The following is a 72,089-nucleotide window of genomic DNA, read 5'->3' on the forward strand; positions in this document are numbered from 1 at the left end:
CAGAGATTACAGTATTTACAGTACAGAAAGATAGTGTTATGGTAATTTTGGAAACATGATGAAAATAGTAAAAGAGTATTTATGTATATATGTATATAGTATTAGATCCCTGTGGAAAGATTACAGACAGATACAGTACAAATATAGATTACAGAGCATGGTATCGTTGCTATATATAGATAGAGTGCAACCACATATCTCAGATAGTGTGTGCGTACCGTCAGCCGTGCTTGGAGAGGTTGCAGCTCCCCAGTTCACTAGGTGGAGGGGGGCCGGTTTGACGAGGTAGTAGCTAGCCTTGAGCCTAGGAGTGGATGCAGTTTGACCGGGCTGAGGTAAAGTAGAGTATATTGACTTATCTGGAGGGCCGACCAGATGAGGTCTCACCTACAGGCTGCACAACCTTGTCATGAGGGGTCAAATCATGACATACAGAGTCTCAGGGATAAAGCACAGTTATATATATGTATACAGTTTTACAGTATATGATGAGTATAGTATGATATTAGCAGTATGAAAAATAGAAAATACAGATGCTATAGTATATTTTAAATTGTCAAAAGAAAGATATGCTTTACAAATTATTTATTGCATTACAACTCAGTTACTATTTAAAAGTATCCTTAACTTAGTTGTCACACACTAGTAATAACATATTTCCACTTACTGAGCGTCGACTCACCCCATTACTTTAGCATTTTCAAGTGAGCCGGTTAGGCGAGCAAATTAGGCTTGCGGATAGAGAGTATTTTGATTACCCTGGTTATAGGGTGAGTTTTTGACAGAGCTGTGTATATTTTTTGGTAGATGATGATGGAGGGGTATTTTTGTATGGCTATAGTCTATATATACTGGATTCTGGTATTGTATAGTATATATGTGAATGGTTGTATGATTTGTGTTTCCACTGTTTAGGTATGGATATATATATATATAGATATTTTTTTTACAAATGGTAAGAATTTTGAGGACGTTACAGCAGCAGTTACGGACTAAGGCGATACTGTTAGTGAAGGTATTATGGCGTAACCATGTAGTGGAGGAAGTTTCATGGGAATTAGAGTAAGAGATACGCCAAAAGTACCCTTAGTTATTCAAAGATAGTTAGAGTTAGACAAATAAGTAGAATAGGTGGTTCAGTTTATTTTAGATATGGTTTCGGGAGAGTTTTGTATGTGTATTGTAATCTCCCGAAGCATCACCTTGTAACCACAGTATTCCTTCGCCATATGTGAGGGTATGTAATAAACTTAGGTCGGAGCCGCTATGTGGGTGACTGCCGACTCTTCTGTAGAACTGAGTTATAAGGTAAGGATATGCTTAGAAACGGTTAATAAATTTCGAAGATACAATTTTTATAAGGAGGGGAGATTGTAGAAACTAGAACCCATAAAATGAGAAAAAGGGTAAAAAGGTAATTTTTGTAGGCTTCATCGACGAAACTAAAGTTCTCGTCGACGAAGGCCCTTCTGCAGTTCGTCGCCAAAATTTAGAGCCTTGGTGATGAAGAGATCCCGACCGACAGGAAAAATATCGGACAAGGGTTCATCGACGAAGGGAATAGATTCGTTGACGAAGAGCCTTTTGTGGCTCATAGATGAAGGCACCATTCATTGACGAGCTTGACCGAGTCAAGGGGTCTATAAATATCATTTTTGGTTGCTTAGGGTTAAGAAATCACAAAAGCTCTCTCTCTCTCTCTCTCTTCGATCCTTCGCTGCTCATCACTCGAATCCATGATCCGACAGTATTACGTGGATCAGGTGGAAAATCTCTATGATTATAGTGGACTAGATTTTGTTTTGAGGACTTCCGAGTTTTATCCCGAAATCGAGGTAAGGGTCTAAGTTCATTTTTGGTTTGATAGATCTATAGTAAATAGGGTTGCATTGAAGTACTATTCTTCGGTTTATAGGTTTTGAGAACTCAGTTCACTATTTTGGGAGCCATATAGTTCGTATTTTGGAATTCAGAAATAGGTAAGGGGATTTGTTTACATCAGTTTTTTAGAAAAATAAACCACTAAAAGTTAGCTTATGTTTATATGCATGATATGACTGCTTATTTGCGAAGTTTCACTAGGTAAAAATAAACCATCACGAGAATCTAGGGATAATTCTCTGCAAGTCTAGCGGAGCGGAATTCCTCGTGAGGTCGCCGTGAGCGTAACCCCAAATTTGGGATAAGGGGTTTATTAATGGGCTTATTATTATTTAATTAGTATTAATTTAGAAATGCTAAAATATTGAGCATCTGGGGTTGAAGTAGGATTTTCGAAATTTAGGGTCGGGTGAGCGCCGCAGGTGTAATTTTTGGACCCACAGGCATAATTCAGAAAATTAAATGAGGGTGTTAAATAATAGTATAAATGTTAATTTTGGGTATATGGAGCCTAGGGAAGGTTAGATAAATATTATTTTGGGGAAATAAGTTAATTAATCTTGGGAAAATGCAAATTATAGGATTTGAGTTTCGGGAGCCAATGGCGTAAGATTTGGGTTCTAACAAGACTCTCAGTAAGTCAGGTAAGGGGAATAAATTAAAACAGTATTTTTAGAATTACTGTTTGAATTAATATGTGAAAATGAACATATGGTATTTTGCTTGAAAATTATTATGACATAAATATTAGATAAATTGTGTGGCGTTTGAGTAATATTAAATTGTGATATTTTGGAGTGTAAAATTAATATATATTATGAATATTAGATGAAAACTGTGTGGCATATGACATGTATTGAAAAATGTGAAATATAACGACGGGTATTTTCTGAGAAAATATTGAAATGAGAATTATTGATGTGATTAGTGGAAAATAATGAAATATGGTATTTATATGTGAGTAGAAATGTTTTGCATGAAAAATGAGATTTTGTGAATTATTGATATGCGTATTTTGAGAAATGTTGAAATACGTGAAACACGATATATATTATTATGAGATGATGAAATGTGCACAGAAAATGATGAAAACATTTTATGTTGAAATGAATTGAGATATATTGATATGAGATTAATGACGTATATTGATATGGAAATATTGAAATGTGAAAATAAGAATGTGAATTTTGAAACGTATATACTGATATATGATTGATGATATGCCAATACCGCATAATAATTGCGGGTAGGTGGTATTCCTTTCCTACTGATGCTGTTGGGGAGGTATGCTCAGTATGGAGATTGTGTGTGTGAAGTTCCTACTGATGCTGTTGGGGAGGTATGCTCAGTAGGGAGATTGTGTGTGTAAAGTTCCTACTGATGCCGTTGGGGAGGTATGCTCAGCATGGAAATATGTGGTGAAGTTCCTACTGATACCGTTGGGGAGATATGCTTAGTATGGAAATTGTGTTGTGAGGGTCCTACTGATGCCGTTGGGGTGGTATGCTCAATATGAAAATCGTGAATGTGTTGAGAGTAGGAATTATGTGATCTATTGTATTATGTAAAGTACATAAATGTGAATTTATGTATACATAGATATGTAATGAGTTAGAATGGAAAATGATTATGAGAAATAAAATAGTGTGTGTTTTATAAAATAAATAATTGAGGCGAAACAAAACTCTTCACTTAAGGGTTAACTAAGTAAGGTGAGTGCCCTGATAGGTATCAGGTGTGGTCGTACCTGACTGCATAACCTGTTAGGGTAGAGGGAAGCTACCTGTATGGGCGGGTAATCTTCCCTATTCTCAGGAACTTCGCGGGTAAATATGTGATGGAAATCATTGAATCTAAGAAATGGTTTAAAGCTTATAAAAACTAGCTTGTGTTGTATATCTATATGAATATGAGAATATGTTTATCAGTGTATTTTTCTCAGATGAAATGTTGAATTGAAAAGTAAACTGTGTTATAACTGAACTCATATGACCACATACTGTAAATAATTTATTCATTTTTACTAAGATGTGTGTCACTCAAATTATCTAAATTTTTCAGGGAACAAGGATAGTCTAGGTGATAGAGTTTCGTGACCATAGGGAGTTGAGACCCTAACACACAAGGCGAGTTTTTGGACTAGGGGAGTTGTAGTTCCCCTAGAGTTATTTTTTGGGTATGTGATGGGTATGTACATATATGTATGTTGATACTCTAGGTATTGTATTCTGACTGATATGTATATATTGTCTTCCGCTGTTAGGTTATATAATGAAATAACTTTTAACCCGGTACCCAATGCGGGTCAAGTTATATGAATGGTAATAAGGTGGTTGATGTGGCAGATTTATGGATGTTGTTGATGACGAGTGAATATTTATTTATTATTGTTAAAAAAAAAATTGTACGAAAATCAGGGCATCACAGATAAACTTAAACATAAATAATAAAAAAATATAAACATGATTCGCAAATAGGTTAAGACACAGATATCTTGCTCTCTTTAAAGATATTCAAGCTATCTGAAATTTTGACTTAGTTCAGAACTAGTGCCGTAGAACTCCTAAATACTTATCTCCTTAGGATACAACAGTCCAATTTTAAAATCATATGACTCTGTCCAATTATGCACAAACAGAAGAGTCCAAAGTTCCATAAATATATATATAAACTCTCTAGACTTGAAATAAGGATGACATGATGAGAATGATGTGAAGAAATTGGTGTATGGTGCCAATGTCTTATGAGTCTATTTATAGGCACAAAATGACCTTACATTCTCCATGCATTTAATAAATAAGATGCATATATATATTAAATAGGTATATACCTAAATTTAAGGTATACTCACATAATTAATCTTATGAATTTATGAAATACATGAATGAATGATCTAATTAAACGTAGATACATAACCCATTCCAAGGTACATGTTCTTTTCAAAGATAATTAATAAAATAGTAATATTAACATATACTAACAAAATCATTTCTTCCATTTCATTTTAAGTGTTAGGGTTGTCTATCTCGAAAGTAAGAGGATTAGAGAATCCTTCGTTTTAAGGATCTCAACTTTCAATTAAATGGGTCAAACCAAATTAAATAAATGATTTTAGGGTTAAATTGATTTAGTTTGATTTGAAATTTCTATTTTTCAGTTAGTTTGAAATATTTAAAGATTCACAAATCAATTGAACAAAAATTGATTGTTTTTCCTTAATGAAAAACCTTCGAATTAAAAATAGTTTCATATGAAACAAGCACACTTTTAGGCTATGGTCTAATACAATTTTGTTGAAACCAATAATTGAACGAAAATATATCAACTAACATTTACTGAAATGTAATTATTGATTTTCTATTTGCTTACAATTTATTTGTATCAAGAATTTCGTCTTAGAAAAAAAAATATTTTTCATCATATTTTCTTTTCATACATATCAAATATTATTCAAAATAAAATTTTATTCTAATATAATTAATAATTAATAAAAATCAAATGTTAATTGTGTGTTAAATCAAGTAATATCCACCCCAATCTTAAACTGATTTTCATATTGTCCTGTATTGTCTAAATTGGTTTTAACTTTGGATTTAATTTGACTTTGCTTCCAAAAAGTTTGAAATCATCCTTAATACCTTCTTCTAACTTATATTTGAAAAATGTTTTAAATATATATATTAATGTTGTTAAACTCAACTATACTAAGTGGCTTGGAATGCAATGATCAATATTAAAATTTTTTTTAAAAAAAAAACAATAAAAATAATAATATCGAGTGCAAACTTATGAATATGCATTTAATCCAATCAATTCCACGAGTTCACCAAGGCCTATTAAATTCGACCGAATTGCATGCATTTTTACCATATCATGATATGGCTTAAAGTTCGACTCACTAGCTAGGAGGGGCGGAGATTAATAATATTGATATTTTAAACATTCTCTCGAGCATAGCTCAAGTGGGTATTAAAAATTATTCTAAACTTTAGGTTGGACAGTAAAATTAAATCCTTTAACTCATCTGAGATGAAACGTGACAATTTGATAATTAATTTTAAATTAAGATCAGCATTGTTTGATTTGTAATTTCAAGCAAGACATTATAAAAATAAATTTTAAGACATTTGGTAAGTAAGAATCAAAACTATGAATTGATTCTTGATACTATAACAAAAGTTTGGCATTTCATTTCTAATGCTAATACATATTAATTTAATTCTGATTCTTATTTTCATTTCAACTATCTCTCAAATACTACTAAATATTAAAAATCACTCTCAAACTTGAAGGGGCAAAATAAAATTAACCCTTATAAAATATATAATATTTTATTATTTTATTTTTGGATTTTATGTTTTAATTTTTATTATTGGTGAAAATGAAAAATACATAGCATTTGCAGGCGAGAGGACCAAGCCCTTCGTTCGAAAGCCCTAGCCAGTAGCCAGTAGCCTCCGTTCAAAAGGAGGAGCATCTCGTCCTGTTCCTCTTCTCCGGCCGTCGCAAGTACTTTCCTCATCTCCTCTGGTCGCCGTCGTCGCAGACCCTATCTTTCTCTGGTCTATCGCCTGAAGTCTTTGCTTCTCAAACTTCCGCCGCCGGCTCCACAGCAAGTGCTCTACTCCATATTCGCTTCATCGTTACTCCATTAAGGTCCGTATCTCTAATATACTTGAAAGTTTTCATATCATGCGCACACATCTCTAGTACCCTCGAAAATTTTTGTGTCTTTATTTTTGGGCTATATCGAGGTTGTATTTGTCCTAGTCTTTGTCAAATGAATATAAACTTTTTAGTCCTGTTCCGATTGGTAATATTGTGTTAGTAGTTTAGATCTTTATTGAGAAGAATGTAGATATACTTCTGATTGCTTTTGTTGCTCGTGGAAGATTTGTATGGTGAATAAAAGAATTTGTGTTTCTGTTGACTAAAGAGTACTGTTCACGTGTGCATTAAGCTGGGGTTTTTTGGGTATGTGGATCATTGGATTTTGTGCTGGTTGTTCTAATCTTTTTTGAGCAGAATTTAGAAATTTATTTTGATTTTTTTTTTGTTTTTTTGTGGAAGATCTGTCAGATGAATAAAGGATTTTAATTTTGCGTTTTCATGTTGAGTGCTGTTTGCATGTGCAGTAACCTGGGATTTCTAGGTATGTGGATCAGATGTTTGAGAATTCATCAATTTTTGTTAATTCAAGAAAGGAGCCTGAATTCATGTACTGGAAAAGTTACTGCATTGGGGATAAAATGTAGCATGTCAATCTATAATGGCGTAAAATGATACAAAGTCTGGTTAAGAAATTGTGTAACCAAGTTAACCAAATTTTGATGACAAATAAAATTTATAACTGAAATTTTCAGCTAATTCTATTAATGTACCAAATCAAGCCATGCAAAAACTGAAATATCACCCTTGCTTCAAGCCATCGCTAATCTCTCTCATTCTCTGTCTCTTGCTGACGGCTGCTCTCCACCGCTTTGGTGCTATACTGAAAAAGTTACTGCATTGCGGCTAAAATTGAGCATGTCAATCTATAATGGCGTAAAATGATACAAAGCTTGGTTAAGAAATTGTGTAACCAAGTTAACCAAATTTTGATGACAAGAAAAATTTATAACTGAAAATTTCAGCTAATTCTATTAATGTACCAAATCAACCATGCAAAAACTGAAATATCACCCTTGCTTCAAGCCATCGCTAATCTCTCTCATGCTCTGTCTCTTGCTGATGGCTGCTCTCCCCTGCTGCTGCTTCCATTGTTTAAACCCTTCTCATTCGCTCAGGGAACTTATTGAAAACTTGAGTCCTCAACGAATTTTTTTGAGTCTTTGAAAAAGTTTTTTAAAATTAAGATTTGTCATTCAGTCTTTACTGCCACTTCGGAAGAAATTTGTTTGAGTCCTGCAATTGGAAGATGGGAAGCTTTACTGCTCTAAACCAGATTGCAATTTTCTCTGCACTGCGAGGTCATCTGCAATATGTTTTCCTTGAAGAGATAGGTCCATTGTTCAGCTTGCATGAGTTAACATCTGAAAAAATTCAACAAACTTTGTAGGGTACTATTTATCAAGTGCACTAGAAGTTTATGAGAATTCCAACAATTTCTAAATTATTTAAATTTACGTCTCAACTATGGTAAAAGTCCCTTGAAACTGAATTTGAAAAGCCCAGAAAACAAAACAAGCAGTTTGTTGCAATTGAACTTTAATGCAGAGATCCGAGTCATGAACATAACTGAAGCTTGAAAAGACATGAACTGCAAATGGTTGTGCATACTCCTTTTCAGTAAGCCTGAATAATAAATTTTAGCCTTCTTTCCATAACCTAGAGGTGAAAATGTGGAGCAGCAAGACATTGCACAGAATCCTAGTAATGGAAGATCAGTTTTTGGGAGTGCAAAACCATCCAAATTGGTTGGTTTGGTTTGAATTGGGTGGTTTCCGTTGTTAATATATAGTTCTGTTGGCTGGGTTCAATGAATTTTTTTGGCCAAGCTCACAAATTGCACGCCCTTACTTTCAACTTCTATCTGAAGGAAAAGAACAAGAAAAAAGTCCTCAGTTGAGTTGATTGAAAGAGAGGGTAACGAGTTACTGCCCCTTCCCACCACAAAATGAAGAAAATCATCTCTAGAAGACAGCATTTGGCATCTATATGTGTCCTGAAAATGTCCCAGACGTCTCCAGAGGTGTATTCATGATGTGTATATTTTTCAATACCTGTTAGGCATTCAACCTATGTGTTGGTGTCTGACAAGATATTAAGGAGTTTTGGATATCGATGCTTCCCGGCTGATTCACGGCCTACTATCCAGCTTAAACCTCAGCCTCTTGAACCAACCCCTTTTAAAATTTAAACATAAATTTTAGAACCCAGCTTTGCAAAATTTTCATAATCACTGTTTCATATTATGAAAGGAGTAAATGAGGGTCATAGAGCACAGGCAGAGCGTGTAACGTAGCTTGAAAGAACTTGGATTGAAAGAACCTGGATTAAAATTGTTCATGGACCAGGCTTGGCATACAAATGATAATTTTCAGGCCTGCTGCTGGGCCTGATTATAGGCCTGATGAGAATTTTCTTATAATTGTATGCTGGGCTGGCTTCAGCCTGTTCAATTCTGGTCCTTGAGTACCCCATGGCCACAAGCTGTTGCTAGCATCATAAAGAAATTGCATGAGCATTGCTATCCAAAAAACAAAAAAAGAAGAAGAAGAAATTGCATGGGCACTGATATCCTTAGTCTTCCTTGTGCGGTCACGCTTCTCTGTGTTTCTCTGCTTCTTCACAAACTCTCTCACAACCCCTCTCAATCTCACCCCATAAATCAGCGAGTTCATTCCTGCACTCTATTATTAACCTTTCAACTCGCAATTGCCTTTTATGTTTGATGTTTATTTTTCATTTAGAATCTTTTGGTTGTTTGTTAACCTTTCAATTCTCAATTTCCTTTTTTTGTTTTCACTTCCTGTTTCATTTAGGTTTAAGGTCAGATTAAGTTTAAGTTGTGGCTGAGCTTGATTTGAGTGCTTAGGGCTTTCGGAAACTTTAGAATAAATGGATCTGATGCTTATTCAGTGACTTTTATCTTGCACAAGTTGAACACACCTTTTGTTGGTCTAGTAAAAACTAGGGGTGAGCAAACAGTCGGTTCGGTTAAATTCGGGTAATTAACCGAATTAACCGAAAAATTCGGTTAATATAAACCATTAACCGAACCGACCGAATTGACGAAAGACACCGAACCGACCCCGACCGAATTGCCCATTCGGGTAATTCGGTTAACCGATTTTAACCGAAATCATTTAAAATTAATTGTTAGAAATATAATACAATTATAAATTTTTTTTAAAACCAAATCTAACTTAATTAAATACCTTATTTATTAATTTTATTAATGAAAATAATATTTTACCATAGAACAAAGAATCCAAATAGGTTAATTAAACTCCTTAATGTACTTACATAAGCAAAATTTATATTCATAAATTATATTTAAAATCTAATTAATTAGTAATTCGGTTAATTCGGTTAACCGAAATTTTTTTTACCCTTAACCGAACCGAAACCGATTAACCGAAATTTTGCAAAATTATAACCGAACCGACCGAACCGGGATTTTTACCCGAACCGAACTGACCAATTTCGGCCGGTTAATTCGGTTAATTCGGTTTTCACCGAATTTTGCTCACCCCTAGTAAAAACATTTAAAATTTTTTGCTTTTGCTTCATTGTATAGCTAACATCATGATTTTCTCTGGTTATTTTTATTAAGTTCTTATGTCATATATGGTTCTTGAATTGGAATTTGGGTTGGTATCAAATGAAATAAATTAATGAATGAAGAACATGTTGGAAATTAAAGAGAAGTTCTAAAGCTTCTCGAAATGCCTCTCTTTTGATTATATAATTTTATCCTTACTCTAAATGGTTCCTCTTCCTAATAGGTGTCTTTTAAGGTTATTTACTTTCATAACATTGTTTTTATGATTTTTTTTTAAAGAGTTGGTGTTTGTATGCTAAACACAACTTAACAACTCTGACTCCTTGATTCTTTTTTTTTTTTCCCCTTGTCATCCTTTCCTTTGTTAGTTTTTACATTATCATCTTGGGCTATTTTAGGGCTGCAAATGAGCCAAGCTGAGCCAAGCTTTAGCATGTTTGGAATCGGCTTGGTAGAGGGAAAACTTTGCTCGAGCTCGAGCTCGAGCTCAGCTTGGTTTGAGCTCGGCTTGGAATTGAAATTATTTGCTAGGGCTCAGCTCATTTACGTGCTTATGCTCGGGCTCGGGCTCAGCTCATTCTTTTAATTTTTTTGATTCTTTAAGCTCTATGTGTAGGTGTAGCATGCAGCTTGCCGGGTTTGGTCCTTGGGCCTTAGCCTTTGGATTGGGCTTGGTCAACTTATAATGATAAGCACATAGCCCACTCCAAACTTTATTTTGACCCTTTTAATGAGCCCATACTGAGCCTCTTAATGAGCCTAATGAACAAGCCTAGTCGAGCTTCTAATCGAGCTGCTCATGAGCCAAAAAAGCCTAAGAATTGAGCTTGGGAACCACTTATTTAGATAATAAATGAGCTTGAACGAGCTCTTACCGAGCTGGGTTCCCGAGCAGCACATGAGCAGCTTGGTTCGTTTGCAGCCCTAGGCTATTTGCCTCATCTCTTTGTTGATAGGTTGATAGAGCAAGATTGTTGCAAGCAAAATTGGGTTTGGTCTTGGAGACAGAGTTTGCCTGCACCAATCGCTTGTGTGGCAATACCGTCCTTAGGACAGGGTTTTTCTGTGACTCTTAGGTCAGCTTGTACTATTTTAATTTAACGTTATGTTTATTTATATATATACTGTTGATTTTACTGTACATAAAATACGCACAGATGAATCTCCACTGTTTTTGTAGAAATAGTGTGACCTATTGTATTGCAGTAGATCCCTCTCTCATGCACCAGACATATAGTTAGTTCTTGGCACAGCGCGATGTGTAGGGTCATTCTTTTGCTTCTTTTGGGGTACCAGTGGGACATTGATTGGTGCAGTGCATGGTTTTTAAGTCTTATGTACATGGATCAGGACTGCATGTCTTGTGACATGCTATAAATACAAACATGTAATTTTTAGGTACTTAAGCAATTGGTGTTATTGTTTATCTCAAGTTCCTAATTTTTTCCATGGCATTTGATGATCCCCCCTCTCTCTGCCCCTTCTCTAATCAGAACTTTTGATATTTACGCAAAATACATCGATTCCCTCTTTGAAATTTGTGAATAAATCCCTTCAGGAGCAGGAAAAATGTCTCGAAAAGGGTTAATGGAGCAGGACTTAAAGAAGTTGGATGTGACAAAATTACATCCTTTGTCCCCTGAAGTTATTTCCCGTCAGGCAACAATTAATATTGGTAAGTTTTATGCTTACTAAATGAAGTGCTTGAGTTTCCCTAAGTGGATGAGTTATGAATGACTCAAAATTTTCCTGGGTTGTGAGATGGGAGCTCTTAACCCATGGATTCAAGCTGGTGAATCTGAGCTACTATTTTGTTTCAGGCACTATTGGTCATGTGGCCCATGGCAAGTCAACAGTTGTAAAAGCTATATCTGGTGTTCAGGTGATGAATCATTGTCCTATGATCTTATCTAGTTCTGCTACTGCTTGTTATTTCTAATGAGTTATTGTACATTGTTGATGTTTTGCACATGGACTAGTTTGTTCTTGTACTATTTCCCCATATATTAAGTTGATTCTTTAAATTCAAATCAAATACTCAACAAATATGAGCACAACTGATCTTTATGCATTGCGTAATATTACATTGGTGTTGGGGGGAGGGTTGATGGATTATCATGAATTGATTAGGTGATTTGAGTCCCTAAATGGATGCTGGTTTTGATATATCAAATTTTATTTTGAATAATAATGTGAGATTTAAAAGGATTGTACCACTGAATGCTACAAAATCAAATGATACTTTAGATAAAATATCCCTATTTATGACTTTATGTTAATATTGTCTGTGAACTTTCTGTTTCAAAAATGGGATGTTTCCTTTTAAGTGAGACAGTTGAGCATGAAAACTTCCTCATTAGCATGGCTCAAGCCTACTCCCAATGTGGTTGGATATAAAATGTTCATTAAAATAAAGGGGCGGGGGATTGTAAATCAGGACAGTTTTATAGTTTCATGTCAAGTGAAAATGCAAGAAAAACATCCACATTTGTTTTTTCTGTTTTTCATGTTGGATGCATAGTTCTAAAAAAATCAATCTGTAATGACCATTACATAATGGTATTGGTGGGTTTTGAGACTGTTACTGGGGCGATGTCTCAAAGGTTCTCTGATTCACCATGTTCAGCCATTTACGGACTGTTATAGGCTGTTATGGGCCATTACAATGTTAGGTTGGGTTGTTTTAGTTATTAATTTTTTTAATATAAAAAATTGATTTTTGGGTTTATTTTACTTCTATTATGCATTTTTTTTTTAAATAGCTAGTGTTCAAATAGCCCAACTTTTTCTCTCATTAAATTACATATGTTCGTATGTAATTTTTTTTTGTCTTTTTAAAATATTTTTCTTCCACCAAATTGGAGATAAAAACATAAGTTCTATTGCTATGCATTTTTGTTCTTGATTTTCATATGAACATTCTGTATTTTATTTTTTGGATAACAAAGATTCCACTAAAGACTAGAAAATTACAAAAAATGGCATTCTATTTTTATATTTCTTCATATTTATGATTTCTTAGCTTAAACTTCACTTGCAATCAATGAGTAGTGAAAATGTAGCAAATACATGCTTCTTCTTGCCAATTGCAGCCAAAGCAACCCAGATAACATCCAATACTTAGTATACGTTTTATTTACATTGATTAATATTTACTAAAAATCATTTAAAGCATTAGTATTTAGGATACTGGGATCGAAGCATGTGAATTTATATGTTTTTAACAAGTTTGCTAATGCAAAAATTGAATTCGCTGATGTGGTGTCTGTGACTTGTTACATAATGTCTGTGATGGCCTCCAAGGCCTGCAACTGTTATGCTGCGACTGTTACTGTTACTGTTATGCAGGCCGTTACTGTTATTTAAAACCGTGGTTGCATGTTATGTGTGACAATATTTGCTTGATCAATAAAAATGGGATGAAATAAGGCTAGTGTAGCATGGCAATCTTTTGAATTGGTATCATAATTTATGTGCAGTAAAGTAGCCCTATACTGATCACCATTTAATGCAGACTGTACGTTTTAAAAATGAGCTGGAGCGTAACATTACAATTAAGCTTGGATATGCCAATGCAAAGATATATAAATGTGAAGATGAGCGTTGCCCTCGACCCATGTGCTACAAGTAGGTTGCTCTTTAAGAAATTGTACAACATATGGTTATGTATTAAACTCAGCCATTTAATTGTTGTGTTCCCAATGTTTTATTAGGGCCTATGGAAGTGGAAAGGAAGATAGTCCTTTGTGTGATGTACCTGGGTTTGAAAACTGCAGAATGAAATTGTTGAGACATGTATCTTTCGTTGATTGCCCAGTAAGTGCCTAATATTTCCTTTGCAATTCTTTAGAGATTTCAAATATGCATAATTTATGTATTTTTTGGGGGTTTTTCCATTTTTTGCGGTGTTTTTTTTGGGGGGGGGGGGGGGGTGGGGACTACAAAGGTGGGGATATCATCGCTCTCATGGGCTTTTAGATGTATTACTGTCACAGTTCCACATCGGATGTGTACTAGGGAGATCTCGGGCTTATAGGGATGGTTTGAGCTTCAACTATGTGGCAGCTTTTATGGGACAGATCCATGAGGTCAGTGAGCCAGAGTGGACAATACTTCACTAGAGTTGGACCCAAGACCGTTACAATTACCATTGCCCCCTCCTAATGCTTTCTTTGGTTGTAGACGAGCAAAGATAAGAGAAAAGAAACTTATGAGAGAAGAGAATAGAAAAGAAATGGAGTTAGGGCCAGTTTATTAAGGAAAACCATTTTCTGGTGCCCTTTATAGTTCTGATCTTGTTCTCCAGTTTTCTATTGCCGTCTACCACTCAAATGGATTAGTGGCACAGATAAACGCATTTTGTAGCTTTATATAATACCACAGATATCAAAATATAACCTACCAAACAAAGTAAAACACAAGTCTGCCCTCTAATTAAAAGGAAATCATAATTACAAATTCTGTAATAAAATAACCAAATCCTAACTTGTCCGTGGTATCATTAAATAGTTTATCCCAAACATTTTCACTTGTAGTGTAAAAAGTAACAAGGAACTTGGTGTAATGCAACAGCTCTTTTCCTTTAGCATATGAGTTCACCAATGAATAAAGAACAGATTAATCAAATGTCTTTTGTCAGCTTGTTATATGTAAGTAAAATAATCGCGTAAATAATTAACGTATACTTAGCACCAGTTGTCTAACTTTAATAGGAGCTCAGCCCCACGACTATTTTGGATTTGCAATGGTTTTTCTAACCATACTCATTTGCCTTGTGATATATCCACCTCAAAGCTAACCCGTGGCACGGCCAATCTCATCATGAACTTTCCATTTCTCTTCACTGTATGTCATGATAAATTGTCAGCTCCATCATCCATTTTAATGAAATTGTGCAAAGTACAACATGCTATAGGTATGAAAATTTTTTGTTATAGCCTTATAGGGTAATTTGGTGTAGGCTTCAAAATCTAAAATTTACCTTTCAGCACACAAAATGCTCTCAGTTACATTGTGCAACAATGAGTGCCTATCGTTGAATAACTCATATTTCCTTCTAATTTGCCTCTCCTTGAAATTCACTTAAATGATACTGCTCTCTATGATATGGAGCCTAAAAAGCAGGAATGTTTGGGTATCAACTATCAAGGAACTCACGGGAATTATTAGCTGTACCTTCCCATAAAGTGTCTGCGAAAGTGAATATCATGTCTTGGGAACAGGCAGGCATGACATTTTTTGTGTGATGAAGTGATGACTTTCTTCCTTGACAAATTCATTGCTAGATGCAGGAGACCAAGCTCCATCAATTGCTCCTATGGATTTCTGCAAGAAGTAATATGACATTCATCAAATGCATAAAAAAATTCACATTCAAAAGCTAATACCAGATATTTAATTTTAAATTGCCTCTTCTAGCCATGGATGCCATTTAGGATTATTCAAATTTCAGGTTGTGCATATGATCTTTATTCATGGGCTTAATCAAATTAGTTTCAGTGCCCAATGCTGCTAATGCTCTTATTACCACTTCAAACCACCAATGATCTGTACCAAGGGAATGTTGGACAGACTGCTAAAAACCCTTTTGTTTTACTCCCATGGCATAAAATTCCCTTTCTATTGCTATATCTTCCTCCACCCTGACAAATCTGGAGTCCTGCAGCAAACCCTCATCTTTAATTTATCAAATATTTCTGAACACGTGTAGTTTCATATGAAGGCCTTCATAGCATATTGTAGGCTTGTAGCTAAATATGGCGAGACCTCAAGATTATAATTTCTTTCCACTAAGCATGGAAGTCGTACACAGGGTCCTTTACAATTTACAAACAAATTTTCACATTCCATTAGAAATCTAACAACCAAAATATCCAGAATGGTGAAATAAAATTTTTAGCCAGACTCCACTACATATGCCGTGCATGGTCAATTATAAGAAAAATAAGCGTAAGTATGGAATGACGACTAATAAGGAAACAATAACTACAATTATGAACAAAACTAATTCAGAAGAATAGTAACCATGTCCAAATTAGGTTCATCCAACAATTATCCACTATCACAGGCATTGCTCCATTTGCTTTCCTTTTCAATCTCTTTTTTTTTTTTTTTCCTTTATCCGTCTCTAAGACTGACTGACAGAACAATTTTGTGATTCTTCAACAAAAAAATCCCCTGCAGAATCTCTTTTTATGAGTTTGCAACTCTGCTGCTATGAGTTCTATTGATTATATTCTATTGAACAAGAAAACTCTTCTTATCTGGCCCCTTCCACCCCTCTGATCAATGCTTGTGGACCTTCATATCTTCAGTCTTATTACATCCTTGTTGCCCGTGGATGAACAAACCACCTCTGAATGCAATCCACTACAGATTCAATTCTCAGCTTCCCCTTCTACAGGAAGGTGCTGCTCCACATGAATTCTTACACCCTTATCATTTTCCACAGGAAGCTCTTTCACCAACCTGACAGGATAAGAAAAATTCCCAGCTAACCTGCTTCCCTGACCCCCCCACCCCCCCTCTTCTGTAAGAGACATCTTCCCACCATTAGAAACTTTTTGGGTAGATCTTTAAGCTTCATGACCCACATCCGGACTCTTATTATACATTTGATTAGATTCATAGGCCAACCTTAAAACCTATTGGACTCTAAAATTAACGTAATGAACCTTGGGCCTGTTCATTTAAATGGCCCAATTGATCTTCCTTTATTTCCATAACGTGGCCCGGGTCTGAACCTGCTATAGCCTGTTCTTGGGCTTGTTTATAATGTTGGTCCGGTGCTTGTTTATGATATTGGCCCAGATTAGAACCCACTATCTGGCCCAAGTCCAAGATAACCACCAGACATCCAGGCCTGTTCCTTCCAACCTTCATTGCTCTATCTTCCACTTGAGAAATCCTAGCCACCTCGCACCCTAGCTTTCCCAGCTGAAACTGTAGCTACTTCTGCATCACTGCCACCCTCAAATTCTGAGGATCAATGAAAGAAGATGAATGTTCACATGTCACGATCTGCGTTGCACTCCCACAAAGATAACAAAATTGCTTGCTTCTGTCATGAGTCATGATCTTGCTCCACAAATCTGCATTCTTCTGGACTCCTTTATAGACCTCACCTTTGCGGGTGTTGTTGGCCTTCCCACTTGAAACTCCTTATCCATCACTACAAATTCCCAAATAAAACCTCGCCACCCCTCTCCTTTGGTCTCATGAGGAACAACAATTGAAAAAATATCCCTTCCATCCCAACTCAATCACCAAAACCTTCCTCATCTTTGTCAAACAAATAGAAAGCCAACAACCTTCATGCTTCCAACCTTCATGCTTTGGAAACCTCTTCCTAATCTTTAAAAAACCAACAACATCCACTCTAGAAACCTTTTCTCTGATGGTGAAGACAACCTAACCCACCGATTTTGCTTAGGGTTATGCTCAAGTACGAAAAGAAATTCAACTCTTTCCTATGGTATCCAGTCTCAAATCAAAGGTCTTCCCTACAATCTGGACTGATCTTTTTCAGTCTCGTTCCTTCATGGTCTACAATCGTGATCTGAGGCTTGATCTAATAACATGTTGCCAACCTCAAAATCTGACTGGAGTGAAAGTCAACAATTATTTGCAGTAGTACTCCCTACAGGGTAACTTCTCAAAATTGTTTTAAGGGTGTTTTCCAGTACTTTTGAGTGGGTTTCTCCATTTCTTTCCAACTCTCTGATTTTTTTTTTTCGGGGGGGGGGGGGAGGGGGCGTGTGGCTTTCTCTTCCATTCCCCCCTCCCCCCCCACCCTCTGTTTATCTTCCTTTCTTTTCCTTTCTCTACCCTATGTCAACCAAATGAGAGAAACAAAGCAAAATCCATTTGTTTTCTATTCTCTTCTCTCCGCTTCTCTCCAACCAAATGGAGTATAAGTCCGGAAGAAACTTTACTAATGCTGTGTGGGAGTGTTTGGGCCAATGGAACACTCAAACCTGGATTTCAGAGGCTCAAACCATGGAAACTGCATCTCCAAATGGAAATAAAAGTTTCATACGATATGCCCTCACAGACGCTAATGTGATGTGGGAACCTGTTTATTAAGGGATAATAATATGGTATATTGATTTTGTCAGGGGGGATCTTACGCCTATGTTTTATTTTACCTTTTGAATTTAGAAATGCAATAAATAAACACTAAGTTTTACTTTATTATTTGGACACTTGCAAAATTCATTTCATTGGGTGGACTCTTGTTGTCGATGTCAAGTTTTCAGTAAAAGTTGTGACTGATTTGGAGCCATTAGTTGAAGCTGCTTTTTTTTTTTGGTGGGTGTGCCATACTGTATCCTTGTAGGCATGAAAACAAAAATAGTTGGTTGATCCTAATTTGTTGTTAGGAGAAGCATTTTACATTAAGGTTGCATTTTGGAGCATGAGTTTTGTGCCTAGGATTTGGATTTGCAATGATTAGGACAAAACTCAGTACAATTTTGTGTTGCATTTTGTCCAAATCCACACAAATCCAAATCCAAGGCCTGACCTCTATTCAAAGTTTTGCCTAAACAAGGACACATGTAATTTGGGTATTTTGTGCTAAGGACTGAAGCAAATGATAATATTTGCTAGGTTCTTTCTCCTAGTTGGAAATTCTCTCTTAATTCAGCATGGAATCATATTAGAACAAAAAATCCAATGGTTAGCTGGCATAAAACCATATTGTTTAGCTCGAACATTCCAATGCATTCTTTTATTAGTTGGCTTGCAACTCTTAATAGATTGATCACTTTGGAGAAGCTTCAAACGTAGGGGAAAATTCAATCTTCTACTTGTCTGCTTTATGGGAATGCCATGGAAGCTCGGAATCATTTGTTTCTCAGCTGTGAGATCTCAAAAAGAATTTACTCCAAAGCATTCTTGCCCATGGAATTGCAAAGACATGGTACAAACTGGAATATAAAGATTTATCAGATATTTCCTTATTAATTGCTAAAATGAAGGATAAAAATCTTCTGTTGAATGCTGTCATATATCACATATGGAAAGCTCGTGCTCTATTTCATGAAAATATAAAAATAATTGTTGATAGGACTGTTGTGGAATTAAGATTATGAGTCTTACGATGAAATTATGGGAAATGGTAACTGAACATAGAATAAGACTAGAAATGAGAATTTTTGAAAATCAATTTGGTTTTATGCCGGAAGATCAACAGTAGAAGCTATTTATTTTTTAAGAAGTTTGATGGAAAAGTTTAGGGAGAAGAAAAGGGACTTGCATGTGGTTTTCATTAACTTAGAGAAAGCTTTTGATAGAGTACCTAGGGAAGTTCTTTGATGGGTCTTAGAAAAGAAGGGGGTTTGCAATAGATATATTGAGGTCATTAAGGATATGTATGATAGAGTAGTGACTAGTGCTAGGATTGTAGGAGGGGAATCTAGAGATATTTTTTTTATCACAATAGGTGTACATCAAGGTTCTACTTTGAGTTTTTATCTTTTTTATTTAAGTGATTGATGAAATTACTAGGAATATTCAAAATGAGATCCTTTGGTTTATGTTGTCTATAGATAATATCGTGTTGATTAATGATAGTAGGAGCAGAGTGGAATCTAAGCTAAAACTTTGGAGAGCCACAATGGAGTATAAAAGATTTAGGATAAGTAGGAATAAGACAAAATATATGAAATGCAATTTCAGTAATGTGAGGAGTAGTAATGGAGAGAAGATTAAACTTGATAATCAAGAAATTAATAGCACTAATAGATTTAGATATCTTGGATCTATTATGCAAGCGAAAGGGGAAATTGAAGAAGATGTAGTACATAGAACTAAAACAAGTTGAGTAAAATGGAGGAGTGCATCAGGTGTGGTGTGATTGTAGAATACGCTTAAAATTAAATGAAAGTTTTATAAGATGACTATAAGTCTGACTTTGCTTTATAGTTTAGAATGTTAGACAACAAAGAAATAACATGTACAAAAAGTAAAAATTGTTGAAATGTGAATGTTAAGGTGGATGAGTGTTGAGTAGTATAACATTAAAAGATAAAGTTAAAAATGAGTCTGTACACAATAATTTAGGCATAGCACTGATTGAAGACAAGATAAGGGAGGGGAGTCTTAGATGATTTGGCCATTTGAAATGCAGGTCTAGTAGAGCACCTGTGAGGAGGAGTGAGTTAGTTATTGTTTCTAGTATGAAAAATGGTAGGGGTAGGCCTAAAATTTCAGAGAATCTATCATCGATTGATGTAGTGTTATTTTCCTGTCTCCATATTTGAAGTCTGGTTTATTTGATTTTTACTGTTCTTCATATTCCTACAGGGGCATGATATTCTCATGGCCACTATGCTTAATGGAGCTGCAATCATGGATGGAGCGTTACTTCTTATTGCTGCCAATGAGAGCTGCCCTCAGCCTCAGACTTCTGAGCATCTGGCGGCTGTTGAAATAATGCGCCTCCAGCATATAATAATCCTTCAAAATAAAGTTGATCTTATTCAAGAAAATGTTGCCATCAACCAGCATGAAGCAATTCAAAATTTTATTAAGGTTGGTTGCCTTGGATTGATTCTGGTGCGAATTTATATCTTCGATTATCATATCATTATGCTGATTTTGATTGCTGACTATTAATTCTGGTGCAAATTTAACTTCTGTTTTAATAAACTCATTCTGCTAATTTCGGTCACTGATCCTTTTCCCTGTTAGAAAACTGTCGCTGATGGGGCGCCAGTGATACCAATTTCTGCTCAGCTGAAGTATAATATTGATGTTGTCTGTGAATATATTGTGAAAAAAATCCCAATTCCAGAGAGGAATTTTGTATCGCCCCCAAATATGATTGTTATCCGGTCTTTTGATGTCAATAAGCCTGGGTTCGAGGTTGATGAGATTAGAGGCGGTGTCGCTGGTGGGAGCATCCTCAGAGTATGTTTTTTCCTTATTACTTTAGAGAATGTGTGAAGCACTTGTTTGCATGCTTTTGACACAAATATTTGCATGATTTTTTTTGTAGGAGGTTTTTCAATTTTAGTCATCCATAGACTAGTATTCAGTATTAGTTTTTCCTGATCTGAAGAAAACTGTTATATTAGGCTTTATATCTGGCAAATTTCAAGGCTTCTTAGGCAGAATATGATCTGTTTTACTGGTTTTGAGGGCACTAAGAAATGTGAGTGGATTTGCTTGCCTCTGTGTGTGTGGCTTGAAAGGATGGAAATTCTGTCAAGGCACTCCAATTTGGGAAAATTTTACTGTGTCCTTTTTAAGGTTTATCATTTCTTTTCCTTCCACTATCATTTTTACAACTGCACGCCTAAGTTATTCGCAAATTCATGAAAAAATAAAAATCCTGTTAGTGGAGACATGCTGGATGTGGGAGGATTGATTTTCATTGCTACCTGACCATATAGAAAGCTTCAATAATTCATCTGAATAAGCAAAGCTGCAGTTTTCTTATATGAATGAGGTACTTTAAATTTCTACTATAATGAGGGTTATATTTGATGATGTTCCTTGTGCAGGGTGTTTTGAGGGTAGATCAATTCATTGAGGTCCGTCCTGGTATTGTAGTGAAGGACGAGAATGGCAACATAAAATGCACTCCTATATATTCCAGAATAGTTTCACTGTATGCTGAACAAAATGAGCTGCAATTTGCTGTGCCGGGGGGTCTGATAGGGGTTGGGACAACCATGGACCCCACTTTGACCCGTGCTGATAAGTTAGTTGGTCAGGTTCTTGGGGAGGTTGGATCACTTCCTGATGTTTTTGTCGAGCTTGAGGTAAGCAACTGGACCTTCTAGATGTTTCTTACCTGCCTTCGAGCGAAGTCTCTCATTTTTGCACTCAAAACTGTGCAGGATGTGCACTTTCTGGAAAATGATCACTGAAATATTTTTGTGCATAATTTTTGCGGAAACTGGAAGAAGAGTTTGCTCCTCATGCAGGCCTCCTTAAATAAATTATAGACATTGTTTTTGTTACTTATGGTTTAATTTTTTTTCCCCTCCTGTTTCCCCACATAGTAACAGCTCTCTGCTGGAAATTTCACATCATCAATGCTGTAGAGAACATTATAGAGTGGGATGATCAAGCATTCAGTACAATGCTGAACATTCTGCTCTCCAAATGTGCAGGTGAACTTCTTCTTACTGCGACGGTTGCTGGGTGTGAGGACCAAGGGCACAGAGAGGCAGGGAAAGGTCTCAAAGCTAGCCAAAGGAGAGATTTTAATGTTGAACATCGGGTCCATGTCAACTGGGGCTCGGGTTATTGCTGTGAAGAACGATCTGGCAAAGCTGCAACTCACATCTCCGGTGTGCACGAGCAGAGGAGAGAAAATTGCCCTCAGCCGCCGAGTTGAGAAGCACTGGCGTCTCATTGGGTGGGGGCAGATTCAAGCAGGAGTCACCCTTGATGTCCCACCCATGCCCCTTTTGAGTGAATAGGACGAACAGGTGAAAACTTAAGTGAGAAAAGGCAAAACAGCAACAGGGAACTAGCGAACAAAAAAAAAAATGTGGGAAGGCAGAGAACTGCTAGGAACAATTTTTGTCAGGTGGAGAAGAAAGAGAGCATGTTTTGACTGCTTAAATTGTTTTTTTTAATGCTTAGTTGTTCTTTTTTACCACATTGGGAGTATTGTTTGTACCTAGTGCTCTAGCAGATTCTTTACCTGCCTTTTTGTGTGTTGAACTTGGGTTATTCATGAGCTGATGAGTTGTTTTGGCAAATTGCTGAGAAGCCGGCACATTGCAAACTGTGAAATGATTGTTGTCGAATACTGTATCATTACAGTTTGATCTGATTTTCTCCATCTCTAGTCAAAGGGTCTTTTTTTCTTCCGTTAAAGGTGGTCTGATCTGATCTGATAGAGACAATGAGGCTTTATAGTTTTGTATAATAGTGTCCTTTGGGGCAAACATCTGCTTCCAAATGCTCTCGAAGATTAGAACACCATATCGACTGGCTGTGAGCTGGCCACTCTACAACAATGGAATGGCAAATCTTTGGAAGCTCTCTCTCTCTCTCTCTCTCTCTCTCTCTCTAGGAGGAGAAAAAGAAAGGATGGGGTGGATGCCTTGATGGGTTTTGCATTAATAGGGGATTTGGATTTGTACGAGGGAAAGCAATGAAGCTGATTAAGCTCAAGGGCTTTATATTGGCTTTTCCAAAGCCAAATTTGGTCTTAAAACTCACTCTTACTAAAATACAGTTACAAAGCAATCAAACATGGCTTCCAAGAACTTCATTATTCAACCTAGCTCGGCTCGATTGCTTGTGTGTTTTAGTGTAATGGATTAAAAAATCTTGTTTATTTGGGGCAAAACAGGTAAAACCAAATCATAAATATTTATATTTTTTATATCTCACAAAACAAAGTTTTTAAAATACACATGCATCTCATCAAACATCAATAATAATTGTCATAAAAAACATTCTCTTATTCGAAAAAAAAAAAACAAAAATTATACTCAATGGATGCTATGGAAGCCATTGAAGAGGCTGAATAATATTATTCTCTATTTACAATTCTTTGCTTGCATCTGTTTTTACGAGTCTTCTAAGATATTTTGGTATTGAGTAAAAAATTTAAATTATTTAACGAGTTATTTGAATTGGATATGTAGTCCTTGTTAAAATAGAAATTATATTACAACGAGTTCCATTAGTAAATTAACATGTGCAAAGAACATGTTCATGTGTTTTATGAACTATATAATTTATTTATATTAATTGTGAAAAAAATGATGGACGTGTTTTGTAAGAAGTAAAATATCAAAAAATAATAAAAAAATGTTCACACAATTATTATTATTTTTTTATTTGATTTTTTTTCCCTAAATTATCTATTGTTTAAAAATTTTAACTAAATTATGAATTGTAGAAGAAATATAGGAGAGGACATGAACAACTCTCTCAAATGTCCTTAAAAAAAAAAAAGATAAGTAGGATTGTGAAATACTTTCAAGACAATATTAAATAGAATTGACATATGATCTTCTAAATTGCTGTCTTATGTTGGTAGGCTATAGTTAGTGAAGTTGGTCTTACAGAGTATCCAAAGTTATTGGTCCTCAGCTATAAATTTGCCTATAACCTATCTATGTTATAAACGAATTAGAAAGAAGGAAATGATTGGAATACTTGTAAAGTCAAATGAAAGGATACATGCTTACCTTGTGATGAAGGTGGACTGGATTTAAAATCTTTGGTAGATTGGAACATTGATATAACAATTGTGTTTCTCTAAGCAATTCTTGTGATCGATTTGGATGCATTCATATAAAAGCAAAGGAAGAAATTTTTGGGAAATTGTTGAATCTTCAAATGATTCTTGGCTTTTGAGGAGATTTTTTTTTTTTTTAATGACCTGAAGCTGGAACTTAGGCAAACCCTTCTGACCCACCCAAACGACAACAAATCGGACAGATGAAAACATTGTTGCCCGATGCTCACCCATTGATGCATATATGATAATTCACTAACTACAAGTAGGAAATCGAATTTGAGACCTTGGGGTCATTAAAGTTCAACTTCATCCTTACCACTTGATAAATCTAGATAGGTTTTGGAAGAGGATTTTAATAGAAAGGAGTTTAGCTTATCCTCTCATAAATTACTAGGTAAGTTATGATAAAACAACATGTCTACTATTTGATAACTAAAATGTGAATAATCTTATATTTCATCACTATGAGTCTCAGATTCAACTTGATCTGGGGTATCTTAAAATTTGATAAGCTGAAAGTACAAATTCATAATGGAATCTGTAAGTGATCAAGAAGTAAAAAAATGTTCAATACTTGATTAGTAAAATCAATTTCTTTCCTAACTCTACTATAAGGATACTATCAAATAGTGTTTAACTAGAAAAGGTAATTCTACTTCAATATTTGCTTATAACAACTTTAGGAGCAAAAATTCAAAAGTGCAACGGGTTTCAATTGTTTGGGTAAAAACAAATATCCCAAGATATTGTTTCATAAGTTGGTTATCTGCTATTTATATGGTCCCACACTAGTAAGATTGGTTGCTTGGGATAAAATTGACAATAGTATATGTCAGTCAAGTAAGATTGAAAATAAAACAATGTACTATTGATTTTTTGGAGAAGTCAAATTTATCTAAGTATATGCGGTGAATGGAGACTGTTGAGGCCATTAGTGATCAGAATATGTATCAAACATGAGCATGCTTTATCAAAGATGTTAAACAAAAAGAGACAAGTTACTCTTGTGTAGGTTTCACCGGTTTGTTATACTTACAAAATGAGAAATGATTTTATCTATAAGAACACAACTCCTAATATATATTAGCTATATAAAGAAACAAAACACCAAACAAAATAAAAAATAAAAAATACGGGCCCTTTAATTTTAACCCATCGCTCTCGCCATATAAAATTGAGGCCCTAAAACCCTAATTTCTCTCCAGCATTTGGTTCTCGACTCTCGAAGTCAAAACCCTACCATCGAGACCAGTAAGTCTCCTCTCTGTGTGAGTTTCGCTTTGTGTGCTGTAGCTGTTTTTGTTCATATTGATATATTGCAGAACAGAACAGAAGGTGCTGAGGATGAGTAGAGGCATCGCGCCGGGTGGGCCCAAGGGGGGCAAGAGGAAGGGAGCGACGTTCACGATCGACTGTGCGAAGCCGGTGGAGGATAAGATCATGGACATTGCCGCTCTGGAGAAGTTTCTCCAGGAGAGGATCAAGGTCGGCGGAAAGCCCGGCGCTCTCGGTGACTCCATCACCGTCGCACGGGAAAAGCACAAGATCACCGTCGTCTCCGACAGCAACTTCTCTAAGCGGTAATGATAAGTGCTTTTTTATTGCTCCCGTAAGTGCTTCCGCTCCGGCTTTTGAGCATGAAAAATTTTCTGTTTATTTGTTGCTGTTGTGTGAACCCTGCTGCCAATGCGGGTACAGTGGCAATTCTTCTTATTGATTAGGAATCTTGTACATGAAAAGTCCGCAGTGCTCTATAGATTGTGGGTTTGAAATAACATTGTGTTTGGGAGCATGGAGATGAATCTTAGGATTTGGATTTGTGTGGAATTCAGCAGAATGCAATACAAAGTTGCGTTGTGTTTTATTCAAATCCAGTAATCCACAATTGTAAAATATGAAGCTCGAAGCCGTGACACACTCAGAAATTTTCTTCGGTGGGGGCACAGTTTATGCACGCGGATTAGGCATAAAAGAATTTGAAGAAATATGTGCATTGGTTTGTAAGGAAAATTGGAATTGTGCATTGAATAGCCCAATATTTTGCATTAGTTTAGGGATAAATATAATTTTAATGGGGAATTTGTACAATTAACTGAAGAACACAATTTTTTATTTCTGAAATTCCAGATGGGGCATGGGGGAGTTAGCATACCTTTTTCCCACCTAAAATGAAATGACAAATATTTATGCGATTTTAACTATGAGAAGAATAAAATGGTTTGGATCTGTTCATTTGGCTATATTAGTTTGTTTTGGAATATACTTGGCTTCTCAAATGAAGGGTCAAACTTGTTTGCAATTATATATCTTTGATGTGTAAGCACATTAGTAGGTGACAACACCTTATCTCTTTGCTTATCAGTATTTTTGGCGACCTTTGCTAGCATTTGGTTATTTTATTGAGCAAGTGTTCTGTACAGATTGCTTTTCTTGCTACTACAGTTGTGTTGTAATTAATCTTTGAATCATTATAAACAGGGTACAGAATTATTAAACAAGTTCTCTTGTACTGGGAGCTCTTATATTATCATTTTTTTTGGCTTTGCACCTTTGTCTTCATGTGCAAGCACTAACAATGAGATGAAATGTTCTTGTTTTTTTGTGTTACAAAATACTAGATATTTATTTCTCATTTTCTCTTGCGTGATCCTTTTATATTCATAGTTATTGCACTCTATAGATGTTGTAGTTGCTGTTATATTTACTAATGCTGGAATTTTATATGCCTCCCTGAAAACAAGAATGGTTTCTTTTGAGTTTTTAACTTATTATTCTAAGCTTATTTTTATTATCTTTGTGCTTTTGCATTACATGCTCATCAGTTCATGGACTCTTGTTTTGCAGCTATTTGAAGTACTTGACAAAGAAATTCTTGAAGAAGCATGAAGTGCGGGATTGGCTTCGGGTTATTGCTTCCAACAAGGACCGTAATGTTTATGAACTGCGGTACTTTAACATTGCTGAGAATGAGGCTGAAGATGAAGACTGAAGTTCTGGACCAGTATTTAATCTTAAGGGCTCTTTGTCTTATTTGTTGCTTCTCTTATGGTAAAATCTTCTTTACATACTTCATTTTGTTATGATTTCTTTTGTACTTTTTGGAATCAAAAACTTGAAACTTCATTTATAGTTCAGCTAACGACAATGAATCTGCCTTACCTTATTGCTATTATGCGACACCTTGTGTTTTGCTTTGCTATCTTCATGTTTAACTCCTTGCTCTTGAGGAGCTGAGGATGTGCAATTGAATTTTATGTGTCATCTCTTTGATAATTTCCAAAGTTTTGCCTTATTGGTGGACGAGGTGATGGCATCATATCCAACTCATGTATCAGTTGAAGTTGAACACATCATCTCATTTAATCATTTAAAGGACTTTGAAAACCTTATTACTAGGCTGAACACATCATGGTCAACTCAATCATGTGCTTAACCACCCATATTGATGTAACTAGGGCTGAAAACAAGTGAGCCGAGCTTATCGTGCTCAGGCTTGTTTACTAAATTTTCAATTAAGCTTGAGTATACTTTCTCGAGCTTCTTCATTATGCCAATGAATGAGCTGAATGAGCCCATATTAAGCTGAGTAACTGCTTTGTTCATGGAAACTCACACTGTGAGTGTTGAGAGGTTCTTAGGGTTATTTTATAAGAAAAAGGTGAAAAGGGGCTCTTACTACCATTGCCTTAGGGTTTCTTTCCCCTGCCAGTCTATTCACATTGAGCCTTGACCTTATCACTGAATTCAGGTTATCAAGTTTAGACTAAACAAGCCCATGCCCAATCATTCCTAATTTCTAGGCTAAATTAGTTCGTGACAATGCAAGTTTTGAACCTAACTTGAACCTGTCAGCAAGCCTATTCTAAGCCTATTAAACGAGCCGAATCAAGTGTGTGACCTAGCTGCTCATGGGCCAAAACAAGTCAAGCAAGCGAAGCCTTTTGACGTGTGTAGGTTCAACTCATTTATTAGATGAGCCTTGAAATTGGGCTTGGAAATTACTCATTTATAAATAAACAAGCTTGGATTAGCTCTTATTGAGCTGAGCTCCCAAGCCACTTGTGAGCAGCTTGGTTGGTTTGTAACCCTAGATGCAACACTACCAACACATTAAAATGTTTACGTGCATGTGTGCGCGTGCGCGTGTATGTTTGAGAGAGATTACACCACTATGTAAATTTTGTGTATTTATTTTTCTTATTTGGCACTTTCTGTAAATTGGAAATGTATAAAATTAAGAAATATTACATTTTGGCTACTACAAATAGAAAATGTTGCAATGCATAACATGTGGTTGCTGAATTATTCTTCTTAACTAATCTTCACAATATCTGGTAGGTCTACAGGATATGAGTGAATCCTATCTCTCCATGCATTGGCTACCTTAGGCTCCGGAGTGTTAATACATATCCATACTGCACTGTTACACTTGAATCCACTCCCAAAAGAAATTTGCCAAACCCTGTCACCCCTTCTCATCCTACCTTTGGCCTCTATGTAACAAAGTTCATACCAAACAGAAGAAGATGAAGTATTTCCAAACCTATGTAGAGTCATCTTAGAGGCCTCAACATCATTTATCCTCAACTGAAGATTTTTTTCCATTGCCTGGATAACAGCTCTGCCTCCTGCATGTATGCAAAAATGCTCAAAAGCTTTTCTGAAATTGGGCATGTAGATGCTTGCCTTGCTTGAAATCTGTACATGCTGGCAAACTATGGACATACCATACCAAAATTGTTCTGAAATTGGCAAAACTAGTGGGCCCAATGAGATCATATTTGCCTTTAGGGCATCCCCAGCCACTTTCAGTATGCTCTTTGATATTGATACCCCGGTTTTATCTTCCAAGTCGGCATCCTGAAAGACACAAGCATAAGATTGATCATCCTGTGCTTTGGTTGTTCTTACAAGGTGTTTTAGTTCATACTTTGCGGTCTTCCTGTCTTCATTTCGGCTGGACATCAATATGGCTGCACCCCCCATTCGGAAGAGGCATTGGGGTAACAACATGGAGCGTATCTTACCAGTGTACCAATTTAGATTTAGGACTTCTGTGCTCACAATTAGAGCCAAAGAGCTCTGATGAACCCTCATCAAATCTTTGGCTAGACCAACAGACACAATTCCAGCACTGCAACCCATGCCCGAAAGGTTAAAACTCTTGATGTTGCTCCTCATCCTAAACTTACTGACTATCATTGCACTGAGGGAAGGTGTAGGAGAAAACACACTACTATTCAAGATCAATATATCTATGCTTTGTGGGTTTATGTTGTTTTCCTTCAACAGATTTTCAACCACAGAGAAGATTACAGTAGTAGCCTCCTCTTTGGCAAACGAGAGTGATTTTCTAATAGGTAGCTGGCTGAGTGAAGGAGGAACACAAGTTTCCCCACTGAATCCCGATTTCTCTAGGATCTTCATTTGGAAAGCAATGCTGTCAGGGTCGAACTGGTTGTCAAGAAAGACATGCTCCAAGAACATGGACATGGGTATCCGATAAGAATCCGGTGCTCGGTAGCAAGTGAAGTCCAGTAAGTAGATTCTGGCCTTTCTCCTGCATAGAAGATATAGGAGGATACATATGGCTGCAAGTCCTGTGATCAGAACTAGTAATTGATGTTGTGTGATTTGAAGCATGAGATTTGGCAGGCTGAAAATATTATCTTGTGGACTTGTAGCCATGAAGATATAAAAATAAGAGGGGTGAGGGGAGAGTGGTGGGGGGTTTGTCTCTCTGCTTTTTCTTATTTAGCACATACAAAGAAGTAAAGATGGGGTGGGAGATGTAGAGGCAATTGCTTGAAATTGGGGGCTGGGAGGGGATTGGCACCATAGGAGGAGAGAGATGTTGAGAGGGAAAGTAAAGAGGTGGAAAATGTGGGTAGGGCGGTGAGCATCCATCCCTTTCGTGCTTGGTCTGCAGTAATGAAGTTGTGAACGCAAGGGGATACCTTTGTGTCATTAACTGGAAATTTACTTGGTTAAGTGTTGAATTTTGTTCTCATCTACTTACATAGTACCTAAAATATCTTCTTACTTTCCATATAGGCCTTGGAAATGCTAGGACATTTTAGCAGTTATTTGAAACTTGATAGGAGGGTAGGCCTTGGTTTTTGGGCCAACAGTATGGTTGCTCCACGGTTCGAATTTAATGAAACAGTCTCTTTACATGAAAGTAGGGCTAGACTCTGTATATGTTGCAACGACCTGCAATGACCTGCTGCCTATGTACACATAGCGGTTGGTCTGGGGACGTTTTTAGTTAAAGTTGTGTTGGGGAGAATGAATTTTAGACTTTGAATTTAAATTTAGGTAGATTTGGATAAATTTTAATATATTTTTATATTATTTTAAATTCAAAACCTCTCCAAACATAAGATAAAAGTTTTTGAAATGATAAATTGAAGTAATTTTTCACAGTTAAATAATCACTGATCTAACCAATCAATGCTTTTCTAGAGTCCATTCTCAATTTGGGATTTTAAAATCATGTTTTTAACAAACCCTAGGTGATTCAGAGAACACAAGATTTCTGAAAGAAGCTATAGATATGATGTACATTTGAAATTTTGATCTGTTATCTTCTTCCATGGACGTTTGCAAGTAGGAGAATCCGCTTTTCATTTCCTGAAATAGCTTTACACAAATATGGGTTGAATGTTAAAAAAAAATGTTTGATAATATTTAACTAATTAGTATTAACTAAAATAATTTTAAATAAAAAAAATTGTATGTAATCATATTTTGTCCAACAATTAATGCCGACTCATTCTGATAATAAGTCAATGTTGAAGACACTTAAAAGAACAAAATTAATAAAAATTATAGGAATATAAAATAAAAAAAATAAATATCGATGATAGAAGAGATTAAAAACATTGGATCCATACGTCCAAGTTTTATTTAAATAGAAGAATTAGTGATAAGAAAAGATTTTATACACCTCATAACTAACTTTGCAATTCCTCATGCTCCCGTTTGAAATTTAGAAAATATTAGAGAAAGGAAAGAAAAATATAAAGAAATTTTCATTTTTATGTTTGGTTATCAAGAAAAAAATAAGAAAGAAAATAAAAAATATATCAAATCTATAAACGGAAATTTGATTTTACACATCATTACTATTTTATTTTAAATTTTTAGTCATTTTGAAACAAACTTTCTTGTAGTGAATGCAAATATCTCAAAATTGGCTCCTAGTTAACCAACTAATAATAACCCTCTTGATTTTATACAAATTTAATTTTTTTTTTTTAAAATATTGATAATTCATCATAATGGTAGGGTAAAAAATAATGAAATTATAGAAATAGACAATAACAAAAAATATTCAAAATAATAAATCTTATGAAAATTAAATATGCTTACTACTAATTAGAGGAACCATAATAGATTTTCACACATTTTTCTTATATAAACTATTCTTCTTTAAATGGCCTTGATACAAGTTATTTTTAATCTAAATATTTAAAATTATGGGTGTATATGTAATTTAATAGATTAAATTTTATTTTAATATTTTTTAAATATTTTTTTATGTAAATTTCGTTATCTTCTTAACTTCTTATCATCCAAAGATATTTTTTTTGTTCTAATTGTCTTTTCATAAAATTGTTTTAATGTCTTTAAAATTTTATAAATTCTCTCAAGAAAGATTAAATATAATTTTATAGTTTTTTTTTTGAAAAAAATAAAAACCTTAAAATTAATCATAACTCTTCGAATCTAATCATGAGATGTGTAACGACCTGACCCTTTATACGGACCTAGATGTCACTCATTCATACATAATACCTATACCTGTTCAAGATATGGTAGCAACCCGCCCTTAACAGGGACATACGGGTGTAAAACATACATAATCATGATGTAAATATCGCGGAAAAACATAAACATCTATTGGGATTTCTACTAGACTTATACTAGAGTTCTCTAATACATCCATAATTTACATAAATTCATACATAGGATAAATTCTTGTTATTACAACCCTCCACAATGACTTTTATCTAAGTTTAATACAAGATTCAGGTGCTTACTTAAGCTAACCCAAAAACAATCTCCCTAGTCCTTTTAGCTATTAGGACCAACGCACGGACGGACCTAAAAACAAAGGTTGTAAGATAGGGTGAGACACCTCTCAGTAAGGAAGAAGGAGTTACAACAGTGTGTGACTGCATACATGCATGTTTTCATTCAACATCTGGAATATAAATTAAACATTTTCAATACAGTTTTGCATCAGGTATATCATTATTCATATTACAAAAATTCTCACATCTGTCTTTCGACCATTTAATGATTTATCAGATGACCAACAACAAAATATCCTTATAACCAGTTTTACCCCGTGGCCCGCGTTGTGCACTAGTACTCGTCCAATGCCCTGTTCGTGTAGACACTGCCGAGTACCTACATATGATCCGACTGCCTCCATTGGCCCAATATCAGGCAATGGTTTCACCCTGCTAGCCGACCATCTTGGTACCCACATCGTTTAATACGTGTGGTTGCACGTGTACATCTAGTTACGATATTGCGCCGTATCATATAACAGATGTTTCATTTCACCCTACAAAGAAAATATTTTTCAATCATTTTGGGACTCTCAAGCTGTGGTTCCGTGTATCATAAATTCAATTTATATAAATATGATAACCTATGCAATTCCAGTATTTTTCACAATTTCACATAATAGCATTGGGTTCAAACCGGCGTCTTTCCACTCAGTTTACCCCTCTTTGTTTATTGATGCAACTCGGTGTATCACCAGCCTCTGTTTATCACATTCTCAATATAACAAATTTGGAACTTCGTTCCCATATTCTATATCAATAGTATAGAAAATTCATTCATTCCCATGTCAACATATATCACACAAGTTTGATACAAAAACCCGCTAAATGATAGAAATTCAATATACATAGTTTAACTGAATAAATAAAGTATTCGAGCCTCTCCTACTATAGTATAAATACAAATAAACAATATTTGTAAAATTTGGAGATCATACATCGAAATCCTCGTTTTTACCAAAAATCGTAAAATCGTCAAACCAGCATTTCCACTTGGTAGAATTTCACAAATAAGCAATTAAATCATACTTAATAACATAAACTAGCTTTTTAGCGGTTTAGTTTTCCAAAATAACTGTTGTAATCAAATTCCCCTTACCTTATACTCAAAATGAAACTTTGTACGAAAACGGTCCAAATTAACAACCCGAAATCCCGAAAACCTAAAACCACAAAACATAATCTTACTACAACTTCGACCACTATTCAAATATCTAATCAAAACTAGGATCAGATTCCTACCTCGATTTTTGGAAAAACCCGAAACTCTCCGAATCGACGATCCGATCCACTAAAAGTGTAGAGGTTTCTCTTCTGATCCACATAGTACCCTACGTTTTTGAAAACAGATGACGAATGACGAAGAATATTAGAGAGAGAGAGAGAGAGAGAGAGAGAGAGAGAGAGAGAGAGAGAGAGAGCTTTTTTGGAAGATATCTTAGGTCCTGATCAACTCAACAGGATATTTATAGGACCTTTGACCCGGTCCCCTTCGTCGACGAGGCCCTGAATTTCGTTTACGAGGATTTCCTGAGAAACCCCAAAACCTCTCGGCATTTTCTCGTCAACGAAACTTTGAATTTCGTCGACGAGGCTTTCAAAGAATTCATCGATGAATGTGATCCTTCGTCGACGAATCCTGCTGGTGCAGGTTTGGGTCTCTACAATCTCCCCTCCTTATAAGAATTTTGTCCTCAAAATTTATTACTAAATACTAACTCAATCTCTTCTTATAATTTCTCTTATAAAAGAGTCGGCCGTCACCTACAAAGTGACTTTGGCCTAAATTCATTACATACCCTCATATATGGCGAAAGAATACCGTGGTTACTCAAAAGATACATTGGAAGATTACATACATAAACAAAACTCTCCTAAGTATTTTACCACTTAATCTATAATGTCTAATACACATTCATATACTATCAAATAACTGTGGGTGTTTCTGGCATATCTCAGATTCTAATTCCCATGAAGCTTCTTCCACTGTATGGTTACGCCATAATACCTTCACAAGAGGTATTTCCTTAGTCCGTAACTGCTGTACTTTCCGATCTAATATCTGCACTGGTACTTCCTCATACAATAAGGTGTCACTAGTCTCTAGAGGTTTGTAACTCAGTACATGCGATGGATCTGGTACGTACTTCCTCAGCACAGACACGTGAAATACATCATGAACTTTGGACAATGCTGGAGGTAACGCCACTCGATAAGCAACCGAATCTATCCTTTCAAGAATTTCAAAAGACCCGACATACTGAGGACTTAACTTCCCTTTCTTCCCGAATCTCATCACCCCTTTCATTGGAGCTATTCTCAAAAATATCATATCTTCTACTTCAAATTCCAACCCTCGTCGACGAGTATCAGCATAACTCTTTTGTTGACTTTGAGCTGCTTTAATTCTTTCCCTGATCAATGCGACCTTTGCAGAGGTCTGCTGAATCAGTTCTGGACCTAGTATCTACCGCTCACCTATCTAATCCTAGTACAACGGAGATCGACATCGACGACTGTACACAGCCTCATAAGGTGCCATCTCTATGCTCGCCTGGTAACTGTTGTTATATGCAAATTCAACAAGCGGTAGATATCGTATCCAACTATTACCAAAATCCAGTATACAAGCTCGCAACATATCCTCTAACGTTTGAATAGTCCTTTCCGACTGTCCATCCGTCTGCGGGTGAAAAGACGTACTGAACGTCAATTGCGATCCCAAGGCATCCTGTAAACTTTTCCAGAAACGAGATGTAAAATGCGGATCCCTATCTGAAACAATAGATATAGGGACACCATGGAGTCGTACCACCTCCTGCACATAAAGTTCTTCCAGCCTATTCAGAGAGTAGCTGACTCTGATTGGAATGAAGTGTGCAGTATTCGTCAACCGATCTACTACAACCCATATGACATTCTGTCCATGCACCGCCGCAGGTAAATCTATCACAAAATCCATCGAGACATGTTCCCACTTCCACTCAGGGATGTCGAGTGGTTGAAGTGGTCTTGCCGGCTTCTGATGTTCTGCTTTGATCTGCTGACATGTCAGGCACTGTTCTACAAATCGTGCAATCTCTCTTTTCATATTAGACCACCAGAAGATTCTCTCAAATTCCGGTACATTTGCGTACTACCAGGATGTACAGTATAAAGTGAACGATGTGCTTCCTCTAGAATAACCCGTTCAATCACAACATCATTCGGTACACAAATCCTGCCGTGAAATCTCAATAAAAATTCGGCTTTAACCCCTTCTGGATTCCTTCCATAATATCAACCAACTTGAGATCCTCCTTCTGCGCCACACAGATCCTCTCCTACAAGGTCAGATGTACCACCAAGCTAGCAAGGACAACCTGATGGTTTCCTTCCACTACCCCCAATCTCAATCTCTCAAGGTCCATGCAGATCTGATGTTGAACCTGCACTGCTAAGATTATCGCATCAACTGACTTTTCACTCAGAGCATCAGCTACCATATTAGCTTTTCCTAGGTGATAGCTAATACCACAGTTTTAGTCTTTAATCAATTCAAGCCACCTACGTTGTCTCATATTGAGCTCCTTTTGGGTGAAAAAGTATTTAATACTTTTATGGTTGGTAAAAATCTCACACCTTTCACCGTAAAAGTAGTGCCTCCAAATTTTCAGTGCAAACACTACCGCTGCCAATTCTAAATCATGCGTCGGGTAGTTCTTCTCGTATTCTTTGAGTTAACGAGATGCATAAGCCACTACTTAGCCCTGCTACATTAAAACATAGCTAAGACCCTTTTTCGAAGCATCACTGTATATAACAAAATCACCATCACTGGATGGAAGAGTCAAAACTGGAGCAGTGACCAGTCGCCGTTTCAGCTCCTAGAAACTCAGCTCGCACTCATCCGTCCAACCATATCTCTCGATCTTCTGCGTGAGTTTCGTCAAAGGACCTACCGAACTGGAGAACCCTTCAAGAAACCGACAGTAGTAACCTGCAAGACCTAGAAAACTTCTGACCTCCTGCACATTCTTCGGTCTCGCCCAGTCCACTACTGCTTTTATCTTACTTTGATCTACTAATACACCTTCTTTAGACACTACGTGCCCTAGAAATGCAATTTTTTCCAGCCAAAACTCACACTTCTTCAGTTTAGCATATAACTTCTTATCTCTAAACATTTGCAATACTAGCCTCAAATGAACTTCATGTTCTATAGCACTCCTATAATACACTAGGATATCATCAATAAATACCACAACGAACCGGTCTAGATATTTGTGGAAGACCCTGTTCATCAAATCCATAAATGCTGCAGGTGCATTAGTCAAACCAAAAGGTATAACCATAAATTCAAAATGGCCTTACTGAGTTCGAAACGCATTTTTCGTGATGTCCTCCGCTTTCACCTTCAGTTGGTGATACCCAGACCGTAGGTCAATTTTAGAGAAGACTTGCGTGTCCTGAAGTTGATCAAACAGATTGTCGATCCTAGGTAGCGGATATTTCTTCTTTATCGTTACCTTATTCAGATCTCGATAGTTGATGCACATCCTCATCGACCCATCCTTCTTCTTCACAAATAACACCGGTGCTCCCCAAGGAGAAACACTAGGTCGAATGTATGCCTTGTCAAGCAACTCTTCAAGCTGTTCCTTTAACTCTCTTAGCTCAACTGGAGCTATACGATACAGAGCTTTCGATATCGGCGCCGTATCTAGAGCTAATTCTATGGCAAATTCCAACTCACGATCCGGAGGTAATCCTGGTAAGTCCTCTAGAAGCACATCAGGGAATTCGCGTACCACAGGAATCATTTCCAATTCCCGTTCTCCTACTGGTGTGTCTTTCACCATTGCCAGATATCCTTGGCACCCCCTATGAAGTAGCCTCCTAGCTTACATAATAGAAAGAATACGTGGTGTAGAATGCACACACGATCCAAGGAACTGAAATTCCTACTTTCCTGGTGGTCTAAATAACACCTCCCTCTTGCGGCAATCAATACTGGCATAACTGGAAAACAACCAATCCATTCCTAAGATGATATCAAAGTCATACATATTGTACACCACAAAATTAACTGGTAGTATCCTCCCCTATATTTCAATCAGAAAGTCCTGAACTACCTTACTACACCCGACCATAGACCCAGATGGTGTAGCCACCACTAATTCCTCACCTAATAATTGCACTTCTAATCCACACAATTTAACAAAGCCTCGGGAAATAAAAGAATGTGTTGCCTCGGAATCAAATAATACTACAACTTTATGAGGAAGCATGTAAATGATACCTGTGACTACGACACCAGCGTTCTTAGCGTCACTAGGAGTCAAGGAATATACCCTAGCCTGGGCAGTACCCCCCTGCTGACTGCCACGCTGTGTCGGAGCATTCCCTCTATATTGCTACTGCGTGACTCCATCATTCCTCTGCCTAGAACAGTCTCTCATATGATGTCCTTGTCTAGCACACCGCATATAGGCTCCCATAGACAACCAACACTGCCCCTGGTATTTCTTACCACATAAAGAGCAACGTGGAATACTTGCGGCATTCTGAGATGTACCACCACTGTTCTTCTTCCACTTACCCTGTCTTGCCCCAGACGAATAATTAGGATGCGCTGGTCTCTTCTTCGCAACTTGGACCTCTACATCCTCTAGTAAACACTCCTCTGCTATCGTGGCTTTATCAACCAGCGTAGCAAAGTCCTGCAACTGCAGAATCGCTGTCTGCTTACGGATCTCACTCCTCAGACCCCTATGAAACTTCCAAGCCTTCTTCGCTTCATCAGGAATCACAAACGGAGCAAATCAAGACAGCTCCTGAAATTTGGTAGCGTACTGTTGCACTGTCAATGATCCCTGCGTCAGATTCATAAATTCCTGCATTTTCGCATTTCTAACTATGGCCGAAAAATAATGTTCAAAGAATAACTCTTTGAATCGGGCCCATGTCAACGCTATCGGTATCGGTCAGTGTTCTTCTATCTAATTCGCAGACCTCCACCATCTCTCAGCCTCCTCTGCCAACTTGAATGTGGCGAAGGTGACTTTCTGCTTTTTGGTGCAGTTTAACACACCTAAGATCTTCTCAATCTCCTGGATCTCAGCCTCCCCTGCCAACTTGAATGTGGCGAAGGTGACTTTCTGCTTTTCGGTGCAGTTTAACACACCTAAGATCTTCTCAATCTCATGGATCCAATTCTTAGTACGAACTGGATCGGTATTGCCCATGAAAGCAGAGGGCTATAATCTGGTGAATTGCTCTATGGAGCCACCCAACTCAGTCATAGGACGGTCCTGTCCCTTGTTCGAGCGTACCACCTCAGCCATAAGCTGCTGAGCGAAGTCACGTAGTACACTAGTTGAGTCATTACCAGCCTCGGGGCCGACACCCTCACTACTACTACCACCCACATTGGTAGTGATATCCCTAGATTCCATCCTGAAAGTATTTACAAAAAAAAAAAAAAAAACCATTAGACAGGTAATAGCCTACCCATCAGCTACTACTATCACAATATAAGGTCAATTCTCCAAATTCATATTCTTAACATTGACATACTCTATAGATTTAACATCCTCAGTCTAACTCGAATTTCACCCTTCTACTAGGAAACAAAATCGTCAATGGATTGCCGTGGTTTTCTGAACCTTTCGACTGATCCAGAAAAACATAGAAGTCTATCAATGAATTTTCATCTCCAGATATACAAAGCAAAATCCAAGGTCTTGTCCTATACTCTGGTATATTCTAGACTATCACAACTAACAACTTCTTAGTTTAGCACATATCCCTAACCAAGTAGCATGAATCAAATCATACTTCCGACTGGCTACGGGCTCTGATACCAACTGTAACGATCCGACCCTTTATACGGACTCAGGTGTCACTCATTCATACATAATACCTATACTTGTTCAAGATATGGTAGCAACCCGCCCTTAACAGGGACATACGAGTGTAAAACATACATAATCATGATGTAAATGTCGCGGAAAAATATAAACATCCATTGGGATTTCTATTAGACTTATACCAGAGTTCTCTAATACATCCATAATTTACATAAATTCATACATAGGATAAATTCTTGTTATTACAACCCTCCATAATGACTTTCATCTAGGTTTAATACAAGATTCAGGTGCTTACTTAAGCTAACCCAAAAACAATCTCCCTAGTCCTTTTAGCTATTAGGACTGATGCACGGACGGACTTGAAAACAAAGGTTGTAAGATAGGGTGAGACATCTATTAGTAAGAAAGAAGGAGTTACAACAGTGTGTGACTACATACATGCATGTTTTCATTCAACATCTGGAATATAAATCAAATATTTTCAATACAGTTTTGCATCAAGTAAATCATTATTCATATTACAAAAATTCCCACATATGTCTTTCGACCATTTAATGATTTATCAGATGACCAACAGCAAAATATCCCTATAACCAGTTTTACCCCGTGGCCTGGGTTGTGCACTGGTACTCGTCTAATGCCCTGTTCGTGTAGACATTGCCGAGTACCTACATACGATCCGACTGCCTCCATTGGACCAATATCAGCCAATGGTTTCACCTTACTAGTCGACCATCTTGGTACCCACATTGTTAATATGTGTGGTTGCACGTGTACATCTAGCTACGATATTGCGCCGTATCATATAACAGATGTTTCATTTCACCCTGCAAAGAAAATATTTTTCAACCCTCCCGGGACTCTTAAGCTGTGGTTCTGTGTATCATAAATTCAATTTATATAAATATGATAACTTGCGCAATTCCAGTATTTTTCACAATTTCACATGATAGCATTGGGTTCAAATCGGCGTCTTTCCACTCAGTTTACCCCTCTTTGTTTACTGATGCGGCTCAGTGTATCACTAGCCTCTGTTTATCACATTCTCAGTATGAAAAATTTGGAACTTCATTCCCATATTCTATATCAATAGTATAGAAAATTCATTCATTCCCATATCAACATATATCACACAAGTTTGCTACAAAAACCCGCTCAATGATAGAAATTCAATATACATAGTTTAACTGAATAAATAAAGGATTCGAGCCTCTCCTACTATAGTATAAACAAAAATAAACAATATTTGTAAAATTTGGAGATCACACATCGAAATCCTCGTTTTTACCAAAAACCGTAAAATCGTCAAACCGACATTTCTACTCGGTAAAATTTCACAAATAAGCAGTTAAATCATACATAATAACATAAACTAGATTTTTAGCGGTTTAGTTTTCCAAAATAACTATTGTAATCAAATTCCCCTTACCTTATACTCAAAATGAAACTTTGTATGAAAACAGTCCAAATCAATAACCCGAAATCCCGAAAACCTAAAACCACAGAATATAATCTTACTACAACTTCGACCACTATTCAAATATCTAATCAAAACTAGGATCAGATTCCTACCTCGATTTTTGGGAAAACTCGAAACTCTCCGAATCGACAATCCGATCCACTAAAAGTGTAGAGCTTTCTCTTCTGATCCACGCAGTACCCTCCGTTTTTGGAAACGGACGACGAACGACGAAGAATCTTAGAGAGAGAGAGAGAGATTCGAAGCTTACACAGAGAGAGAGAGAGCTTTTTTGGAAGATATCTTAGCTCTTAAGAAACTCAATAGGATATTTATAGGACCTTTGACCCGGTCCCTTTCGTCGACGAAAACACCACAAAATTTGTCGACGAGGCCCTGAATTTCGTCAACGAGGATTTCCTGAGAAACCCAAAAACCTCTCGGCATTTTCTCATCGATGAGGCTTTCAAAGAATTCGTCGACGAATGTGATCCTTCCTCGACGAATCTTGCTGGTGCAGGTTTGGGTCTCTACAAGTTGACCCATTTTTTTTCTTCTTCCAATAATTATGAAAATTGTGAACACACACAAGCACATAGAGTTTGCTTGCATGTAGTATATATAATATGTTTTTTTTTCCTAATAATTATGAAAATTTTGAACACGCACACAAGTACATGGAGTTTGCTTGCATAAGGTTGTTTGACACGTTGCCTGAATAGAATTATCTCTCTGGAGTAAGGGGCTTTTCTCTTGAATAGAAGTATTTTTGAAAATATTACTCTGGCATAGGAAATGGTTTACTCAATCAACTAAAAGAGTAAAGGAGGAAATGTAGTTTTAATATTGGATATGACAAAGGCTTATGATAGGGTTGACTGGAGATTTTTGATTTGGGTCTTGGAAGGTTTTTGTAGAGACTCGAAAAATAGTAATTAATGAAATAATAAAGAAAAGATAAAATTTGGTTTGAAAAAGGCCAAACTATTGATAGTTTTGGGGGAGCTCAGAAAACCGTCGACGGTTTTGAGTTACCACGACCAGGTAAGGGTATAACAATGAATATGAGTTTGGTTAAAAACCAAACCGTCGATGGTTTCAAGGAAACCATCGATAGTTTTGCTCTGGGTCAGAGGTCTATATATAGTCTGCAAGTCATTTTTTTTGGGAAAAAATTATAAACCCTCTCTCTCTCTTCGATTTTTCGCCTGATTTAAGCCCGAATTGAAGGATAAACGGCATTTCGGGATCCCGACGATGTTTCTCCACAGTTTAACCGGAGCGGTTTTGCTGATTAAGCTTTCTAAGCACCACTCCAAAATTAGGGTAAGTAAGATGTTTTAAAGTTTTATCGGTTATTGGGAATATGTGGGCCTAGGAAATATTAAAATGATAAATATTCTGGGGTTGAGTTGATTGAGTTAGGATATATGGATACAAGGTTTGTGTGAGCATCGTAGGCATAGTTTTGGGATCCTTATAGGTACGTTTCTAGGAAACAGGTAAGGGGAATAAGTTATGTCAGACGTTTTTAGAAATTATTACTGATTAAATTATAATATGTGATTTCTGAGTATATGTATATGTTTTCTTGGGTATACAGATTAGTGAAAATGCGAACTCTGGAAATGATATGTGCATGTTTTGAGAAAATTGGGTTATTGAGTTGAATAAAACCCTAGAGATAGTTATATCAATATTTTCAGCAGAAAAGTATAGTATATAAAGTATCACTTAATCTGTGTGGCATGAGTTTGAAAGTATGTATAAATAAATTTGGCAGTTTTTATGGAGAAATATATGTATACAGAGATATGATTTGGTACAGTATAGTTTTAATACAAAATTACAGCGTCCTATAAAGGACTATAGTATAGATTTTATACAATAATACAGCGTCCTATAAAGGACTACAATGTTCTATATATAATTACAGTACAACATTTGATATAGAATTACAATATTTCAGTGAAATTATATAGATTTATAGTATGACAGTTTATATTGATTTGTGAAATGAAATCATGTTACTATATTGTTTTAGAAATCGCATTATATGGTTTAAGAACCCTGATGGACCATAGCTAAGCATGGTACTGTAACTTCATAGACACCAGTGCAGCCACATATCTTAGATAGAGTATTGGTGGTATATAGTCAATTGTTCCATGGAAGTGTAGAGATTACCCCTTGGAGTCTGGACCAGCTGGGTAGGCCAATCGTACTCATAGTTACAGATACATATACAAATACTGTTGACTTAGCCTGGTTAGACCAACCATGACTAGATCCAGCCTACGGCCCGCATAACTTGGATCATGCGGGGTTAATACATAACGTTGTTGTTTATTCATCTAGGGCAGTTCTTTTGTGTGTATATGTGTATTTACTTATATAGAGTTATTGTCTTATACAAAGTACGATGAGAAAGGAAAGTATGTATTTTGAAATATATTTGTATATACGTGTTTACAGTTTTACATGATTTCTTAGTGAAAGAAAAGGTAAATAATAGTTGTATATTTGAAACACTAAAACTCATATTACCACACATTGATGATAATCTATTCCCACTTACTGAGAGATGTCTCACCCCAGCATTCAAACATTTCAGGAAATACAAACAAACGAGCAGAGCAAGTTTCGAGGTAGAGGAGGAGTTGGACAATTCTAGTTTAAGGGTAAGTGGTTGAATTGTGAGATATGTTTTGTATAATTCTTAGGATGTTTTATGGATTTTTGGGGATATACATGTATATTTATGGAGATAGTAGAACTCTGATATTGTATATGAAGTTCAGGTATATTATGTTTCCGCTACTTAGATAGTATGTATTTATGGACAGGTATCACCAGTACCCACTTTGGGTCTGGGATGACATTGTGGATGTTATTATTGGTATCAGAGTAGTTGTATATTTCTAGTAGTATGGAAAAAAAAATATAGTAGAATTTACGGTTGTGACATTGTGGTGGTATCAGAGCCTCGGTTGCTAGGTTCTATAGAATTTAATGCACGACGGAAAGCAATACCAGAGTATAGGAATGGATCTTGATGAGCGTAGGAAATGGGTAGATCAGGACATTAATAAGTCATTGTTGGAGGTTAAGATGAGAATTTAGGGTTTTGTCTCGAAGCTTTGAGGCAAGAATTCCGTGACGATTTCTGTGATTTTCCTGGGATAACGATTTCAGGAAAGTCATGATAAAGTATCGTTAGCTTTTGTTTTTGAGTGGTAAGATTGAACTTTAAATTGGGAATAAGGACATTAAGTTAATTGGTGCTATGAGGATATTTTGTGGTTCTTAGTTAGATTAATGTATTAGTTGCGTTATGGAATTAGGATTCTTAGACTATTTTTGTTCTATTTCAGGATGAACCTTGGAAATAGCGATGCACACGCTAGTGATGTTAATGATGTAGGGCCTTCTAGTATGAGCGGCAGTGATTCTGATGTAGTATTGTGCAGTGTCGCCCAGCAAGTAGTGACAGAGATCGAAAGGAATTTAGGGGAACTGGGTTGCCCACCAGCTCGCCAAGGCTGCACGATCGAGCAGTTTATTTGGATGAATCCCCCGTCATTATCAAGAGGAGTCGACCCATTTGTGGCAGAGAACTGGGTCCAGGAGATTGAGTAGATGTTGGCAGTTCTCCCGTGCACTGAGGAGCAGAAAGTTTTATTTGCTACTTTTAAGTTGACAGTGGAGGCTAAACGTTGGTGGAGGTTAGTGTGATTGTTGGAGGAGCAGATATCGGTGCCTATAACTTTGACTTAGAGCCGTTTCAAAGAGATATTCTTTGAATGGTATTTCCCCGCTACTACCAGGAACGCTAAAGTGGCGAAATTTCTCAATTTGACTTAGGGGCACTTGATGGTCCAGCAGTACGCAGCCAAATTCATTGAGCTATCCCAATTTTCCCCATACATGGTGCTAGATGAGGAGAAGAAAGTGAGAAAGTTTGAGGAAGACCTGAGACAGAGTCTTTATGAACAAGTGGTAGCATTTCAGGTTCAGACCTTCTCAGAATTAGTGGATAAAGCCATAGTGATAGAAACCAGCTTGCAGAGAGGTGCTGGAGTACAGAGTCAGAGAAAGAGGCCTATGCCTCATGATTTCCGACAACGCCCTAAACCCACCAAGTGGGGTTGGGGTGTTATGTGACCATTCATCCGTCTCTGATACCATAATATCAATCACACAGCGAAAAATAATAAATAACTACCTTAAATAAAATACCAGAGTATTATCTATACATCCCAAAAAGTGCATCCATCTGTCCATATTACATCTCCAGCATTTAAAAACATAAACTGTACATATAACTGTTCTTACAACCACCCAAAATTACCAAAATTTTAAACCCTATCCTAGAGCTTTCTAAGCTCGATCACCTGAAGGACCTGAAAAATAAATAATTCACTGGGGTGAAACACTTTTCAGTAAGGATGGAATAAATTATAATAGTGTGTGACAAATGAGTTTTAATGTATACAAAATATACTCGTTAATTAATCAACAACAAATGGCAAGACGCATGCAGACTGTACTCACACAAATATCTTGGGGTATACTCGATTTTGTTTGGTTCGGTTATTGCCAAAATAAAAAACTAAACCAAACTCCTCTGTTTCTAAAACTACTAAAACAAAATCGAACCGTAAATCATCGGTTAAAAAAAAAAAAAAACCAAACCGTCAAATTTTCGATTCGGTTTGATTATTTTTTATTTTATCAAATTTTGATCTATCAAGCAATGAAAAAATTCTTGAAAGCCCAAGACTCCGGGTTAGGCTGCAACCATGACCCAATCTTTTAATTTTGAAATGGGTTCTAATTGGGGCAAGGCTTTGAATACAAAGCCCAACACATGAGACAAAAGTGAAGGGAGGATATAACTTGAATATCCATTGGCAATCAGAGAATGCCCTAACCTATCCGGAGAGAGTTGACCAGGGAAAAAGTGAAGGGAGAGGGGAAACTTGTTTCCTTCCCATTTCCAACCGACGTAATCTTGCTGCTTGTCCAGCAAGATTTAAACAAATCTCGCTGGATTAAGTAGCGAGATTTGCCACGCATCATGACCAGCTTATTTTTTAGGCAAATCTCGCTGAATAAAAATATTTTTCAGCACGATTTTGTCACTTTTCGATAAATTTTTTTTATTTTAATAAATTTATTGACTAGTGACTCCCATCGCCCGTATTCAACCATGCACCTGGATTTGTTTATTTGTTGTTGAACCAATATTTTATAATATGTATAATATAAAGTAAGTATTGGAGCTCAAAATTTGATATACATGTGACGCCTCGATTTTCATGCAATTTTTTTTTAATAATAAATAAATAATCATGTTATAAATCCATTAATCGGCCACGTCAACAATCCTACTATCATTCATACGACCCGACCCGCATTGGAAAGTATTTTATTAAACAACCTAACAGCGGAAGACAGTATATACACATCAGTCAGAATACAATACCCAGAGTATCAACGTACATAAATACATAACACTATCTCATACCCAAAAATAATACAACCCTAGGGAACCACACTTCCCTAGTCAAAACTCACCCTGTATCTCAGGGTCCCAGCTCCCTATGATCATGAAGCTCTACCACCTAGCCTATCTCTTGTCCCCTAAAAAATTTAAATAATTTGGGTAAGACACATCTCAGTAAGAAGGAATAGATTATTTACAGTGTGTGGCCAAATGAGTACAATTATAATACACTTTACTTTTCAAATCACCATTTCATCTGAGAAAATATACTGATATTCACATACACATAATCATATAGATATACAATACAAGCTTTTATAGGCTTTAAAATCATTTATCAAATTCAATGATTTTCAACACATATTTACACGCGAAGTTCTTGAGAATAGGGAAGATTACCCGCCCATACAGGTAGTTTTCCTCTTCCCTAACACATTATGTAGTCAGGTATGGCCACATCTGATACCTATCAGGGCACTCACCTTACTCAGTAAGCCCTCAGGCGGAGAGTTTCACTTCGCCTTAATTATTTATATTATTAACTCACACTGTTCCATTTCTCAATCTTATCATTCTTTATTTCTCAATTTCCATTCTTTCTTTCATTTCTCATTTTAGCCAATTTAATCATTCTTTCACTTTTCATTTCCACTTTACTTTCTGGCTCATGAGTATCCTCGGTATCAAATACCAACATCGCGTCTGTAACTCATGGCCACCCTGAGGATCTTTCTATACACACCATGCTTCCCCCCATGGTCAAGGTTGTGTGGCCCGAAGGTTGGATCTAACCGCGGTTGGCCGACCCGGTTAGATCAAATATCATATCACATATCGCGTCTGTAGTACGACTGGCCGGCCTAATACCCTGATCCGGACTCAGGGGGCCCAACAACCCTACACAATGGCACAGTCGACTGTCACGCCACACGCTCCAAGAGTCCGTGTGGTTGCACTAACACCACTCGCAACGGTACCGTATTGAATATCATAACCATCCAATAGGGTTTACCACCACATACTCGCAATCATTATGCGGTATTGACATTTCATCAATTATATTCTAGTATATCATAATTCAGTTTAATATAAATATTCTTATCATTTTCTCTGCACATTTCATCATCTCGTAATATCATATATCATATTTCATGTATTTTTCACATTTTCCCAAAATACTCATTTCTTATGCAAATAATTTTCACTCACAAATAAATACCACATTTCATTATTTTTCAATATCAATAATTCACAAAATCCCATTTTTCAGGCGAAACATTTCTACTCATATAATAATACCATATTACATTATTTTTCACTAATCACATAAGTAATTCTCATCTCAATATTTTCTTAGAAATTACTTATCGTTATATTTTACACTCCAAAATACCACAATTTAACATCACTCAAATGCCACATAGTTTATCTGATATTTATATCATAATAATTTTGAGAAAAAATATCATATGCTCATTTTCATATATTAATTCAAATAATAATTCTAAAAACACTGTTATAATTTATTCCCCTTACCTGGCTTACTGAGAGTCTCGCTAGAAATCAAAATTTCACGCCCTTGGCGCCCGAAATTAACTCCTGCAATTTACATTTTTCTCAAATTAATTAATCTATTTCTCCAAAATAATACCCATCTAGCCTTCCTTAGGTCCCATATACCTCAAATTAATATTTAAACTATTATTCAAAACGCCCACTTAATTTTCTAAATTTTGCATACAGGTCTTAAAATTACACTCGCGGCGCTCACCCAGACCCTAAATTCCAGAAATCCTACTTAAACCCAAAATGCTCAATATTTTAGCATTTCTAAATTAACGCTAATTAATTAAAAATAAGCCCCTTAATAACGCCCGTACCTCAAATTTGAGGTTTCGTTTCGACACCCCCCACAAGAATTCCGTCCCACTAGACTTGTAGAGAATCATCCATAGATTCTCGTGGTAGTGTCTATTCATTAATTGGACTTATATTTTACAAGAAATTAAAGAAGAAAGGGAAAAATGGCTTACCCCAGGGATTACGCTTACGCCGCTCCTACCACCGATATGCTCCAGTAGAAATGACGGCAGCGGCGAATGGAGTCCAGTGGTATCTTCGGATTTTCAATCGGACAAAAATCCGTCATGAAATCGAGGAGAGAGAATGTGAGGAGAGAGAAAAAGCTGCGTTGCGGCAAATAAAGAAAAGAAAAAGAAAAGTAAAGAAGAAGAAGAAGAAGAAGAAGAAGATGTGGGGGGGGGGGGGGGGAGCGAGGTGGCAGAAGAAGTTAATTTAATTAAAGAAAAACATTCATCCTGAAGCAAAGCTTCAGGATGTTACTAATAATAATAATAATAATTATTATTATTATTAATTAATATTAATAATAATATATTTTATTAATAAAAAAATTAATTTTAATTAATTATTTTTTTCTTTTAAATCCAATTAATTAATTAATTATTATTATCATTATTTTTTTTAAAATCAATCCACTAATCTTTTATATCTCTTTTTGGGGTTTTTACAATACAAATCCACCTTACTGCTTACAAGCTCATGCTCCGGTTAACTAATTCTCAAAATATAATTAATTTATCATTAATGTACAAAAATTAAATTATAAATTTATCATACAATTTCAATAATTAAATAATAAACTCATGAGACAATTTCAAAATACATCCATTTTATTTTCGACCTAAGGTGATCTTAAGATAATAATTATGAATAAATGTATACTCCCAATAATTAATAGAAAAAATTGTAGAATATTTTAATTTTATTCTCATTGTTTGTTACAAAACTTAAATTATACGTTTTATTTTGTTGTTGAACCAATATTTTATAATATGAATAATATCATTTAGCATGGTGTGGGCGTCCAATTATATAAAGAATCATTACTGTAAAAATTTCGATAGAATCTCTTTTTAAAAAATGATCATATCCCATCTGTGCACCTATTCAAAGAAAACATTTTTCCTAGACAATCGATACTAGTATGTTCACAAATTTCATTCACACTTTCATACACATTAATGAAAAAATTTTGACAGAATATCCTTTTAAAAATGATCATATCCATCCATGCACTTGATCAAAGAAAACATTTATCATAGGCAATCGATACTAGTATGTTCATAAATTTCATTCAAAAGTTTCATGTATAAGTTCGTGGGAAATAATACATAAGAGCACCTGGTCAAATTCATGCAACTATTAAAAGAAAATAATTTTTATTGAGAAGGTGGGAATGATCACAACATTTATTTACAATTTTCATTTACACCTGTCATACAAAACTTTTATTCACATATACATTCTGTGGAAAATGAATAAATATTCCTAATTATACATAAATAATGCAACAATACTATACAAATGGAAAAAAAAAAAAAATAGATGCTGTACAAATGAAATAAAAATAATCAATCCTACTACTTCATGCAGGGAATAGCCTCATAGAGAATTGTATCATTGAACCATCGCATAAGATATCTTGCGGTCACTCGCAATGCATATTGATTTAGATTAATAAGCAAATATTTGTATATCTTCTAATGCAATTTATTTAATTTACTCATTTGACCAATTTGAATTGGTCGAATTAGTTTAGTACTATAACTAACACCTTCTACTCCAGTAATAATTTTCCCCTTATATACAACAAAAATGTAACCGGAACATTGTTTGAACTTCCAACCATTTAGATCGACCATCAAGAAATAGAAAAGACTTACGAAAAATAAAATTGTATATATAAGCGCATGACATAACAACTTTTTTCATTTATGCCAAACTAATCAACTATAATCATGACTCCATTAATTAAGCAGTAATCCTTGAAAATAAAATCCAGCATGCATCATTTGTTAATCATTTGACACATGATTTATACACTTTGAGGGTGGGAAAAATCTTATAAAAAATTCGGCAGTATGCCGTTTATAAATAGAATATTTTCCCATCCTATATATCACAAACCATGAACCAGAATGTACCAACTTATATGTCTCTTTTTAAAGATTCACTTAATTTGATTGTGAAATAAATTGATATTGGTTAAATTATAGCAACAAAAAAAAAAATACTCAAATAATTTTATACAAAAAATTAATCTATTGATCAAATGGTTAAATTTCATTTAATGAAATTAAAATTTATACATCAATTATTAAATCTTCAAATGAGGTTCTTGGATAATGAGGTGTATTTCTTTGGGAGTAAAAATCATAAAACACATGGTAAGGAGCTAAGTCTGAGGGTCCCTACAATTTTTTCTTTGTAATTTATTATAACACATGTAATTTCTTCGTATCAATTTTTTCTTTCAATACTAACTACACATACACAATACAGTAAGAAATATATATTTTTTTCAATACCAATTACACAGACTGTCTACATATGCATGAAATAAATGGTAGGAAATATAATATCAAATTCAAGTAAATCAATAACAAAATCATAATAACCCTAACCTCAATCTTGAGGGTTTTCAGTAAATGCTTGCAATCAACAACGAATATATTAAACACTCGAATCAAACTAATAGATTGTTCACAAAATCAATAACGTGAGCAAGAGTTGAGGAAGTTACATACCTTATCTCCCCTTTTTATAGCTTCTCCCCAACGTTCGACGAGCAATGGTCGGCGAGTCCTCTCCAACGGTCACTTGCTCTCCCGTCCAATCGTTTGACCAACTTTGCTCTCTTCTTTGCCCTCTGCTCTGCAAAGCTCTTGTCTGGTCTCTCTACAATTCATTCGCGAGTAAAGGAAGGAGGAAATTCAAAATGCAAGTAAAATTCAGTGGGTGGTCCAGCGAGTTTTGCCATGCGTCCAACGACGAATGGACTAGAGAAACCCAATTCCTAAGCAAATCTCACTGGATGGACCAGTGTCATCCAACAAGATTTGTCACGCGTCCATCACTTTCCTAAGTAAATCTCGTTGGACCAAACAACGAGATTATGTGAGCATTAGGGTTGAGAATAATTTTTTCAAATAAAGTATTATTTAATATATTATTATAAAATAATAATAAAATGGGAAAAAACTGGTGGCCATATATTCTTAATATATATTTGTCATTGACTCCGGACACGCCACATAAAAGACACATGTGAAAATCGACAAATGGGCTGGGCTGGACCGTTGGGCTTCACCATGAGGGAGGCCAAGTGGCGGATGGGCTTTCTGCGAAGGAAAAGTAGGAAGAACGCCGCCGTCTCTGACTCCTCAGTCTCACGCTTTCCTGTCCCATCTCTACAACTATTTTATTTAAAATAAGCTAAATGAATAAAAAATCTATTAATAAAAATCTACCCGAAGCCCTTCCCTCTTACGCTGTCTCTATCTTAAAAAGCTGGCAAAACGTGAAGCATCTGCACCCCATTTATTCCTCTAATTAAATAAATAGTAAAAATAAATAGAAATAGAGTTCTCATTTTTTTAATTTGAATTGTGGATGAGTTATATATATATTAATTATAAAAATATTTATTAATTGTATATAAATTAAAAATAATATGCATTTTATGAAAGGTCTGAAATTCTTCAAATCTCATAATTTTTTTTAAAAAAAATAAAAATAATTAAATTATATATATATAGATATATATGATTCAAGCACAATTCAAATAAAAAAAAAAAAAAGAGAACTCTATTTCTTTTTAAGGACAACTTCTGATTATATTATATTAATAAAAGGAAATTCAGCTGGGAGTGTCCAGGCCTCAGCCCTCTCGGCTCTTACTGCGTACGCAGTCTCCATCTTAAAAAGCTGGAAACACGTGAAGAATCTGCGTCCCATCTATTCCTCCAAATAAAAAGAAATTGAGTTCTCATTTTATTTATTTATTTGAATTGGCTTACTGTAATAAGAATTGATCACAAATATTATGATACACTTTTTTTTTCTAATTTTTATTTGAATAAATTAATATAAAAAGGAAGGGAGCATTAAACATGCATTATGGCCAAATTTTAATTAAAATATTTCTCAAATGAAATTGAAATTAATTTTTTTAAGATTTGATAAAAAGACCACCTTCAAAGAAAAACAAAAAAAATGAAAATTCTATATTATCATTGTGTTGCCATTCCGTCAAATTACGAATTAATTTTTAGTGCCACGCTTTCTAATTTGTTCATTTGGACTAAATTAAATGGTAAATTCAAACTCCTCTTCATTTATTAATTTAAAATTTATACTCCCAAACGTAATATTAATTAAATTAAAAATTATTATCTTAAATTTGGGTTTTTGTACATGATTTGGTTTTTTTTTTTATTTTATAAATTTTAAACTTGATTTGAACTTTATAATTTAGCCTCGCTGACAATCAAATTAAATCGCTTAATTCAAATTTAAGTATATTAACTTCTTTTGCTCTCTATACATAGTAAAAGAAAACAAAAACATAAATATAAGCGAAACATAATATTTTTTTAAAAACCTAAGGGCTTTTAATTTTGAAAATTTTTTTTATTTTTAAATTTATAAATAATTATAAAATTTAAATTAGTTTTTTATTTTAAAAAATTATATAAAAATTAAATAACACTAAAAAAAAATAAGACTTAAAATGGACCTTTTTTCTTATTTATAAAAAGAAAAAAAAAATTCCAACTTAGGTGGAAAGACAAAGACTGAGTCCTGCATGTCGGAGGGGGGCACGTGTCGAGATCTAAGAGGACAGTGCGTAGACGTGCCCTCTCGTTCCACCCAGTCGTTCGCTTGACCCATTGCTGGCTGATTGTTGGGTAGGCTCGGTTCAATAATTCGCCTCTTCCCCTCTCTATAAAAACCCACCTCCCCCCTCCCCCCTCCCCATTCTCAATATATATATATTCATTCCTACAGCCACCCCAAGCGCCACCTCCTCCGCCGCCGCAGCTTGCCATAATCTCTCCGGCGGAATCCTCCATTAGAATCAAGATGGCTCGCTCCCTCTCCGCTGCCAAGGTTTTTGCTGCGTCCACCTTCAATGGCCTCTCCCTTGCTTTGAGCAGGTCAGTATGTATACATATATATAATTAATATACTCTCTGTTAATTTCTTTTCATTTATTTATTTTCGTTTTCTTTAATTTAAGTTTCTGAGTTTTTATAAACGAAAATTAATTATCCAAACTTTATAAACGAAAATTAATTATCTAAACGTCGATCTTTAATAAGTTTTAAAATAAATTTAATTTAAAATTTTTTATCTCTGACATGTCACAATAAATTCGATTCATTGAACCCGCAAAACGATTGCGTGGCAGTACAGCGTGGGTATGACTAATCTGGATCGATCTTTTATGCCTTTAATTAGTCCTAATCGTTGCTTACGTGGCATGCAGGCGCGGTTACGCGGCGGCATCGCTTGGCGCCGTGTCGGCGAACTCCGGTGCGGGAGGGTCCAGGGCTGGAACCGCGGGGAAGTTTGAGGAGAGGGCTGCGACTAAGGAAGAGTCTGGGGCGTCTACCGCGTGGGCCCCTGATCCCGTTACTGGGTACTACAGGCCCGCCAATCGTGCGGCTGAGATCGATGTGGCGGAACTCAGAGAGACGGTCCTGAACCACAGGAACCCAAGTTGAGAACTACAACGTGGTTGGGTGCTTGGAAGGTCCGGTACTGGCCCTCCCAATTACTCGCGACTCGACCCTATTGGAAGTTGCTAAAATTTTATTATATTACGAAAAATTTAAATTATGACAATCTACATTTTTAAATTTTGTACTGTACTGTAATGTGACACTCAATGTATAATTAATTTATGGAGAAGGGATATACATGAATAAATTGTTAGGTAATTATTTCAGGCTATGGAGTTCAAATGAGTTGAACCAAGTCAAACTTTTACCATACTCAAGTTCGTTATTAAATATTTAATCGAGTTCGGGCCGAATTCAAATCGAGTTTTAATATGCTTTTCTCAAACTTGTTTACTGTGCAAATGAACAAACTTACGAATCCTTACCAAACAAAATTACTAAAATGCTGATTAGCAAATTGGTTATTTTGAAACCTTTTTATTTTAAGAAAAAAAGGTGAATAGTGGCTTTTAGTAATACTAATACCATTTATATAATGGATGAGTCTGAATTAAAGTTGTATTATTGGATTTGAAAAGGATGTAATGCAAAACTGTATTGAAATTTGTGTAAGTATACTAAAATTCTAATCTAAGATATAAAATTTATGTTCCCAAACACTATCTTAAAGTAATATTCGGTGCACACACAAAATCGTTTTATTTGTAAATTCAAGTTGTTTTGAGATAATGTATTAAATTTATTTGAATTTTAGAATTCAGTTACAATTTTTAAAGTTGTTAAACGAAAAAGCTAAGTCGTACTACTCCAATTAATTACCTTGGTCCTAAAAGAAATCATGATCATCGTGTGTGTACTTAACGTGCACCGACATTGGTAATACTATAATTTTTTTAATTATTATGAACTTAACCTATTCCATTATTAACATAAAATTTTATTATTGTATGGTTTCGGACTATGAGCACGAATTTACGTGAACTTGGACAAAATATAGTACACAATAAATTGAATTTCTTTCAAATTCACACGACTTCAAATTTGAAGGTGGAAATTCATGTTCATAAACATTATCTTAATTTTTTTTTTTCAATGGATTAATCCAAATTTAAACTCCAAAATTTATAGTTTCAAGTAGACAAATACTACTTTTTTTCTCTTCTTTAAACTTTGCTTAAAACAAATTTATAACATTTTTATTATAAAAGAAAAGTAAGAAACTTTGATTTATTGAGCATTTATTCATATGACAAGAGCATATATGCTATTATTGATGTCTAGTTGTAACTCATGTGTAAAAAGTTTATTCACTTAAAACTTGTTTAAAGGAAGACTTCTTGTAGAGGACAAGGGCCGAAGTGAGGGTTTATCAATAAATAAATGGAGGTCCCGTCCTTCTTTAAAAAAAAAAAGAAAAAAAGAAAAAAAAAAAGGGCCGAAGGACGGGTTAGGAGAGTATTTTGAGTAAAGATACATTGTTATTATATTGTTATACGAGGATATTTTAAAATTCTCATTTTTAGTCTATATATATATATATATATATATATATATATATATATATATATATATATATGCTTGTAGTCTTAGGCTAAAATTTAAAGTCTTTTTTTTCTTTCTTATATATAATGATCTTTATAGACGTTCCTAGATCACGACCACCTGAAAGAAAGAAGGTATGAATGGCTTGTAGGACCCGAAGTGTACTCCAAGGGAACACTCCGACGCATAAGTAAGGGACTTTGTTGAAAGACTAATTGCAACAGTCAAAGAATGGGTATGAATGAGATGTCTTACCTCTTCTGCAAGTTTCCTTTTATAGCGGTGGAGGTTGATCCTTATTGATCTGACATTTATAAGCGCATTATTGCGTTTGTGAGAGTTACATGGGCATTGATATAAGGATTTTAAAAATATGATTTCATGACCGCCCTCTCATCAATGTGTGTGATTTAATCTACCCGTTGGTTATGGAAGGTGGTTTAATGGAGGAATCAAAACCGTCCCTCCTTTTAAATGAGGATATTTTTGGGGTATATCAGTTCCCCCACCCCCTTCCAAAGTTCAAAGACTTTAAATGCTGTTGGTAGTTAATCTCTCTCTTTCATTTTTTTTTAGCAGTGTACTCATCCGAGCTGTTTTGGTTCTTACCGAACAACTTATCGGTTTATTCGAGCCGTCTTCAATTCATCCGAGCCACTCTCCTCTCATCCGCACCATCTTTGGCTCGTCTGAGCTGCATAGTTATTTGTTGAGCCATTCACGAACTGCTGATCTGACTTCGATGCGTCTGAGCCAATTATCTGATCGGGGGTTTGGTGCATTCTGAGAAACTATTCGAATGTATTTTGGTATCCAAACTGTCTGAGTAGTTGTTTGGCTTACACTATTTTTTTTTATTAAGCCAAGCAGCTATACTTTGGTGTTCCTGAAGGTGTAGAGCAGTTATTCAGATAGCATAATATGAGCAGCTCATAATTTAAATGTTGTATTTCATAGTTTGAGTAACTCTTTGGTTGGATTTCATAGTCCGAGCAGCTTTTCGGTTGGATTTCATAATCTAAGTAGCTCCTTGGTTGGATTTCATAATCCGATCAAGGCTAACCTCTTAGGCCTCACGAGCTGTGCTCATTAGTTAGGCTGTTACTTCAGGGCTTATGAGTTGTGCTCATCCGTTGGGCCATTACTTCATGTCTCAGGAGTTGTGCTTATTAGTTTGACTGTTTCTTCAAGCCCGATGAGCTGTGCTCATTTGTTGGGCCTTTTCTTCATGCCTGATGAGCTGTGCTCATATGTTGGGCTGTTTCTTTAGGTCTGATGAGTTGTGCTCATTTATTGGGTCATTTCTTCAGGCATGATGAGTTATGTTCATCTGCTAGGCCGTTTTTTCAAGCCTTATGAGCTTTGCTCATCTGGGTCGTTTCTTCAGGCCTGATGAGTCGTGGGAAAATTATTTTCTTTTTTGTTTGAATTTAAATACTAACTTCAGAATCCTAAGTTCAAAATTCAACATTTGTTAGAAATTAAAAATTAAAACAAAATTAACTAGTACCTACCTCTATTTTGCAATTTCTTTCTCCTTTTACCTGAGCCTCTTGAATTACCTTCTGCCAACCTTCCATCGCTTCTACAATTCAAGCCTCTTGGTTTTCAATTTTCCTTCACTTTTTCAATCTCAATCACTCAACCTTGTCCTCACAATTTTTCTCAAAATTTCTAAATGAGCAAGTCCTCTCTTCTTTATTTTTTGTGTTTCCGTCTAACTCTCTAAAGTTCCCTATTTATAGGCCAGAGGGAAAAACCTTGATTTAAATTTGATTGACCAATCAACTTTAAATTGATGAATCAAACTTAATACTAATTTGTTAATTAAATTGAATAATAAATTTTAAATTGTTCAAACAAATTTAAAAACTAATTAGTTTTTATTCCAATTTTCTAATTGAAATTATTTTATATGTGTGTAGGTGCAAGTATGAAGAAACTAACCCACTAGATCCTTTTTTTTTTTTTTTTTTAAATTATTTTTTTATTTTTATTTTTTTATTTTCCATTGTATTCTTCATTTTTCCATTATTTTTGACATTGGATATTTACCTAAATTATGTTATATAAGCCTCGGATAAAATGGGATGTCTATAAGTTGTAATGTTGGGTAAATATAATTATTGTGCAATTAAAGAATCGCATTCAAACAATAAGTTTTATTTTTGTAGCACAATATATTGCATACATAGTACCTTCACACTTTAAATTATTCTTTTTTATTTTTAACTTGTTCGAAGACCTTCCTTGATACTTCTTCATCCCATACATCCAACATCCACCATCAAGTTGTTTTATTAGAATGAAATTAATTATCTTTCCTTCGTTAGATGAAAAAATAAATCAAAACGTAAAAATGAAGGTGCACGAGTTTGAATATACACCTTGACCTAATAGTGAAAATGCTATATTTATAAACAGTAAAGTTGGATGTTTAAATCTTTCAAATAGCCTATTTTAATGTGTTGTGAAAAAAACGAATGCTCAACGAAATAAATTGATTTTACAACGCATCACTCAACTGTGAAATATACAGAATAACAATCACCAGATTAAAATAAAAGCAATAACAATGACATAAAGAATTACGTGATTTGACAATGCCTACATCCACGGGAGTAATCGACAATGTAATTCTTACTATCTTGTCTCCAAAGACTTGAACATTACACAGTTCTAACATAAAACATGTATAAATAAGTTTCTTGGAGACTTTGCCTCCAAAACTCAATCTTTCTAATGTCCTAAATCAAAATTTGAAAACAAATGCTGAGTTACCGAACCAAATCGTTAACGGTTGCAAAGATATCGTCCATGGTATAATATCGAGAGTAAACAGTCGAAGCAACGACACTAGAATTGTCGACTATGTTAGGACTGGAGGAGCCCATGGGTTGGCTTGATACACATGGGTGAATGTCAACTTGACCCAAAAACTTAAGTCTATTGGGTTTTTGGTCCAACCATGTATATAAGTATCCATTATCCACTCTAATTTTTTAATGTGGGACAAGCTCACAAGAGAAATTCTCAACAATCTCCCTCTCACTTGTGAGTTCCAACTACTCCCCCTTGAACGAAAATCATCTCCCTTATGGGAGTAAGCCCAATTCCCCAACAGTTGCTCAAGTAGGTCTTACCACTGGCACCTTACGTGCCTCAGATTGTATTCGACGTGCCTCCAAATCAATCCTACCTCCCACGTCTTGACCCTATTTGGATCCATCCTAGGTCTAGATGATCCTTATTGGCCTCGATCACACACTTGTTTCTCCAACTGTTAGCACGTCAGAAGAATTAGCTTCACATCTCGACTTTTTATGATATCGTTCACCCAGAGTTACGAATCGTCGGCTCTGATACCACTTGTTAGGACCAGAGGAGCCCATGGATGGACTTGATACACATGGGTGAGCACCAACTTGACCCAAAAGCTTAAGCCTATTGGGTCTTGGACCCAATCATGTATATAAGTACCCATCATCCACTCTAATTTTTCAATATGGACAAACTCGCAAGTGGAATTCTCAATAGACTGTTTCTTGTCATCCTAACAAATTGTCCAGAATTTTAAGGAAACCGTCGATTGTTGCAAACCACAACTGTTATTTTCTACCATATTTTCTCAATGTATGCGCGTTCCACTCGATATATGAGCCATATGTTACAACATAATGAATATATATTATCTTTCATCGAACACTTTGCACTAAGTATGATATTTGTTGTCCTCCAAATAAAACTTGAGCGTCATTGAGTTTGCTAAGCAAGTTGGAAAATTGCATGGGGCATTGAAGCCCCAACTAGGTACAGCTCATTAAATGGCTATAGAGTTCCATTTCTAATGAATCCAATACTAGCCCTTGAATGTTGTACACTTCCATGGAAAAACAAAAAGCTTGTTTCACAGACATTTTGGCCAATTAGCTCAAAATGCTTGAATTGTTTAGCAGTAGCTTGTTCAAACTTATATACTCGACAAATATTCCTTTCCATTTCCACAATTAAAGTTGAAAAGTGCAGGGGTTAGACTATAGAGAAAGATAAATAATTGTATTTTGAGGCTTGGTTTCTACATGTCTTTTTTAGATGTTTTATTCTTTAATTCTCTAAATGGCTAAAATGGGTTATCTCTCTCACATGTGGACGCAACTCAATCCCAATAATTTTGGTGATTTTGTATTTTTTGTTTGAGCAATTACATTTTCATAATAAAAAAGAAAGGTCTTAAAAAAATGGGACAGTCGTCTTTAATAAGTTCTTTTGACAAAAATATTTTCAACTTTGACAATAACCTAATGTAGACTTCTTTTCTTTAAATCTTTAAACGCTTCTCTCTCGACACCTAAAGGGGCTTAAATTAAGCAATATGTAGTCCATCGGTTCCAAACCCTTTTCAAACAATTCCCAAACTTGAACCGGATTGATACGTTTGATACAAAATTTCAAACTTTAGACATTAAAATATTCATTTGAAAACCAAGCTTTACAATAATATTTTCTGGGCAGCTCAGATAGTAAATTCAAGACACACATGGTTTAAACGATGACAGGATTCGAATTTTGGAGGCTTTAGCTTTGCATTTTATACAATACCTCAGTATTTAAATGAAAAAGAGAGGAGAGGGATAGACCCGTGATTAGATTACTCCCGTGTCCAAAGTCTCTAGAACACCATCTTTTAAATACATAAATATCCATTATACAATAAAAAAATCTAAGTACTTAGAACCTGCCTCTCAAAAAAATACATAGAATCTAGCCCTGAAGACACCCGTTGAAAATTGAAATCAATGCTTCCTGCCTAGCTACCTGCTTCCTCTTCCTCCCCATTAAAAACAAAACAACATGAGAAAATAACAGAGCATAGGGAGAAATTACCGGGCAGGTGCCCTGCCTCTCTCCCACAGCAACACCAGCAGTCAATGGGCATGGCCCTCCTGGGTCATTTCACACGAGCCCAGTTTCAGCTCTCGTGGAAAAAGAAGACTTGGGGCCTGCCCCAGAAGTTGCCATATCTGAGTGGGCATAAAAGTATAGGGCATGCCCTTATGGTTGTGGGGCTCTAGGCCAAGCGCCCACTGGGGCTTATGTTGGGTTGATCTCTTTGGAGCCAAGAGCTAGCTATGGCTGCATTTCTGCTGGAAATCATGGTGTACGGTTTAACTTTATACTACAAGTCTTTCACCTGTCCTTCTGCAGCTATTGTCATTCCTCTACGCCCATCCACACCCACATGCACTTCTTTTGTCGGTTTGATGTAAATTTTCTTGCTCTTGTTTGGTAAGGCGGAATTTATGCTTTGGAGTTGAATTTGTATGTGGTTAAAGCAGCTGTGATGCTAAATTATAGTAAGTTTTGGTTGAAGTTAAGAAAATTTACATTTAAGTGGAATTCGAAAAATATAAGAGAAAGGAAAAGAAAATATTAAGGAATCCACTTTTTCGTATTTAATTATCAAGAAAAATGTGAAAAGGAAATTAAAAAAAATTTATTAAATTTATGAACAAAATTTTGATTTTGTAGATTATTAATATTTGATTTTTTCTAATTTTTATTTGTATTAAAACAAAATTTCATTTTTAGTAGCATCTAATATAAAAAGAAAATACAATACATAAAAAATGTATAATGACCTGATTTTTTATGCCATTTTTTTCCCCATAATAAACAAAATACTAACTGGTAAATATATCCTGTTCTCTAATACCCAAAAACACATTCATAACTAGGCAGCGGAAAACATAAAGTGTACAACCAGAAACATAATACCAAAACTTCCACCACTTTATGTACATTACTCTAGTTTAAAAGTCCATATCCCCTAGGATCTATACAAAAATACATTTCTTCCAAAAACTACTTACCCTATAAATAGGGCAGAACTGATATCTCCTCTATCTATGAGCCTGGTCTACTCGTCTAACTGGATCATATGAAAATTTTAAATTACCGGGATGAGATAATGCTCAGTAAGACGAAATATGTTATTACCAGTGTGTGGCATCTGAGTTTCTGCAAACTATAAACATATACTGTAATTAACTGAATCTAAAATAACATGTAATAATACTATATAGTGTAACTCACACTTGTGTTTCTTAAAATACATCTGTTACTGAACTTTCTATTTGAATATACGTTTAATGGCTATAAGTAATCTTGTTGTTTCCTATACATATATAATAGCTGTGAAAACTTCCCTGGATGGATAACTGTATGTCATGATTCAAATCCCCTCATGACAGGGTTGTGCGGCTCGAAAGCGGGACTTAATCCTAGTTGGCCCTCTAGGATAAGTTAACTATAACTCTACTAAGGTACTGTAGAGACCCCAAGAATTATAATATAAACTAAAAAAAAAAGAGAGGAAAAGGAAATTTAAAAAGGGGGAAAAAGGCATGGTTCGTTGACGAACCCTTCAGCTTCGTCAAAGGACTCCCCATTGGATTCGTCGCACACCACGTGTCCCGTCGACAAAAGTTTATCGAGAGGGGTATTATAGGGCTTGAAATTCATTGATGAAGGTTGTGAGTTCGTCGACGAACTCCCTTCTTAGCCTCGTCGACGAAGGCAGGTGTATAAGTATGCCAAATTCTGATTTTTAGCACAGAAAATTTCTTGCAGCTCTCTCTATATCGACCTGCTTAACTTCTACATAATAAATCACATATAATATAGTCAACCCAAACCCATGGGTAACGGGGACACGCCTGTCATACACAGCGGAAACCTAAACAGCAGTAAAATAAATTACATTCACCAAACCATATAGTGCATACTACCAGAGTTAACTACAATCCACAATTATACTGTGTTTATATGCAATCCTCGAAACATCCAAAAAATATATCTAGGATCCCATAACAAAAATCCCCTAATCCTAGTTCAAAACTTATCCTCCTAGCGGGGTAGCGCAACTAACTCAACGGTGGCCTCGATCCGTCGGTCTTTCTGGGTTTCCTGAAAATTATTTAAGCTGGGGTGAGACACCTCTCAGTAAGGGAAAATAAATTAAATACATCTGTGTGACAACATGAATATTTAATGCTATAGTAGATATACAATACATTTCATATACTAGAAAACATTGATCATTACATAGCCGAGTAAATAAATGATTTCATAATTCTCATAAATCATACTGTTCATGAAATGTCCGATATAACTAATAATATTGAAATTTACCCAGGATGTGTAGCTAGTTGATGTCATATATTACCCTCCATGACGAGTTGTGCAGCCTGAAGGTGGGACCCGACAATGGCTGGCTGACCACCGTCGAGTCAAAAATGTTTGTAAGTACAATGGACCTACCACACCTTGGTCCGGACTGCCAGGTGGACGTCTACAACTCTACACTAAAATTCACATCGACTATCCATCTCCCACCCCCCTCTACTTGCAGGGGCGGTTGCAAAGTATACCAAACGTACATAATCTGAGCATAAGAAACGGTACTGTGCTCCTGAAACTGAATTGAACTATAATTAGAGTTATGACAAAAAGAATACATGATTATATACGTTTATGTAAAAGACTGATAGCATTTTCTATATAACACAAATAAATACGGCCTTGAGTGGATACTTTCATATTGCGGTCCTGCGTCGAAATCATAACATAATACACTGCTTGATTGGCATCATCACGGCCTGTGCCGAAAAAAAAAAAAAACCAATCTTTTTTCCATACATATTAATGAATAAATATTTATTACATGTATTCTAAATAATTAATTGTACTGATTATTCCAAAATTCCTGGAAAATCCTGTTAATATACTTTATCTGTAAAATACCTTAACAAGTTACAACTTACATAAATATATTCAAGCCACACATGTTGAATAAAACCATACATCCTACTATGAAATTCATATTTATGGCATTTTATACTAAAACAGTACATTCTAGTATCACATAGTATTTTCCCAACAGAATGCATTTTCTAAAAAATACTCAGATATAATACATGCTTTCGGAACATAATTGCTAGTATTTAATATAATTTCATTGAAATTACTACTTTAGTTTATTCCATTACCTGACTTCTGAAAAGCCCCTATAAAATTCTAGTCTTACACCCGTAGGGTTCCCCATTTAATACCCTGAAATCAACATCTCCTAGAACTAAACTTCAGTATTTCTCCGCGTACTACATTTTCTATAATTGTAGGAAAGACAAATACTAAATATAAAACCTTATCCTAAACTTGGGATGAAATCCAAGGCAATTCCACCAACGATCCGCTCCAGTAGATTTGTAGAGAACTTTCCCATCAGTGTCGTGGTGGCTTCAGATCGTCAAACCAGTGAGAATCCAACCTGAAATATTAGAGAGAAGGGAGGAGAGACGAACTGAGGAGAGAGAGAGAGGAGAGAGAGAGAGAGAGTGAGGAGAGAGAGAGAGAGAGAGAGAGAGAGGAGGGAGGGAGAGAGAGAGAGAGGGAGAGAGAGAGATTTGTATGCGAAATTCAGCTAAAAATGAAGTTTAGGCCTATTTATACACTGACCTTTGTCAATGAGTCATGTCACTTCGTTGACAAGGTTAAGAAGGAAATTCATTGACGAATGCTTACTCCTCGTCGACGAAGTTCAGAACTACGAAACATCTTTTCGGTACTCGTCAACGAGACATGTCCCGATCGATGAGCCCTTCCTTATGTGTCTTGTCGACGAGGACCTGCATAATTTCGTCCTTAATTCTTTTCCCTTCCTCTCCTATTATAATACGGTAACTATTCGCGGTCTCTAAATTCTATCATCCTTATAAAATTCGTCCCGAAATTTTACTATCGTATGATTCATCATAATTAAAAGTAAACGGTCTAATTAGTTTTCGTACCTTACCCTCATTATGGCGGACAGAGGAGGAATACCGTGTTACATTCCAAGTTCTAGGAGATTCAGATATATAAAATAAAATGTTGACCACCAAAACTAAAAATATTACTTACTAAACTAAACTATTACCCGTACCTGCACAAGAAAAATTGCCATTAGGCTATCTAACTTTACTCGGTTATAATTAAACTTATTGGAAGAATTGCGGGTATTTATGTCTTATCTGTTCCTCAGACTCCACAAGATGATTTTCTACTGCCATGATTTCTCACAAAACCTTACCCGAGGAATTTCTATTACGCAATCTTGTTTTCTTTATCCAGAATCTGTAATTGATACCTCTTCATAAAACGTAGTGAATCACTAAGCTTTAGTGCACAATAACTATACATGAAAGGATATGGGACATATTTCTCAATATGGGAAAAATGAAGTACGTGTGTATCCTCACAACAAAGGTGGTAAAGATAACCTGTAGGAAACTGGCCCCAATACTTTCTCAGATTCTCAACGGACCGATGAACTAGGGTTTTAAGTTTACTTCTTCCAAATCTCATAACCCCTTGTAACGGAGCTATTGTAAAAAAATGACAAGGTTCTTCAATATAAACGTCCCATTTCCACGGCGATTAGCGGATCACTCTTCTATCGGCTCTGAGCTATACTGATTCTATTTCGGATTGCAGTCCGAACCATATCGTATGCTTGCCAAAGAAAAGGTCGGAAACCTCTGTTTCCCTTTCCCCTTCACTCTTTCTCCATCATTCGTCTTACTTCACACTGCAACAAATCGCACTTATTTTTCTTGTGGTAGGATTTTGTATTCTATGAGAATATACTCGTGTTTGTGGAATACAAATTAGGGGATTATATTTTCAGGAGTAGGGGAGTAGGGTGGTTTGGGACGGCAGGCAAGGGTGAGAACCCCAGTGAGGTGATATGTCAGGGAACCTAGAGTAAAATGATGCCGGATGTACAGTCTAGAAATTGTGCATATGTGGATTTGGGAAAAAAATGTCAAGGTGGGTGTGATAATAATTTAGGTGAATTCAGTTGTTTGATAGGAAATTATATGTGCGTATATAGGATGTTGGAATGATAAATGTGCCGCCCGTTGAGGAGTGTAAATAACAGTTATGGCCCAAATAGTCAGGTAAGGGAAATATGCTATTGCTAGGAATTTTAGTTGGTTATCGGCCAAGAAATTACGTATTTTATGAGATTATTATTTCCCAGACCATTACAAATTATTTTTATAGTAGAAAAGAAAACAGAGATTTTAGAGCATGTGAACTTAAATTATTTAAATAGGTGAGAATGAGCATCCTAACCGATTAGCACAAGTAGTATTTACAGCAGTTACAAATACCATGTTATAGTATATTAGTAGAAAATAGCAGAGGAGTATATGTTCTATTAGATGATAAATTTTAGTCTACAATAGATATAAATTAGACGTATATTTAGAAATGTAATCTACAGGATGGTACAGGAAACATATATTTTCAGCAATTGCAGAAACCATGATTTCAGACCATAATCCCCAGACACTCAGATATTAAGACAGATATTTAGATATACAAATATTCAATATCAGTCAGTATTAAGATTTTCAGATTATTCAGATAAGTTTAGCAGTGTTTTAGGTTTATTTAAAATCATGGTAAAACAGTTAATATAGATTCTATAACGTACATCGTTATATATTATCAGACCTTGAGGATCAGATTTAGTCAGTAGAGCACCGGGTACCATAGCTATTTCAGTTTAGAGTGCAAAACCAACGAAAAATTTTTTTTAGAAGTATGGGATTATCAGAAGTCGATAGTGCCCGTGTGATACCACCATGGAAGAAAGGCTTAAAAGAATAGATTGTAATACCCATATCAACAAGTGACATTTATTTTCGGGAGCCTTCCCATAGAACTCTAGTGGTAAGATGCTTGGCTTGGCGTAGTAATATTGGAGGGTGACCTTCTGGGAAGTTTTATCAGAAAGTGTGGAAGGAGGACAAAACACACTGGAAAAAGGACACGAGATAAGTGTATAAAATAAATGAAAAACGGAGAAGAAAAATTTAAAGCGGGTAAAAAATTCAGGTCATCGGAAAGGCTCCTTTGCTCGTAAAGATAGCCTTTGTTAGCTCGGTGACGAGATTCAGTAGCGCGTCGACGATGAGATGCAGAGACAATTTTGGGAAATCCTAAAATTTAGGCTCATCGACAGGCCACCTGTGTTGACGAACTTCTTCTGCGGCGCGTGACGAGGACGCTTTCCCGACAAGTTTGGATTGACGTTAACTTGTTGATTAATAAATATTCCTTGACTTTGCTTAAGGTTGAGAAACCAAATCTCTCTCTCTTCTCTCTCTAGGATTGGGCATCTGTTGTCGGAATCAACGATTCGACTTGCTATGTGGATTAGGAGGAGATCTCTCGGGAATAGTAGATGGAAATATGTTTTGAGATTTTTGGCGTTTTGACCAAACGAGGTAGGATCTGCTTCCATTTGTTTCGGTATATATGTAGTAGTAAGAATTATTAGTGAAGATAGTTCTTGGATGTTAGGTTGTGGGAACTCGGTTCTAGTATTGAGCCGAGGATTGAGTTCGTTTTTGGTATTCGGGAGGAAAAGGTAAGAGGATTCTGTTATATCAGTATATTTGAAATCGGAATTGGTAAAAAGTTAGTTTACATATTGTACGGATGTTTTGGTTATTATTGGGGAAAAAAAATATCAGGTGAAAATGTGGGATTTTCGGGTTATATTTTTTGGGAAATTGGGGGTTTCGAGTATCTCCTTATTTTGTTGGGAAAATTGTATTGTATAAAACTTGTAGGTAAAGGGGATGACGTAAGGGAACCCGAGACCCCGTGATATATGGATAAATAAGCTAAGAAAAGGGTTTATTTAAAACAATAATTGAGCAGCTTTGTCTGTTAGAGACCAGATAATTTTCATAAATTTTAAAAGGAGGAGGAGAGTAAAGAAGAAATAAACAGGGTATCGGCGACGATAAAAGGATGCGTCGACGAGAACACATGGGGACCTCTGTCGGAGAGAATGTGTCTCATCGACGAGAAGATACTGAGGGTTTATTTAGTTCTGAATTTTTTAGATGAGGAGCAGACATTGTCGACGAACGTCCGTCTTGACCTCGTCGACGAAGTGACGCGTCTCATCGACGAAGGCCAGTGTTATATAGCTTGAACGTCATTTCAGCCGAAATTCACCACAAAAACCCTATTCTCTCTACTCCTTCATCCCCCCCCGTTCTCTAGTTTTAGGGGTGGTTCTCGCCAGTTCAAAGTCCGAGGCCACCACGGACGCCCTGGGAAACGTTCTTTTCAAGTCTACCAGTAGATCGTTGGTGGGGGCTGACTTGGAATTCCCATGACAATTTCAGGGTAAGATTGTTCTAATTAGTATATGCATTTCCCACAGTTATAAGAAATGTAGACATGAGAAATATTGATGTTTTGTTCTTAGGAGATGTTGTTTTCAAGGTATTGAGCGAGGGAACCCTTACGCGTGTAGGACAGGTACAGTTGGGGCTTTTCAAGATAGGTATGGAAATATGCCATGTTAGGGCATTTAAGGATTGTTAACAGAAGGTTATGGATATATATATAGGGCATATTGATCAGTTACTCTTATAGAAATTATGATTATTATTATTACAGTGGAATTAAAAATTGAGCTGAAGATTTTAATACTCAGTGGTGTGTGGTGAAGGCCTGAGTTTATTATAGCTTAGTATGTTGATTATGCAATTACGATATCCAGTTAGTACAAAATATTAGTAGAAAATAAGATTTTTTATGAGTATTTTTAAGAATAACATGATTTCCAAAACAAACACTCAGACAGATATTCCAGATAATTCAGAAATTTATAGAGATTTCTATAATATATAGCTAGTTTAGACAAATCTTATAGATATTAGACATATATTATCGATATTTCTTCAGTATATCAGTTTAGAAGATACATACAGCAGAGAGCCACGAACCGTTGCTATTTCAAATAGAGTGCAACCACATACTTAGATAAGTATATGGATTCGTTAACGGTGTCAGGAGAGATTGCAGGCTCGCAGCAAGCTGGGTTGATGAGGGTAGGCCGGTTTAGACGAGATAGACTTGAGATTCCTAGAGAGATGCCAGGGGCTAGATTGCGGTTGTGATAGAATTCAGATGATTTACCTATAGTTATGCCGATATGAGTGTGGATTGAATTGTTATTATGAAATGCAGAGTTGTGATTGTTGAAAAGAGATAATGGAACAGGGTTCGAATTGTTCTAAGGGTATGAAAGTTGTATGGCTCTATATCTGAGAGTGTGAAATAAACCTGCCAGTGGCAAGAAGGTCTAGCTTATATACAAGGGCGTAAATTCCGCCATCTCCAGGCTGATCACCGAAGGGGTGGATCACAGAATGTATTCGGGTATGTACCCTGGGAGCCTGGGGTGAAGCCATGATGCAGAGGGAGAGATGCGTGTTGTAAGCGGGCCGGAGTGGGGTTGAAGGGTGCTGTGACGACTCCGGTCATTGATAATGTGTGTGTGTAGGTTGTGTGTGTGTTGATTTGCAAAATGACCTATTAAATAGTTTGTGGAAAATACTGGCACGTATTGAATGTGTATGTTTTTTTGTCTGATAACACTCATATGCACAACTGATCTAATGTATCATCCTTACTGAAAGTTGTCTCACCCCTATCGTACGTAAATGCAACTTCAGACACAAAATTCACATCGGACTATCTCTCTCTGCCCACCCCCCTCTACTTGCAGTGGGCGGTATTACGGCCACAGAAGGTTCTGAACTGTCAGTATTCTTATACTTATATTATGCTACGGTACTTGGCTTGTGTCTCGTCTGCAACTGAATTGAACGAATTCATTCGTCGAGTTATATAACGATAGAATACATGATAATAATGAACCGTTTAGCTTAAATAGACTTTTGGATAGCATTTCTATAATACTACAAGTAAATACTCGTGCCTATGCGTCGATTACTTTCACAGTATCTAGCGGGTCTTCGCTGTCGTAAATCATCACATATCCTCACAACTTCGAAGCTGGCACGTTGTTTATGTTTTTACACTTATATTTTGGTTAAAAAAAGAAAGATGAAAAGGATTTTATAGATGGAGGTGCAATTCTTCTGCTCCATTTGCATTTGTCTATCAATTCTACTCTGCCGCCCTTTTTGTAGTGGTAGTGCCGAACATATTCTTTCATACAACATATTAATCATCTGAATAAATATAATTATTTATTTTTCTATTTATTCTAAAATCATCATGTATTCTTGTCATTTATTCCATAAATTCCTGAAAATCACTGTAATATACTTTATCTGTAAAATTACCTTAACAAGTTACAACTTACATAAAATAATATTCATGCCACACAATGTTGAATAAAACCATACATTCTACTCTGAAATCATATTTTATGGCATTTTATACTAAAAACATACATTCTAGTATAACAATAGTATTTTCCCAAATATGCATTTTCTAAAAAATACTCAGATATAATACATGCTTTCTGAACATAAATCTGCTAGTACTTTAATAATAATTTTCATGAAAATTTACTACTTTAGTTTATTCCATTACCTGACTTCTGAAAAGCCCCTATAAAATTCTAGTCTTACACCCGTAGGGTTCCCCATTTAATACCCTGAAATCAACATCTCCTAGAACTAAACTCAGTATTTCTCTCGCGCTTACTACATTTTCTATAATTGTAGGAAAGACAATCTAAATAGTAAAACCTCCCTTTATCCTAAAACTTGGGATGAAATCGCAAGAGGGCAATTCAACCAGACATCCCTCCATGTAGATTTGTAGTAGATACTTTTTCGCCTCATCCGTGTCGTGGTGGCTTCGATCGTCAACCAGTGAAATTCCACCTGCAAATATTAGAGAGAGGAGAGAGGATAGCTAACTTATTAGAGAGAGAGATAGAGTAGTGAAGATAGTATCTAGATCTGCGCAGATCGTATACTAGAATATCGAGAGCGAGATATTTTTATTCGAAATTCCGGGGCTAAACAAAATGAAGTTCAGTCTATTTTATAATAGCACTTCCCGGGTCAATTAGTGCTGTCAGCTTCGTTGACAAGGTTAAGAAGGAAATTCATTGACGAATGCTTACTCCTCGTCGACGAAGTTCAGAACTACGAAACATCTTTTCGGTACTCGTCAACGAGACATGTCCCGATCGATGAGCCCCTTATGTGTTCTTGTCGACGAGACCCTGCATAATTTCGTTCTTTAATTCCTTTTCCCTCTCCTCCTCCTATTATTAAATTACGGTAACTATTCGGGTCTCTACATTCTCTCCTCCTTATAAAATTTCGTCCTCGAAATTTACTATTCGTATGATTCATCATTACTTAAAAGTAAACGGTCTACTTATTTTATTACTTACCCTCACTTATGGCGGAGGAATACCGTGGTTACATTCCAAGTTCTAGGAGATTATATATATAAAATAAAATTTGCCCAAAACTAAAATATTACTTACTAACTAAATTATTACATGTACCTGCACAAGAAACATTGCATAGCTATCTATACTTTACTCGGTTATAATTAAACTTCTTGGAATAATTGCGGGTATTTATGTCTTATCTGTTCCTCAAGCTCCCAAGATGCTTCTTCTACTGCATGATTTCTCCACAAAACCTTTACCAGAGGAATTTTCTTATTACGCAATTCTTGTTTTCTTCTATCCAGAATCTGTATTGATACCTCTTCATAAACTAGTGAATCACTAAGCTTTAGTTCACCATAACTAATTACATGAAAAGGATATGGGACATATTTTCTCAATATGGAAACATGAAGTACGTTGTGTATCCTCGACAACACAGGTGGTAAAGCTAACCTGTAGGCAACCGGCCCTACTTTCTCTAGATTCTCAAACGGACCGATGAACCTAGGGTTAAGTTTACCTTTCCTTCCAAATCTCATAACCCCTTTTAACGGAGCTATTTTAAAAAAATACAAGGTTATCAATATCAACTTCCAATTTCCTACGGCGATTAGCGGCATAACTCTTCTATCGGCTCTGAGCTATACTGATTCTATTTCGGATGAGCCGAACCATATCGTATGCTTGCCACACTAACTTTAGTCCCACAACTCGCACTTATTTTTCTTTGTGAGTAGAGATTTTGTATTCTATGAGAATATACTCGTGTTTTGTGGAATAAAAATTAGGGTATTATATTTTCAGGAGTAGGGTGTTTTGGGACCTTGCAGGCAAGGGTGAGAACCCCAGTGGGTGATATTTCAGGAACCTAGGTAAAATGATGCATGATGTACAGTCTAGAAATTGTGCATATGTGGATTTGGGAAAAATGTCGGTGATAATTATTTAGGTGAATTCAGTTGTTTGATTAGGAAATTATATGTGCATTATCTTAGGATGTTGGAATGATAAATGCTGCACGCGTGAGAGTGTAAATAACAGTTAGTGCCCAAATAGTCAGGTAAGGGAAATATGCTATGCTAGGAATTTTAGTATGGTTATCGGCAGAAATTACGTATTTTATGAGATTATTATTTCCCAGACCATAAAATATTTTTATAGTAGAAAACAGAGATTTTAGAGCATGTGAATCTAATTATTTAAATAGTGTGGCATGAGCTCCTAACATATTAGCACAGTATTTATGCAGTTACAAATACCATGTTTTATAGTATATTAGTAGAAAATAGCATGAGATGTATATGTTCTATAGTATGATAAATTTTTAGTATACATGTAGATATAAATTATACAGTATATTTAGAAATGTAATCTACAGTATATGTACAGAAACATATATTTTCAGCAATTTCAGAACACCATGATTTCAGAACCATAATACCCAGACACTCAGATATTCAG

The 72,089-nt window shown here is 35.8% G+C and overlaps 4 protein-coding genes across 5 annotated transcripts; 3 read left to right on the top strand and 1 right to left on the bottom strand.

Moving 5' to 3' along the window:
• Positions 1-6,235: 6,235 nt before the first annotated feature.
• LOC131150818 (eukaryotic translation initiation factor 2 subunit gamma-like) lies at positions 6,236-22,830 on the top strand. Its single transcript, XM_058101817.1, has 9 exons — positions 6,236-6,537; positions 11,667-11,783; positions 11,929-11,990; positions 13,623-13,735; positions 13,822-13,924; positions 20,417-20,644; positions 20,804-21,022; positions 21,619-21,879; positions 22,234-22,830. The coding sequence occupies exons 2-9, from the start codon at positions 11,678-11,680 to the stop codon at positions 22,543-22,545; spliced, it is 1,404 nt and encodes a 467-aa protein (XP_057957800.1). The 5' UTR covers positions 6,236-6,537; positions 11,667-11,677; the 3' UTR covers positions 22,546-22,830.
• Positions 22,831-25,418: 2,588 nt separating this feature from the next.
• LOC131150768 (large ribosomal subunit protein eL22y-like) lies at positions 25,419-27,501 on the top strand. 2 transcript variants are annotated; one of them, XM_058101708.1, is made up of 3 exons: positions 25,419-25,580; positions 25,652-25,909; positions 27,174-27,501. In XM_058101708.1, exons 2-3 carry the CDS (start codon positions 25,674-25,676, stop codon positions 27,316-27,318), a joined length of 381 nt encoding a protein of 126 aa, XP_057957691.1. In that variant the 5' UTR covers positions 25,419-25,580; positions 25,652-25,673; the 3' UTR covers positions 27,319-27,501. The 2 variants fall into 2 exon arrangements, with proteins under 2 accessions (XP_057957691.1, XP_057957690.1); XM_058101707.1 differs by having other exon boundaries at positions 25,433-25,580; positions 25,657-25,909.
• A 1,042-nt stretch (positions 27,502-28,543) lies between these two features.
• LOC131150767 (probable 3-ketoacyl-CoA synthase 21) lies at positions 28,544-30,125 on the bottom strand. Its single transcript, XM_058101706.1, has one exon. The coding sequence runs from the start codon at positions 30,015-30,017 to the stop codon at positions 28,641-28,643; it is 1,377 nt and encodes a 458-aa protein (XP_057957689.1). The 5' UTR covers positions 30,018-30,125; the 3' UTR covers positions 28,544-28,640.
• A 22,750-nt stretch (positions 30,126-52,875) lies between these two features.
• Positions 52,876-54,048, top strand: LOC131150770 (late embryogenesis abundant protein Lea5). The gene is made up of 2 exons (XM_058101709.1): positions 52,876-53,254; positions 53,587-54,048. Exons 1-2 carry the CDS (start codon positions 53,181-53,183, stop codon positions 53,822-53,824), a joined length of 312 nt encoding a protein of 103 aa, XP_057957692.1. The 5' UTR covers positions 52,876-53,180; the 3' UTR covers positions 53,825-54,048.
• Positions 54,049-72,089: the final 18,041 nt, after the last annotated feature.

The sequence above is a fragment of the Malania oleifera genome, chromosome 3 (genome assembly GCF_029873635.1).
Source record: "Malania oleifera isolate guangnan ecotype guangnan chromosome 3, ASM2987363v1, whole genome shotgun sequence".
In the NCBI taxonomy this organism is placed as follows: domain Eukaryota; kingdom Viridiplantae; phylum Streptophyta; class Magnoliopsida; order Santalales; family Ximeniaceae; genus Malania; species Malania oleifera.

Bases quoted from the DNA above. Each gene is read 5' to 3' on its own strand.
- LOC131150818 (XM_058101817.1), top strand. From the start codon at position 11,678: ATGTCTCGAAAAGGGTTAATGGAGCAGGACTTAAAGAAGTTGGATGTG. The intron at 11,784-11,928 runs GTAAGTTTTATG...ATTTTGTTTCAG, and splicing joins TCAGGCAACAATTAATATTG to GCACTATTGGTCATGTGGCC. The intron at 11,991-13,622 runs GTGATGAATCAT...CATTTAATGCAG, and splicing joins AAGCTATATCTGGTGTTCAG to ACTGTACGTTTTAAAAATGA.
- LOC131150768 (XM_058101708.1), top strand. From the start codon at position 25,674: ATGAGTAGAGGCATCGCGCCGGGTGGGCCCAAGGGGGGCAAGAGGAAG. The intron at 25,910-27,173 runs GTAATGATAAGT...CTTGTTTTGCAG, and splicing joins GACAGCAACTTCTCTAAGCG to CTATTTGAAGTACTTGACAA.
- LOC131150767 (XM_058101706.1), bottom strand. From the start codon at position 30,017: ATGGCTACAAGTCCACAAGATAATATTTTCAGCCTGCCAAATCTCATG.
- LOC131150770 (XM_058101709.1), top strand. From the start codon at position 53,181: ATGGCTCGCTCCCTCTCCGCTGCCAAGGTTTTTGCTGCGTCCACCTTC. The intron at 53,255-53,586 runs GTCAGTATGTAT...CGTGGCATGCAG, and splicing joins CTCTCCCTTGCTTTGAGCAG to GCGCGGTTACGCGGCGGCAT.